A 72089-nucleotide genomic window follows, 5' to 3' on the forward strand; every position below is an offset into this window, starting at 1 on the left:
CTATAGAGATTTCTTGGGTAGGACGACCACCAAATCACTGTAATAGGAGACACTTTCTTGCAACCCCACCTTTGAGTTCCTATATTCGAACCCTCAGTCTCTCTCCTTGCCACTGAACGTGTTTGTACTGAAGAACATAAAAAAGAACAACTTTTTAACGTAAATTTGAAATTGTTACCGTGAATTTAGTTTTCATGTAAGTCTGATTTACTGAAATGTTGTTTAATTGATTAGATCGCGAAGTGCCGATCTATATTCAAATTTGTCTATTTTGATCACATATGCATAAGTCATTGATAGTCGTAGTCCATAGCGAGTAAGTATTTATAGCTCACCCCGTAGTGATGAGGATTTGGCTTTCTCCTAATGTGCTAGAGAAGAAATCACTGTAGAGATCTAACCAAAACACTTATCACATGCAAAAAAAAAAACTCTTTTTCAAGAGGACCATTAAGTGGATCAATCATTTTACCCTAAGGACACATGCTAGTTATGGTAATTCCAACTTCAAATACTACTTGTTTAATATAAGTCGAGTCAACATCGAATTCGTCACAAAAGAAGTCGTAAGCCTAGGGTTCCCGATAAGGGACGGTTTGTTCTCTCTGTGGAATGACTCTTTTCTTTCTTTCTTTTGTCAATTCTAAAGATTAATAATTCAGATTTCACAAATGTGCAAAGCTCGACCACTTGTGATGGTTAGAGAAGACGAGGAGGATTGTTGATTCTCCCTACAGTGCCGCGTTTGGTAGACTAGCGGAAGCTGTCGTTTGGTCCTTAGGACAAGGACATCCTTGGAGCGATACTACAAATATAATCTTATCGCATCATCATATCGCTCTCACTCTCCGCCCATTTGAAAAATCTCAGTTGTTCCATACTCCAGGATCATTAATTAGGGCATAAGAAACTAAAGATGAACTGGTTAGGGTTTGAACTGAAGAAAAATCTCATGAACGCCAAAATCTCTCTCTCTCTCTCTCTCTCTCTCTCTCTCTCTCTCTCTCTCTCTCTCTCTCTCTCTCTCTCTCTCTCTCTCTCTCTCTCTCTCTCTCTCTCTCTCTGTTTCTGCATGTGTTGCAAGTTCATCGTGGTGGCTCACCAAACGCGGTGTGATCAGGCAATGGGGTCTTCGTGAAGGGGAAACAAACAAAGCTTGCATCGACATTATTGTCCGAGCGTCAAATTGGCGCGCAACCAGTGGAAAGAGACTGGCGAAGAACGCGGGCTTGCCGACACTTTGGAAGGACGGAAGGAATTAGCTAGAGAATATATTGCCTCATCTTGATAATATTTTGATGCAACCCGATTCGATTTCATTCTGATTTTAGGGTTAAAACAGGAGGATACAGACGAAGTGGAGCTAGCAAGGAGAGGACGACAGACAATATTGATGTAATGGCGTGAAAGAAGCAATGAAGGAAGTTGTTTGAGTTGATTGATGCTCCATGTACTCACGAGATTCTTTGATTGTCTATTTTCTTTACCATATCACATGAGATATAATTTCCACCGTGAGTATGAGTAATATGACTTAAGACTCTTACCGTGTATGAATATTATTTATTATATAATACCTGAATTTTTGTTTGAAATATCCAAAAAATTTATCCATGAATTGGTTGTATCTTGGGAGGTCGAGCTTCTCATTTCAAAGGGAAATCCTCTCATTGAATTTTATACACAAATTAGCTTGGAATGCTTTTTCTTTATAATGTTTGGAAAAACCTTGAATTACGAGATGCGTGATTGGGGTTGTAGGTCTAAGGAGGAAGTTCCCAATGCTATCAAAAAGTGTGATGCGATGCGAGGAATTGAGTTATATGTCCCTGAAGGCTTGATGAATCTAGAAAGCAAGTGACGTGCCAAAGTTTAATGCCTCCTCCTCGCATGCAAACCAATATGAAAACTGTATCGAGCACACACGAGGAGTTAAAAACGAAGAATGTTTCTCTCTATTTCATTCTTGACAAGTTGCGTAAAGAGTAGTATATCAAGGCTGCGTATGGCAACCATTCTATACTTAGAATCTGATTCTTGGCAGAAATGATTCTTTTTTATTCCGTGCCCAGAAACAATTTATAAGCATTTGAAGACGTTTGGTAACTATCCAAAATATCTGTTCTTAGAATAGAAAAAGAACATAAATGCGTTTGCTAACTACACAAAATTTCTTTTTATTAATAATATTTTAATAATATTTTGAATTTTTTCTTTTTTTTCCTTTTTTTTCTTTTTTTTTTCTTTCCTTCCTTGGCCATGGCCGGCCACCGGCCACAGGCTAGGGCCGGCGAGGTTGGCCTTGCCAGATCTGGGCGAGGCCGACCTCGCCGTCACCTGGGTTGGCAACGGTGAGGTCGGCCTCGCCTTGGCTGGGCGAAGCCTCGTCGTGGCAGCCACGAGCCGCCCTCGCCGGCCACCGGGGAGGGCCGCAACGCCCTCGCTGGCCCTGGTCTGTGGCCGGCGGTCGGCGACCAGCGACTGGTGGCCGATCGCCAGTGGGTGGCGGGCAACAAGCCGAAGAAGAACAACAAACCAAAAAAGAGAAGAAAACCAAGAAGAATCAGTTCCAGAAAACTTGTTCAAGAATCATGAAGCTACTTTTTTTTGCTTCTTGATTCTATTCCAAAACTGATTATGGGCATAATTTTTTCCGAGCACAAAAAATTTAACAAACAGATTTATGTTCCTAAACTGATTCTGGGAACAAAAGAACAGAATCAGTTACTATTTGGCAAGTTGCCATACACACCCCAAGAGACCAATATATAGAGAAGTATAGAGGGAAAATTACCAAAAAAAGTTATAAGATTATTGCACTTGTGCCAATTCAGTCCTAAACCTTTCAATTGTAACAATTGAGTTACAAACAATTTCATGTTTTGCCAATTGAGTCTATCTGGCCAATTTTGGCAGGAAATTGTTGATGTAGACGCTAGCTGTCCTACGTGGCACGGTCGATGCTAACGTAGATATTGTAATAATATTTTAAATTTTTTTTGAATTTTTTTTGAATTTTCTTTTCTTTTCTTTACTTTTTCTTTTTTTCTCTAGACTTAGGGCCAGCGAGGCTCACCAGCCAACCCTCGCCCAGACTTGGCGAGGGCCGCGAGGCCCTTGCTTGGCCAGATCTTGCCGAACCCGCATTTTGAAAGTTACACGTTCTGACATAGACGACCAGTGAACAAATCTCAATAACAACAGCAACAAGGAAGAGAAACACTCTCTCAATTATCCTCCGACACGCGAAAATGGCTCCTCACTACGTCTTCGCTCTGAATCTATAGGCTCTCGAAGAGGAACCCGAAGACTATCGGCTCTACGCACAAAACCCCGTCGACATCGCTTCATTTCTCTCCTCCGAACTTGAAGAATTCATCAAAGGTTCACTTTAACTTGCACACCACAATCAAAGATGAGTTTTCGAAAACTGTCCAACTAAAAGCCATTGTGGTGCTGGTGCTGTGTGCTTTTACGGTCGCGAGGGTTTCTTAACCTTTTGGTGTCTTGTGGCTCTCGCATGCTTGTCATTCGATTTCTCCTGACAAGGAGACGTTCTGTGCGGAAGAGGAGGATGTGTTCAACCGCGTGTACTCATCCAGAGCTAGCGAGGGCGTCTCGGTAAAGTTCAAGGGTTAGATTAAACATTGAACATTTTCAATATAGTGCAAGGCTAGATTGAATATGTACCAAAAGTTAAGGGACCATATTAAATTAATTAAAAATTCAAGGACAACATTGCAAATTGGGCTAAAATTTAGGGACCACATTGAACAAATTAAAAATTCAGAAATCACATTATATATTGGATTAAAATTTAGGAACTATTTGAATAATTATCCCAAATATTACCGGATGCCTCACGTGGTACTGTAGATAGGAACTAAATGACATGCAGGTCGTCACCATGTGGCCCCCACGTACGGACCAAAACGACGCTGGAGAATGTTCTTGTTGTCAGCTGACGTTGCTTTGATTTGGACCCCACATTTATAAACATACTGTCAACATTATGTCCATGCATATACGTATAAATGTAGATTAAACAAAATAATAATCATGTGGTCACCATCGACCTCCCCTCACGTGTGATTGTTCTCTGAAATTTATTGAACGATAGTGTATAAAATACTTTAGATTGTACTTTAAATAAATAAATAAAAAACCTAGTTGGAGGAAGTTTCCTCCAACTACTAAGATTGAATAAAAAATAACCCTTAAGCATCAAATTATTGTTGGCATTAAGTAAAGGAGTAACATACACATTCATTAATTTTAGTTAAAACCGTGGTTTTTTTATTAATGTGGCTTTGTTAAAAATTTGCTTGAAACATTTGTCAAGTAATTAAATAAGTAAAAGATATTGTAATTTCCAACATATTGATTTTTTTTCCCAAAATAGTGCATGATCAATATTTGATTGGATAGATAGATGATTTCTACTTACAAGAACCGGTAATATCTCCTAAGTAAAATGATATATCGGCAATTTCATTACTTATTGAGTTTCTTTTCAATTCACTTTTTCTGTATATTCTCCTCGGAAATGGTCTGTCTGCATTGGTTTTCACTTCTTATTTTTTTACTTGATCAAAATTCTACGGTTGACATACTTTGATTTATTTTTCTTTTAAATCCGAAATGCTTCAAACTTTCATAAATGCAAATATCGACATGTAAATTCACATCAAGTCATTTTCATAATTTTTTAGATTAAAATAATATCGTGAATTTTGACTGGAAAGAAAAAAATTTAATTTTTATTTTTGCAAAATGCAAAACAGACCAAAGAATGATACATTTATAAGGAATGAAGGAATGTACGACAAAATATCCCATATCACGAGGGAATCAATTTGATTGCAACAGTTGCATTCAATAACATATCAACCACTATGATTGTCGGCTTGTCTAGTCACCCAAATAAATCCAAAAAAATAACCTAACCCTCTAATGAATTAAATCACCATAAAACCATACTATTTTATTCACCTAATTGAAACGAAAGATTTTTCAAGAGCAATTTTATTAAAAAAAAAACTACAAAACAATGACAAGTGGCATGTGCAAGCTTATCGTCATGGAGAACCCCAAATGCTTTAAGGTTGCGCATGACAACCATTCTGTGCCCCGGAACAGATTCTGCTCAGAAATGATTCTTTTTTATTGTGTGCCCGGAATTGATTCTGAGCATTTTAAGGCGTTTGTTAACGGCCTAAAATTCCATCCCTGGATTAGAAAAAGAACAGAAATGCGTTTGGTAACGCCACAAAATTTCTTTTTATTAATAATATTTTTAAATATTTTAATAATTCTTTCTTTTTTTTCTTTTCTTTTTTTCTTTTCCTCCTTCTTGGCCATGGCCTGCTCGCCGGCCATGACCGGTAAAATATTTTTTTATTAATAATATTTTTATTAAAAGTATTTTTTTCTTTTTTTTGGCCATGGCCTGGTCGCCGGCCATGACCAGTAAAATATTTTTTTTATTAATATATAATTTTTATTAAAATATTTTTATTAAAAATATATATTTTTATTTTTTTGGCCATGGCCGGTAAAATATTTTTTTATTAATAATATTTTTTATTAAAAATATATTTATTTTCTTTTTTTTGGCCATGGCCTGATCGCCGGCCATGGCCTGTAAAATATTTTTTTATTAATAATATTTTTTTATTAAAAATATATTTTTTTCTTTTTTTTGGCCATGGCCTGATCGCCGGCCATGGCCTGTAAAATATTTTTTTATTAATAATATTTTTTATTAAAATATTTTTATTAAAAATATACATTTTTATTTTTTTTGGCCATGGCCTGGTCGCTGGCCATGGCCGGTAAAATATTTTTATTAAAAATATATTTTTTTTCTTTTTTTTTGGCTATGGCCTAATCGCCGGCCATGGCCTGTAAAATATTTTTTTATTAATAATATTTTTTATTAAAAATATACATTTTTATTTTTTTGGCCATGGCCGGTAAATTTTTTTTTTATTAATAATATTTTTTATTAAAATATTTTTATTAAAAATATATATTTTTTCTTTTTTTACCATGGCCTGGTCACTGGCCATGGCAGGTAAAATATTTTTTTTATTAATAATATTTTTTATTAAAATATTTTTATTAAAAATATATTTTTTTCTTTTTTTGGCCATGGCCTGGTCGCCGGCCATGGCCGGTAAAATATTTTTTATTTTAATAATATTTTTTATTAAACTATTTTATACTCGTCAGATCCGGCGAGGGCGGTCCTCGGGCCGGACATTAGAAGCTACATTAAAAACCAAAAAAAGGAAGAAGAAAACAAAATTGATTCTCAAAATTGTTCCCAGAATCAAGAAGCTATTTTTTTTTATTCTTGAAAGCTGATTCTGGGAACAATTTTTGACAAAATTGTGCCCAGAATCAAAAAATTAAACAAACGCATTTCTGTTCCCAAACTGATTCTGGAAACAAAAAAACATAATCAAACACTGTTTGGCAAGTTGTCATGCGCAGCCTAAGTATCTTTTTCATGACTCAAGGATCAAGAAGGAGACCCTATTATAATTTAACTTGTTCCGCGCGAAACATATGCAGCTGAGCATCAACGACAAGCACTTTGCGTGCAAAGAGTGCAAGCAACTTTACAAGATCAAGCAATGTAGATTTATTGTGATATTGATAATGTAAGAATGAATGGCCCAACTCATGTCGATCGCAATGTACTGATCTCTTTTTTTTAATTGTGATTTCTTAAATATAGTGCAAAAAAATTCATCTTTCGTCATAATAAGATTGGTATTTGTTTTAACTTCAAGTAGGGTTCGTCGTATGATTGATTTTAAGTGAATATATCGTCTGATTTTACTATTCTTTTTTCCGCTAGTACAAGTTAGTGTGCATGTACTATATTCTCATTTTCGTTTGACAGTTTAAACTTTTAACACGGTTGATAAAAATCCCACGAAATTTTATAGTTAGCACTGTCATTTGACATAAACTATAAGATTATAATACTTTCCATGGTTATTATTGATGCCAATATCCTATCTAGGACTCCTTACATGTTTCTTTCTTTATTATTCTCATTATTCTAGATATATATGGAGAAAATGTTGATTGACCCAAGACTTGACCCGTAAAAATCTCCAAGTGCTCAACATTTTGTAATATTCTCACAGATCTGTTTTTCCGATCATTTGGCGAGAGCATTTGTTTTTAATCAATGTAAACCCTAGAAAATAGGTTTGCTTTCCTTCTTTTGTTCACTATACAATAAAGAAGAGAAGAAAATTTCAAGCCAAAAATACCAAAAAACAGTCGATCTTAATCTTAGCTTTCAAAAGCTCGCAATTGTCAATGCTTTGACCGGTTCAAGGTCTATCAATCAAATTGAACCGTTCCACTTGTTGCTGAAAAACCAGGCTTATCAAATTTGAAGGGATCTTGCTGAAAACGATCTTGCCGTGTTATAGACTTCAAGTGCCATAGACTATAGCTTGCTAGACACCTTATTGACATACATATGTGTTGCAATTTCCTTTCTGCCATTTATTTAGTGACTTAGCTTTCAATTAACCAGAAAGTTAGGTTCTCAGTCATCCATAACATAAGGGATTAGGTTACCTTCTTGGACCCGTAATCATATGGAGATTATCGCGCAATTAACTACGATGATTAATGACAACCTGATATCTCTAGCCAAAGACCCCATTGTACTCGATCATAGGATAGCTCCAAGACTAGAGAAGATGACAATCAACTGATAGCAACCCTTTTTTCCTTGGCACAGTGACAAATCAAGTTAGTTGAAGTTCAATTATTCATCGATCGGAACACAACATCAAAAATATTATTCAAGTATAGATGTCAAGTGGCGATGTTTTGTGCAACGTCGCATAGAGTAACGCAGTACGCAACAATGACCGATATAAAGCATAAACATAGTAATTCATTTGCTTCATTGTTTTGGTGAATCGATCATAGAACGACATTTAATACATAATTCCTTCACGATTAGGGCTTCTTAGTTTCAATGCGTTTTTCTCATTCTTACAGGTGACGATGACATGGGACCTTAATTAATGGCTATAAGCATCGTGCAGAGACGACTTTTGCGGAATTAGGAGTGAAGGATGCATTAGTCAATAACTTGCCATGATGTTTTCACAATTCATTAAATAACCCACGAAAGCAGAAAATCTTTACTAAGTAAGCAAATCAATTTCTTGAATTTACATCAAATGACAATGATCAGAAGATGGCAATGCTTGACTGACCTCTTCACCAACCCTTCAATCTTTTTATACTTGTTCATTTTTTGAAATTCGAGTTCTTAAGCTGAAGATCCATACCAACTCTCCACGACCCAACCCTTGCATATCAAAAGGAACGAAGCCAGCCCTAGAGACTGGCTGACTTCATGATTATCGGCGAGCTTCTAGGGTGGTTGAACATTTTATTTCATGAATCCAGACTGTAAGTTTGACATATCTATAATAAATTGGTATTTGATTAATTGGTGAGTATATTTAGCCATCAAGAAGCCTAAGCAAAGAATTCATTTCAGCTAAGGCTAGTAAGTTTGGACATTTGAGTGAGAATTTTATAAGATGCACTTATTAAATGTGGTGGGGGGGATCATATGCGTGACGATGCGTATATCAATATCATATCTGATTCGCAGAACATGACTTGAATAAATTAATCCGGTTCCATCCTATAGAATAAGAGTTTTGGCTTGAATGAACTGCTCGCACACAGAAACCCTAACACGGCCAACCCTAAACCAGTCTTTCTAGGCCAACTCGGCATGCAGTGCCAAAATCGTTTGTACATGGAAGGGAAGGAAATCTAGGAATATCTTCTTTTCTAGAAATAATGCACCTAAGGAATAATGTGTATTTAGCTTTCACTTAGGTCTTCTCAGGAAGCAAGCAGGCATGCTGTAAATGATAAATGGTTGAAATATCAAGCAATTAATTATTATTATTATTTTTTTTTTGGTAACCCAGGGAACCCCCGTACGGCCGACAGCCGGGGAGTAAACCCTGGGGGCGACACGTGCTAGCCACCACACACGTGCCACCGGTTAAGTTACCCTGCGGCGCCCGGGATTCGAATACCCAACCTTTTGCGAGGGAAGAGTGCGCGCTCCAGCAGCGCCACCCAGGCGGGTGGTTCAAGCAATTAATTATTGGTAACAGAGGAAATTATTGATACCGCAAATCCCGCATATCGGTCATGCTAGAATCGTCTTATTAACTAAAGTTTGCGAACCTCTCGAACGCGCTTAGGCAAGATCAATTGAGATGACTGATAGTTTCAAGTTCGATCGTTCGAGCACAAAGCATGGTTGACACTGTTGAAGTATGAACCAAAATGTAAACATAGTGAAGGAATGGAGGGAAAATGAGAATTGTCACAAAGACAAGGATACAATTCATAAGAATAATAATGTGAATAATAGACTCTTACCAAGTGATAGTGTGCCTGCCATGTACATATGACAAGGGAGGAAGTCTCTTTATGGACTTACCCTTTGGATGACGCGATGAACATAATCAATCACAGTAAAAAAAATGCATGGAGACTTGTGTTATTTAGTGGGGCTCGGTGCAAGTCTGTTGCAAAAACCAAGCGATCGAACAGTAAAATTGACGGAATAAAAGGAAATAAATTGGACATCAGATTTACGTGGTTCAGTCATAATGACCTACGTCCACGGTGAGAGCAGCATGAAACTCCACTATAGATCAAACGATACAACGGAGATTACAATCATACTCGAGTCACTCAAACACTCTAAGTATTTCCCAATCCCTAATTATACCCAATAACTCACGCAATGTTTAACCCCACAATTTCTCACGAAATAATCTCTCAATCTCACGAAAGAATTATACACAAATTCTTACCACAAGAATTTCTTGGCTTCAAACACTAGGATATCTTCATAGTGTAATTCACTAGTAGAAACTCATCTTTGATGCTCTTCACAAATAACATCACATTATTATTTACAGGCAAGAATTGGATCCAAATTAGGAAATCTCTTTTTAGGAAACCTTCTCCAACTAAGAAATAATTCAATTTAGATAACGTATTCAAAACAGGAAACCTACTTAAATTAGGAAACTTTCCTATTTGGGCTAAAAATCGAGACATGATTTTAACAGAGTCCGACATATTTCAATGTAATTGGCTTGGCCTGGTAGATTTAGTTTATCTGATATTTGCCTAGAGTGAGCTATCATCTCAAACCATTTTTTAGTATAAGAAAATGTTGTCATTCAAATTTTTTTTCTTTTTTTAAGGATGTTAGTTTTTCAGTACCTCGATTTCGCTTGGTAAGGTTCATTATAGCTGTGCAATGACTGTGCGACAATTATTAAATTTTCCGGCAAAAGACAGGCAAAGCATGCAACACTCTGTTGCAAAACTTTGATACAAGAAGAACCTTCACCAGAGAATCCAACATGTATTCTTTGTCTACTCAACCTCCAAATGATCTAACTGGTCAATCAGATTAAAAGTCAAACATCACCATGTTGAAGCTGGAACTTAATCTAGTTCAATTTCAAGAAGTTAATCGGCTTTTTCGTAAATACAATGCTATCAAAGAGGCGTGGCGATTTGGATAATTAGTAAATTGATCGGCTAAAGTCCCATGACGTGAAATTTCTACGAGACCAGTCTAAATTGCTCTAAAAGTTTAAATTGCGAAATAAAGGGTGTGCTAAACTTTGAAATTTGGTCAAATGCTAAAGACCTACTTTTCTCTCTCTTACACCGAAAACCTATCAGTTCTTTACAACTCCTTTACTTGTTGTGGAGTGAAAGTTCAAGCATTGATGGGATAAAAGAAAGAACGTCCTTTGAAGCTCCTTTCCCATTTACATGGTTTTTGCCTTTGAAGCCTTTTCCACCAGAAAGGAAGTTGCTTGTAAGCATATTGGAGAAACTTTTCAGCGCATATAATTACTCGAGAGGCCGTCCTTCGTGATCAAGAGGAAAGAAGGCATCCGGTTCCACGAGTCGTGATCATTCTGCATTTAAGATTGTTGAAAGAAGACAGAAATGGGAGCGTCTAAGATACACGGTCATAGTTGTCACCTTGTCGGACATGTCAACATAGAGCCGAAGACGATGGTTCAAGTTCTCGGGTGAATGTCGCGGTTGAATATGGGATTAATAGCATAGTAGAGAAAATTGTGAAGTCAATGCTTTCTTTCAAAGAGAAAATATTCAGTGATCACAAAGAGCTTTATAATCAACTTTTAAGCGGCGAAAATAGATAATGAAAAGTGTTGACGTCCTAAATCAATTATGAGGTTGCGACCGATATGGAATTAATCTGATATGATCTTGAGCGAGCTGCACTTGCTATAGCCATCTTTATTTAGGCAACTAGAGAGGGCATGATTATACCAGAGTCGAATAATGTGCTGTTTTGCAATAAATGAGATCCAAACATGTTGAGACTTTTGCGATTTACTGTTAATTAATGAAGTAACTATGATATAAGTACGGAATTATAAAGGAGCCAACAAGTACTTGTCGAAAAACATTGCTTCAACCCTACGGATATCATTACTTAAGTTTAAATTCGTGGGAGACGGGTAGTTATGAAGCTTAGAGTGCATTTGGTTCTTGGAAAATGAATGATTTGAAAAATATTTTCTGAAAAATAATCATTTGTATCACTTGAAATAATTAGTTCATGAAAAAGTTTTTATTATCAGTAATAATTAATGTCTAAACATTTTCATGGACAATGAAAATATTTTTTATTTATTCATTTTTGTAAGCAATGTAAACAATTATTTTTAGAAAAATAATTTCTGGATCAATCATTTTCTATGAAACAAATGGAGTCTCAAAATATATTGTTTTTCATTTGGCCATTTTATCTTGAACTAGCGTTCTAGTCTTTATTTTGTCATTCAACTTCTTATTTTCCGGGTTATATACTTGCGTATGGTTATTTTTACTTCAAGTTTTGGATATCTTGGTATTATTGGTTCAATAATTCCAATTAGAATTCAGTGGGTTTTCCTCTTTTTTTTATGTCATCTCTTAGAAAATGTAACGATCTCCTAGTAATATCATCCGACTTTTTCCAACATTTGATCCACAAAAAGTCAACTATCACTTACAAAAAAATGCCTAGCAACACATCATCATATGTGATGGACAGAACCAATCACGGTACACAAAATCGCAGGAGTTGTCATTTCCAAGGTGTTCAATGGACTATTTAGATAGCCAAATCTCGATGCCCATTATATATAAGAAGAAATATATAGGATTTTGTACTTTCCAAGGTCTTTCATCAACCTTACCAAACGAAGAATAAAGAATACTTTTTTCCCCTTTTGGACACCAAGCATATATGAGTGTCTCTCTCTATCCCTCTCAACCCCGAACATATACAACCTTGTCCTTGGCAAGTCCACTTGACTTCTCTTGGCCCAAAGAACAAGGCCATTTCTTTTTTTAAGTTAGGGTTGGCCGTACCATGATTATTGGCGTCCTACAAGCTGACTCTCTTAGTTTTGTTTTGTCCAAAAGCGACTCTCTTGAATAACATATTTAAAAAGGTTAATATCACGAAAAATCTTAAACTGATACAATCGTGAAAAATTTATTTCGAACTAAATTTTGACCACAAAAACCTTTAAACTGGTACACCCGTGATAAATTTATTTCAAACTAATTTTTTGACCACCAAAAATCCTAAATCGGTACACTTGTGATAATTTACCCTCCGTTAAAATAGATTAATACCACAAAAAATCATAAATTGGTAAATCTATAACAAATGGAGGGGTAAAACCCCAAATAGGTACACCTGTCAAATGTCACGTATCATTTAACTTAGCAATTTGATGGTAAAATTTAAATAAAACTAAGAAAGGGTAAATTTGTCACAGGTGTATTAGATTGGGGTTTTTTGTGGTCAAAAAATTAATTTTTGGTAAATTTGTCATAGGTATACCAATTTGGGGTTTTCATGGTATTAACCCTATTTTAAAAATGCTCCATTTGTTTCACCAAAAAATAAATTATTTGGAATATATATATTTTTTAAAATTATCATGTATATCACTTGAAATTATTAGTCAATGTTAATTATCGACAATAATTTATATCTAAATATTTTCGTGGACGAATAAAATATTTTTCTTCCATTCATTATGTAAGCGATACAAGCAATCATTTTTATGGAAAATATTTTTCAAGTCATTCACTTTCTCATGAAACAAACGGAGATTAAATGCATAAACTAATGAATCACAGACTCAATAGAAAAACATACATAAACATTGCAGTAACTGTCTTATTCTTTCTGTGTTCAATTGCTAAATGGATAATGTATACATGTAGCCCCACATTCAATGCCTTAAACCCCTTCTCGGAGAAAATCAAATCTCTCGCGATTAGAGTTTTAGCAAGAAGGAAAGTTCGCTTAATCAGGTTAAATTTCATCAGTAGTATAAAATTTCATTTCATAAGTCATGTTACTTATACTCTGTTTGTTTCATAAAAAAAATTTATTAAGTTTTCCAAGAGGTCGCTTTCTAAGAAAATTTTAAAAAAATTCCGATATTTGGCCGAATTATGAAAATGGACTGGAAATCGTTTTCCATCATTTGGAAAGGACTTTAATTTCCTAACGAGGCGTGCATTATTGGTGTGATATAAGAATCCGGCTTAAATGACATGCAATTTTATTTTCAGGTAGACTAATCTTGGAAGACAAGTGTGGGGCATTTCACGGAAGAGTAAACTGTGCTACGAAATGACAAAATTAAAACTTGTAATTCCTTTTCATGGAAAAAGTACCATGTCAATTGTCAAACAGGACCTGCTAGACCATGTATTAGCCGGCCAAAACCCAAAATTTGGGTTTCAAATGCGACAAACTACCGCGAAGACAGAACGTCAATCATATAAAATCATAGTACCCGATGAAGGATTAGAGAAGGTCCCGTGAAGTGACAAGGAAAGGCTGAATTAGACAGCTAAACGAGAATGAAAGTAAGCATGGTGGAAGGCAAGGCAATACATAAAACGATTAATATCACGAAAAAATTTAAATTAATATATTTATAGTAAATTTACTTAAAATTAAATTTTATCATTATAAATTTCAAATTGATATATCTATGATAAATTTACTCCAAACTAATTTTTTGACCACAAAAAATCCCATTTGAGTAATACCACAAAAAACCACAAACTGATAAACATTTGATAAACAGTGGGGTAAAACCCTAAACTGATAGATCCGTCAATTGCTACGTGTCATCAAACTCAGCAATTTAATGGTAAAATTTGATGAAAAATAACAGAAGATTAATCTGTCATAAGTGTACCAGTTTGGGGTTTTTTTTTTTTTTGTATTAACCCCACATAAAATGAATAGATAGGGAAGGCACATTAGGCAATGGACATCCTAGGCATTTGTATTTACAAGTTGGTCGAGTTGAGATTTAGAAATTTAGATTTGTACATGGCATGTGTTCCATGCTAATTATTAGAAATGGAGACTATACAATAAAAAAGTCATACATTTGCACAGAGAACTGGGCCCCTGGCTTGGCTGTTGGCCACTTTGGTGCAACGCCCTAGAACGTTACTCGCGACATGAGATCTTTTGTTAAAATTATTATTATTATTATTATTATTATTATTATTAAGTATGCGGAAGCATAATAAACACATCGCATGAGAAACGTAAGTTTGAATAATTTGCATATTCATTCTTACTTTATCTTCCCTCTTCCAAACAAAAAAAGTACTGATACATGTACCAAAAGAAACAAAATACAACGCATTAGCTCTGGGAAGAAGGTCGAGTCTGGTTGATACTCCACCAAAAACTCCTGCAACAAAAACTTGCCAATACAAAGTCATGTTACTAAATTACAGATAGACAACCTCGCCCATAGACATGACATCATCGCCCTCGAAACCAGGGGGACCATCGAAGCCCTTAAATGGTTCAACGAACTCCCCATCGATATTGAAGTATCAAGTGGCGAATCAATAGAGGATCCACTCTTACAACCCTACGTCAATCAATATAATAGAACTACACTTAGTATAAATTATTGTTGAATCAAGTACGAACACATCTTGGTATTCAAAATCAAAATACACAAAGGCATCAAAAGCAGTGGCAGTGGGAAACCATCCTACAAATCATTAAAACTAAAGGAGTGAGTCGAAACTCAACAAATGAAGTCTCTAAATCTAAAGTAAGATATCATCTTACCACTTAACTTGGTACATACAAAAAACAATAACCCCAAACAAGTACAAAATAACTTTGAAAGACTAATGAATAAGTGGATGCACTATCTTTCCTATCACAAGATGATGACATATCATATTGAGATCTAAGGCTACCACAGAATTGTTCATCAATATGCGGATGTGAATACTTATGGGTAAATATAAATATATCATACTTATCATTGGCAATTCATCTCGACTAACTATGAATCTCGAACACTCCCGAGGCATCTCGACACGCGGAACATCTCATGACACGAGACATCCTAAACACTCTTGGGGAATCTTGACACATGGACATCTCAACTCCGAAGGCAATCCGACACATGGGGCATCATCGCCACTAATGTATGAGCGACGAAAATATAACATAATACTATTTATATGTAATCATAAAGCAATAGTGAAGATAATAATACTGAAATCTTGTGATCTTCCTTATATCAACAATGAAATCAACATTCATTTATTATATGTTGTATAGCCATTCTATAAAATCAACATCCGGTACATAACAAAATCTTATGCAATTCATTACCGAAATATAATCGCCGTGCCTTTTCCATTTATCACTTACATAAGTAAGAGTTAAACACTTCCCTTTTTGCCTTTCTCATGTAAATAGTGATAACATAGTCAGAAATTAGTAATTTCATATGAAAATTGATAAGTTATATGATCAACAGCTAAGAGAATTAGCAACGTGAACATCAATGACCCAAAGAATCGACCAAGTGAACATCGACAACTCAAAATAATAAACAACTTGAACATCAACAATCCAAATAATCGATAACATGAACATCGATAACTTAAATAATCGACGACGTGATTAATCAGCAACACTTAACTAGTAAATCGATAATTTAGTCGAATTACAAAAATATCACTTTCAAGTTTAGTTTCACAACACCTAACATACTACTAAGCCTGGAAGTTGATTAATCACAACCTATGCATGTAGAGACTCAACGATTTAAGTCAAATGAACACAACCGTTTAGCACATCATCATCATCATCATCAAAATTTTCTCATGCTTGACATTAAAGTTCAAACTAAAATTAACAACCATCGGACAGCCAAGTCAAGAGTTCGAAGTATATTATTCTAACTTTGTCCCTCGAGTTTCACTCACCTTGATCAAAGACTTGGACAACCCTAGGCCTTAACCACCTTGTACCCTCTTGAAAGGTGAAATTTGAAGCTTTAACAACACAAGAGTGGGACCCATGCTTTCACTTGAGAGATTGGAAAGTGAAAATAGAAGAGAAAAGTGATAAGAAGATCTCTTCCTTTTTTTTTTTTTTTGCAAGAACAAGTTGGAATTCTTTTTAAAGTTTGGTTATTTGTAGAGGATGCGTAAGGACGCGTACAATCAAGAAGGGATGTACTTGGAAAACTTACATGACTTACAAAAATATAATAATGTTTGACTAAGTTTAAAAGCAATGATAACATTGGGTTAAAAAAACTAGGTTGAAATTGAGTGAGAGGTGCTCAAATTAGAAAGTGACAAATGGCTTAATTATATGGTCTCAAAGTCGATATTTTGATATGTTACAAAGATATCCAGTATTTCGGATACATAAACAAGGAAATCATCCGTTCTAATCACCGGCAAATCAGAAAAAATATTTTGAACCCACCAAAATTATCAGTGAAAGATAACAGATGCTAGTAAAATCTAATTTTAAAACTTGAAAACTATCCAATACGTATTAGGAACATATTGGTCCCCATCAACAGTTACTATGGCGGTAAGTTAATCACTGTCACTCTACACAATAAATGTACATGTCAACATCTATCAATTTAATCTTAAAGCATCGTGCTCTGAGCAACTACGGTAGTGGAAAATCATCCTTTGCACTTTCCATATGTGGCAAAGTTAGTTACCCTCTTGAAATTACATCTGTCATCCAATACTCAAAGCTAATTAATACTTAACTTTATAACCCAAATATTATTACCAAGCATAAAAACTTATAGATCTCACACTTGGCTTGGCCCGCTATGCCCGAGCCCAAGTGCCAAGGACTCCAGCTCCAGCGCTAGGGACCAAGCCTAGCTACCGGGGTCCTCGGGCCCAAGCGACAAGTTACTAGGCACGGGAGCCGAGGTTTCTCGACCCCAATTATTGGGAACTCGAGCACGGGCATCGGGAACCGGGTATGGCCTCGGTGGACCCTAGCCTGGTGTGCCAATGACTTGAGCAAGTGACCCGAGTATCAGGGCACGGCTAATGGGGACCTGCACAAGGGCATGAGGGTCCAATGCCCGGCCTCAAGGGGATCGAGCCTAGCTACTATGGACTTGAGGCCGGCCGCCAAGGACCCAAGCATAGGTATGGGTCCTCATGCCCAAGCGCAGGGGTCTTAAGTCCAAGCATTGGGGTCTAGTTGTATTTTGAAAGACGATTTTTTATTTCTATATAGTAAATCATTTTCCTAAATCTAAAACATAGATTTTCTGTTGACTATGAAAATTTTTTTGTAGATTTTACATTGACTATGAAAAGATTTTCTGTTAACTCATTTTCTTCGTGGATTCAAACATCAAATAATGAGAAAAGTATTTTTGGATAGTAAATTTTTCACGAAATTAAAGGGATCCAATAATATTTAATTTTCATTAGCCTACATTCCATCGCCCTCAGCTCATACCTTGGCTGAGATTCACCATCATTATCAAAATAGTATAACTCCTTCGCGACCGAGAAGACCACGTCACAGCAGCAATTAAAGGATTCCTGATTCCTGTTCTCTTCAGACAACTCCGGCATAACCTAAACCAATTAATTACCCAAAGACCCCAAGATTCAACTTCTTCAATATATATTAACCAGAACTTAAAAAAATTTTACCGCTGGTTTTTCTCTCATTTAATATCTGGTTGACTCGATTCTTACACTCATGGGAAGCTCACGATCCAAAATTACTGAAAGGGATAAGTGCACTTAAAGTTCTAAAACTTGTTACAAAAATACAATTAAGTCATAAAACTTATAAAAAGTGCAATCAAATTTTGAAACTTATCAAATTGATGCAAACAAGTCATTTCATTAACTCCGTCTAACTTGGCTGACATAAAATGGTGACGTGACTTTTTTCCTACTATTTTCTCAATCATATGTGGCAATGAAATGGAGCCCTCACCGCCTGGTTCTAACTCTAATTTTTCTATTTTTATTATTTTAGCTTTTTAAAATTTAATTTAAATAAAATTTGTATTAAAAATTAGATTTGGACCAAAATGATATCGTTTTGGTCTTATGTTTCATGTTTAGCCATGTTATCGCCACGCAAAAGAGAGAAAATATTACAAAAGCCACGTCTACATTTTCCATAAGCCAAGTTGGATAGAGTTTAAATAAGGACTCGATTGCATCGATTTGATAATTTTTAGGACTTGATTGAACTTTTTGTAAGTTTTGAGACTTAATTGCACTTTCATAACAAGTTTTAGGACTTCCAGTGCACATATCCTTTTTTGAAAATATGTACTAATTTTTAAAAAAAAGTGTCAAGTTCGGAAACTTCCGCAAATTGACCGAGCGGACAGTCGATAAGAAAAACCATGATATTTCCATTGAGAAAACTCCGATCAAAATGATTCCGAAGGCATTGGAAAGCTAATAACCATATCTACGTTATCTCATCGATTGATATGCGAAAATCACAATTTACTCGACTCCACCGAGGTCGGACGGGCATGGTTAGAAAGCACAATATCCAGCAGTCTGGCTATCTTATTTGAGTGAATTGGTTGTCGTCAGAAAGAACACAACCCGATTATATCCTTCCATCATGATGTTAACTAGGCAGACTTTTGGTCAAAATTTGCTCAAACTTGGATGAAAAGTAAGTGTCTAGTTCCAAGCGTTACAAATTTAGGATTTTCCGTGATATTAACAGTTAGTAACTTTTTGGGGCTTGGCTTTAAAAGGTCTATCCCAAACTTCAGACCTCAACTAGTAAGGTCAATGTGTCATGCATGCACTGCCTCCGACCTCGTGAGCTAACCTCAAGTGACTTGGGATTTTCAAGGTACTATGGTGTACCATACCGACCATTTTACCACCGTTTTATACTAGGTTATATGGATTTGTCATGATATCGCAAATCAATTTTACGACGTGTTACGACATTTTTGTACTTACTTGCAAAAATTGAGACATACGAAAGGAAACTCGTGAGCGTAGATGTTGCACAAAAGCTATGAATGAAGATCAAAGGAAAAAAGAAAAAAAAGAAAAGAAAAGATTAATTTACCAGCTCTTCCTCCATCCTGGTTTTATTTTAAGTTATTTGGAACAACTAGATGGAACTCACTCTTAGATGCATAATATATAGATGCAATGAGTAATAATACTCCTCTGTCCAAGACTCATAAAACCAAGTGTAGTCATACAAAGTTACATCTAAGTTCTGCTGCACACCCCGATCATCTCTTCCCTCTCCCCCATCTCACACCACCCCAAATGGAGAACAGTGAGATGGAGCTCCTCTTTCTCTCTTTCCTCCTCCTCTTAACCCTCTTCCTTTCCATTTCTCTTCGTCTCATGCCTGCTCAACACCCACAACGACGAGGACGACGACTCAAGCCCATGCAGATCGGCGAAGGCTCGAAGAAGAGAACTCCTCAACGAATGAATTCTTCGGTCCTTAACTCCGTACCAGTCTCAAATGAGAGTGCCAATATCATTATCAATGTTGGGAAAACTCAATCCCCGATCGTTGCGTTCGAAACATATTCGGAACGAATTCGATCAATGCGGAAAATGTGCCCGAGGACCATCAACTTGTATCACCGATCGTACAGGCATATCATACAACGAACATACCCGGTATTGTCACAGATTAAGTGCCACTTTGCGCTTGAGAGTTCTTCAATCGTCTTTCGTATTCGTGTGCGTTCCGAAGGAAAACAGAGAAGACAACGTATTCGAAGGAGTGTGTTTGCATATGGAAAAAATCACGTCTGTTTTCCAAGGGGTGCCTTCTATTATAGATAGACAAATAACTACCTCATGGGCCCTTGTGGCTCACGGGCCGGGTTTTGCCCATCTTGGGCGGTCCACCCAATATGTCTTACATCTCCCACTCGCCCACGATGGGCTAAACACAACTCTCTTCCTTGCAAAGTTCATATTGGCAAATAATCCGTGCGACCAGCATACTCCGAGAGCTCGTTGTTATACATCTGTTAGGAATATATAACAGCTCAAATTGGGCATTATCCAGAATAGAATTAGTATGCAATTCCCTAGATCAATCAGTCACAATTTTCATCTCTTTTAATCTCTTTTAGTATCTCGTATATTGTATTCACAACTATGATTTACTCAAAATCATAATTGGTCGACCTGTGAATACAAATATAGAATGTGACATCATAAATCAAATTGATCTTCCTCTTTCCTTAAACCTCTCCATTTCAGTCCAACTCGCTTTTCTAGAAATGCCCCGTTAGACCGAATTATCATGATCATCGGCAACATCCTAAGATAGCAAACACTGAATAGAAATTTTGAGAATAAGTAAGAGTCGTGATGGCACTTTAATTGAGAAAAACTATTTTCCTCAAGAGTCTCACACGACTTAAAAGTTGAGATCATAACTTTTTGTCAACTTTTATCGGTCGTCCCATGCATACGTAATATGAAATACGTATTACGGTATTCTCTCCTTTTCCCATAAAGCGTATGTCTTTACTCTCAATACCGTACAGATGATAGTTTAGACATACTCAATGTCTAACTTGAGTTCACAAATCTACTCTATTCATAAGCATCTATCAGAACTCACATCTGGCATTAAAGACAGGTAAAGTGAAATATGTGGGTCATTTCACTTTCGGACATAATAATCTATATGTCCTCATCTTAACATTCTGTTAAGGCGACGTCCATGCTTCAAGCTTGAGCTCTCAATTATCACTTAGATAACAAGCTTAAAACTGTCTCATCTCTATTCATCACACAGTGAGTAGAGGCGATTACCCGTGTGAGTGGGCTAATCTCTCATCTGTCCGACATACCTTTTCAATATAATGCACTCAGCAACGACATTCACAAACGTCATACAAACTTATAGGCTTTGATAATAACAAACTTCATTAATAGTGAACATTCTGGGAAAATTACAATATTCAGTACATCATATTCTACACAGTCCTAGATATCTCACATGACCATGGAAAACTTCTCTAGGAATCGGCTTCGTCATAGGATCTGCTATCATCCTTTGTGTAGATATGTACTTCACGTTCACTTCCTTTCGTGCAACTATGTCCTTGACATAGTTATACTTGATATCTATATGTTTGGTCTTTCCATGGTACTTGGGATCCTTAGTGTACGCTATTGCTGCTTGGCTATCACAATAGACCAATACTGGGTTTGCAGCATTCTCAGTAACACCTAAGTGATCCAAAAATCTTCTAAGCCAAACAGCTTCTTGTGCCGCTGCTGATAGAGCCACGAACTCGGCTTCCATTGTAGATAAGGCTACACACTGTTGCTTCTTACTGCTCCAAGATATGGCGCCATTATTCAGTAAGAACACGTATCCAGAAGTAAATTTCCTTTCTTTTAAATCTCCTCCCCAGTCAGCATCAGTATAGCCTTCAAGGTGTAGATCACTTCCTTGATAAGTCAGTGCATAGTCGGCACTTCCCTTTAGATATCTCAGGATTCTTTTGACGGCGATCCAATGTGCTGGACCTGGATTGGATTGGTATCTACTTACCATTCCAACTGCATAACAAATATCAGGTCTTGTACACATCATAGCGTACATCAAGCTTCCGACAGCACTAGCATATGGAACTTGCTCCATTTGCTCCTTTTCTTGTGAAGTCTTAGGACACATTCTGTCGCTTAATGCTTCGCCTTTTGCAATAGGAGTATTTATTGATTTACAGTCTTGCATACGAAATCGCTCAAGGATTTTATTCACATACGTCTCTTGTGAAAGGGATAGAGATTTCTTTGAGCGATCTCTTGAAATCTTAACTCCAAGAATGTATGCAGCTTCACCCATATCTTTCATCTCAAAATTGGAAAATAACCAATTCTTGACTGTATTAACCAACTCCATACTGCTTCCGGCAATTAGTATATCATCAACATATAATGACAAGATCACAAATTGATCTTTGGATCTTTTGATATATACACAATTATCTTCACTAATCATTACAAAATCATATGCCATTATGGCATTGTGAAAACGTATATACCATTATCTCGAAGACTGCTTAATGCCATATATCGACCTCAATAGTCGACACATTTTGTGCTCCTGGCTTTTTGTAATGAAACCAACAGGTTGTTCCATATAAATTTCTTCCTCTAATTCTCCATTGAGGAATGCAGTCTTTACATCCATTTGATGTAATTCCAGATCCATACTAGCTACTATTGCCAGAATAAGGCGAATAGAGGTAAATCTAACCACAGGAGAAAAAGTTTCTTCAAAGTCAACTCCTTCCTGTTGATTATATCCTTTCGCCACAAGGCGAGCCTTATACCTCCCTATTGAGCCATCAGCCTTACGCTTTATTTTGAGAACCCACCTGTTCCCAATGGCTTTACGTCCTTTTGGAAGGTCAACCAATTCCCAAACTTGGTTTGATCTTAATGACTCCATTTCCTCTTCCATTGCATGTATCCATTCTTCCTTATCAAGGCACTTTAGAGCATCGTTCACATTCTTCGGCTCATCTTCATCTTGTGGGGCGATCATGAAAGTTTCTCCTTCAATGTCAAAACGTCGACGGGGAATCCTATTACGACTTGACTGTCGTATGGAATGCTGTACTCCTGATGATTCACCACGTTCCATTGCGCTCCCACTCGAATGAGATAATGGTGGTGTCGTCTCTTTAAGTGATTGCAATTGAGACTGGGTTGCATTCAACTCTCCATTTGTCACAATGCTCCCACTAACTTCACTATCACGATCCACAGATTCGTATAGTGAGTAATCATCACCTACTTCGCCCTTTTTAGGAAATTCATTCTCTAAGAATGTGATATCCCGTGATTCAAATTCAGTTATACTTCCGCTTTCTTGCTCACCTATGAATACATATCCTTTTGAGTGCTCTGAGTATCTTATAAAAATACTCTTTTTGCCTCTTGGGCCTAATTTTCCATACTTGTGAGAAGACTCACGAGTATAGGCAGCACAACCCCAAGGTTTTAGAAAGCTTAAATCAGGCTTTCTGCCTGTCCATAACTCATATGGAGTAGAAGCAACTGATTTAGAAGGCACACGGTTAAGTATGTAAGCAGCAGTCAACAAAGCATCACCCCAAAAGGTGATGGGCAAGTTAGCTTGTGCCATCATTGATCTAATCATTTCCATTAAGGTTCTGTTTCTCCTTTCCGCAACACCATTTTGTTGAGGAGTATATGGAATAGTCAGTTGTCTTTCTATTCCCTTTTCATCACATAAATTTCTGAACTGATCAGACAGATATTCTCGACCTCGATCGGATCTTAATGCTTTTATTTTCTTGTCTAATTGATTTTCCACTAAGCTCATAAATCTTTTAAAGCAATTTAAAGCTTCGGACTTATGAGAAATCAAATCGACATGTCCGAATCGAGTATAATCATCAATGAATGTGATGAAATAAACAGACCCGTGCCTTTCTTTTATATTCATTGGACCACAGATGTCAGTATGGATTAATTGCAAAGGAAATTCAACTCTTATTCCTTTTCCAAATGGTTTCCGTGTTGTTTTTCCTTCTAGGCAATGCTCACATATGGGCAAGTCAACCTTTTTAATATTGCCCAATAAGCCATCTTTAGCCAATCTATTCATTCTTTGTTGGCCAATATGACCAAGTCTAGCATGCCACACGTTCACATCATTCTCATAAGAATCAGATGATGTAAATAAGGAATAACTAACATTAACTTCACAATAGTCAACATCTAATACAATGAAACCATCTAAGAAATATCCGGAACCATAATAACTTGTACCTAAAGACAAGTCTACACCATTATTATGGAAGTTTACATTAAAACCAAGTCTAACTAAAACCAACACCGAAACTAAGTTCCGACGAATCTCTGGAGCAAATAGCACATCATGTAGGAACAATGTGCGTCCACCGCACATAAGTAGTTGACAGGTGCCAATGCCTCTGACCTCCACTCTTGAATTGTTCCCCACGTATATCCACTTCGTTCCTTGTGGAACTCGTCGGAACTCCACGAAAGCTTCTCTGTCCTTCGCTACATGGTTTGTGGCTCCCGAGTCTACAGTCCACAAAGGATTAGATTCGGTTAGAAACACTGAACTAGACACATATGTAGCATTTTCATGAATGCTAAGGGTTTCTACCTTCTTTGGCTCGCCACAGTCGCGAGCAAAGTGACCCTTCTTGCCACAGTTGAAACATTTCACTCTTGAAATGTTCTTCTTGAAAGGAGCTGAAAGGATGCTTTCCTTTCTCCCGTTGGTTGAGCCTCGGCTTCTTCCCTGAAGGACTTGGCCCCTTGTCTTTCCACTTCTTTGACCCAGCAGGGTGCTTCCTTTTGAAGCCCGAAACTCCATGCGAGCTAGAACCAGCAAAGTAAATATCAGTTTCTGGCTTAGCTGCCATGAGGCGATCCTCTTCCAGCTCAAGATGCCGCATAGCATCCTCGAAGGTCTTGATACCCTCATTGTGGGTCAAATGGATCTTCATGTGCTCCCAGCTTTGAGGCAAGGAGCGGATTACTGCCTGCACCTGCTGTTCATCAGTGAGTATGTGCCCGGCATCCTTTAGCTCACTAATCATATTCGACATCTGCCTCAAATGTTGTTTCATGGTCTTTCCATGAGACATCTTGTATGAGTCGAAACGGATAGTAAGTTGTCTCAGTTTGGTCACAGAAGTTCGAACAAATCTTGATGCCAGTGCAGCCCACATGTCTTTGGCGCTCTGGAAACGTCCGAACTCTCGCATGATGTCATTGTCCATGCTGCTTAGCAACGTAATGCGAGCAAGAGAGTTCTTTCTTTTCCAAACAGCAAAGGCATCTTTGTCCCTCTTGTGTTGGGCAGTTGTCCCATCCTCAGGTTCTTCCATAATCTGGTTAAGAGCTTCGAGTGCATCTTGCTCTTCTAGCACATATTGAATCTTGAGACTCCAAATCTCATAATTGTCGCCATTCAATTTTTCTCCCTTATTTAGTTCAGCCACTATGTTTTTAGTTGCTGAAGCCATCGTATCTGAACATTTCAGACACATACGCACGAGTTATTAAAGCCTATCTAAATGCTTCATCAGCATCATGATTACATAAACTAATCATATTAATGAATAGTTTCACAAAAGGTCTTAGAGTCGAAAGTTCACTATGTTCCCAATCATCATCTAAAAAACCTAATTTGAAATTACCATTAACATAATCATTTATGTAATGAAATTGGTTCTTCATAAGTTATACAAACTTTTAAGAACTTCCCACATAAAACATAACACATAATATGGCAATATAAAATGAGAAATCACCAAAAATTCATAGCCATATATATATATCATAACACATTCACAAATGTTTAAGAATATGTAATATCAACTAGAAACATGTACAGAATTGGTTCCAAATCCTAAAAGAACAACATCAAGTGTACCAATCCAACACATAGACATGAAAGGACTCATAAAATTCTTTAGAAAGTTTTATTTTCTTCGGAACATAAACAGAGGCTCCCGGAAAACCCCTAGATCCGGACCATGATTTGCGCCGAGACCCATTCAATGCAAGGGTTGATGTTCTCCTTGCCCCGACCCTTATGTATTCTTGCACAAAATTCTCCACAAGCATCTTATAGCTTGGACCATTTAAAGTTTCTTTAACCTTATCAAGTATTCTTCCCGACTCATCAGGCATAGTGCATTTTAGGGCTCCGACCATTATATATTCCGGCATTACAAAACCGTTCCAAATGATATCCTGTATCATTTTGTTGACCTTGATGATGTGTGTCATCATATCATCTTTAGCGTCCCATCGATAAAGAGCTAGCTTGACTCTTAGGTTTTCAAGCTTCTCCTTTTGAGCTGCCGTTCTTGGGATTATCGGAGTGCGTCTCAAATGTACCATTGTTCCTGCAACGAATGCAGAACGAAGGATTACTTATAATCCATGATACATTAAGATAGGGAATGCTTATTCATATACATATGATCTAGCACTTGTATTTCAAAAAAAACTATAGAGAAATACTAGAGAAAATGCCAAAGAATATACCCCTCAGTACGTGTACATAGGGTTTATCATGCATTTTCACATTCATAAGTGCAGTAAAAATATAATATGAATACACCATAACGTAGAGCATTCCGATACGAGCACGTCGATACCAAAAACGCCCAAATCGGAGTTCAAATGAGCTCGAACGGGCCGAAAGAAATAACTGGGTCATTATGCCGGTTTGAACCGGTCTGGTTCGACCGGTTTGACCGGTCCGACCGTTGACCGGTCAACGGTCAACCGGTTCGGTCAACGGTCAACCGAGTTGGGTCAACGGGTCGGGTCAACGGTCAACCGGGTCGGGTCTCGGGTCGGGTCAGTGGGTCCGCTCCTGATGACGTCACGATGACGTCATCATCGGCGGTTAGCGGCGACCGACGCGCCGTTTCGCACGGCCGCGCGTGGTACGCACGAGGCGTCGCGCGCACTGCCCTTGACGGCGCGTGAGGGCGCGTGCGGCGTCCTCCGGCGACGTGCCGCCCATCATTTTGCTCGTCTCGACGAGTCCTTTCTGTTTATACAATAAAATTCAAGTTTTGACGAAAAAAAAATCGAAACATGCATGAACAGTTCGGCGACGCGACGAAAACGAACAAAAAACAAGGCCGAAACGAAAAAACAAGCAGTATACACTTCAATGGTAGAGACGGTACACATGCATGATCGGGAAACAAGTAAACAGGCTCTGATACCAATGTTGGGAAAACTCAATCCCCGATCGTTGCGTTTGAAACATATTCGGAACGAATTCGATCAATGCGGAAAATGTGCCCAAGGACCATCAACTTGTATCACCGATCGTACAGGCATATCACACAACGAACATACCCGGTATTGTCATAGATTAAGTGCCACTTTGCGCTTGAGAGTTCTTCGATCGTCTTTCGTATTCGTGTGCGTTCCGAAGGAAAACAGAGAAGACAACGTTTTCGAAGGAGTGTGTTTGCATATGGAAAAAATCACGTCTGTTTTCCAAAGGGTGCCTTCTATTATAGATAGACAAATAACTACCTCATGGGCCCTTGTGGCTCACGGGCCGGGTTTGGCCCATCTTGGGCGGTCCACCCAATATGTCTTACAATCAAGTCTCTCAAAACTGGTTTCCGACACCTCGTCCAAAAGCTCTTTCCATTTTATCTCCGGCCTTGGACGCGCCGAGAATCGACCCGCATGGGTGGACTTTCTCTTCCATGGTTTCTCAAACCCCAAATATTGCAGAACTTGGAAGCAAGTTGCAACCTCAAGGAACAAGTCACCGTGTTGGCAGACAGTGATGAGAGACATGACCGCCTTATCGTAGCGACTGACCTGTTTCCAAACGATCAAAAATATGAAAATCACGGCATTAAGCATTTTTTAACGAGATTTACTGACCCCTTTCAAGATCTCTTATCTGGGTTTTCGTCGATGGAGATGAAATTGTCCGTTCGCTCGCAAGATCTGTCATTGCATGAGCTTACTCTCGGTTCAAAGATTCATCATTCTGCGGGGTCGTAAAATCTTGAAAGGTAAGCACTTCGGGTGCATTTTTTGTACAAATTCTGTCTCCAATTATATTTTGATCAAGTAGGTTATGGTTATACGTTGGGCCGATTAAAGCAAATTGAGGTTATTTTAGGAGCAGACAAGGTCATTGAGGTTGCCATAACCCAGGGAGGAGGGAAGATGATTATTCAGTCGGAGGAGACATTGCGGATGATGAGTTGCCGGTGGAATAATATTCCGAACGGGGTGTCGACAGTCATGTCATCTTCGCCGAAGGCCATAGCAATATTCATCATCACCCGAGACGATAGATTCTCCGATCCCGAAAGCCGAGAGGTATCACCGAGTTCGTTATTTCTCCCGATACCAAAAATTAACTCCCGACTTGGTGAATCGTGTCTGCATTACATTTGAGAATGATATCGAATAAGATACTTTCTCATATCTATCAAGTTAGTTTTCCCCATTTAGCGGCAAATTACATAGCTTGGGTAAATAGTTGGAAAGTGTCGTTTGATTCTCCGATGGCCTCGTCTTGCCATGTTCATGATTGGAAAGCTTTCCATAACCTGATCAATGATAAGATATTAAGAACTTTATTTCTGTAAAATTGGTATTTTTTTTATTGCAACCTACCTACCGAAGTCAGTTTAGTATGTGATGGACAAATCTTCTTAGATCTCTGGAAAAAGAAATAAGAAAGAAAGAAAATCGAACCCTTCTACCCATTGGTATTGTCCAATCGAAATTTCAAAATTTATCAAGAAAATGCAATCGAGTATTAAAATTTTCAATTTCTACAATCAAGTCCTAAACCTTGTCCTATTTGTGCAATAAAGTAACTCTGTTAGCTCTGTCAAATTTTAGTGATAGGAAATGCTCATGTGACTTTTTTTTTTATTGCTTTCGATTTTCTAAGTGGCTATTACGTGAGTGAAAAATTCAACAATGACCAAAATGACGTTGTTTTGCTCCTAATAGTAAATAAAATTAGATTCAATAGTTAAAAAAACAAACATTTTGCCGGAGGGGGCTTAAGTTGCCTCCTACTTCATTGACGAGGGTTAACGAGTGCTCGCAGCCCCACGCCTTTTGCACCTTTAGAAAGTCTTATGATTCTATATATTGCAACAAGCTTTAGGATTTCGATTGCATTTATCCCGAGAAATTATATCACTTGCAACACATTCATATATCACGCTGGGATATTACCAATCAATCATTATATCACTGGTCACCACATATTCATCAAAATATATTCCTAAGCCCTAAAACGAGATTATAATTTATTCATTCAGTAATGCAAAACCTTATTGATTCATGACCCTCATATATTATTGCTGTGCTTGTTTCAGAGAAACAAGAATGCATCAAAGACACTTCTTTATGTGGACAGTTCAGACACAAACGTGATCGTGAACATGAAGGTTTTTGTCTGTCGTCCAGCAAGAAATGGCCTCGACAAGATTGCCCATTCAACTCTCTCTCGTCCCACGGCGGATTTACTCAGTTGCCACACATCTAAACATGATTAGGCCACGCTCAATTTGGTAGCGTTATGTCCTTATCATGTCGTATCAGTAATTAATCAGTAGCCACGCCAAACTGTTGGGGAAGAAGAGAAGTTCTGGTTTATTCTTCTTCGTTCCTTCTTTATTTGGGCGTGAAAAGACTTTGTATTGTCGATGCTTGTACTCCAACTTCAAGGACAAGAGGGCCAGGAGGGAGGAGGAGGACACTTTAACATGTGACCTACGTCTTAAAAATAACGTCTATTGTTGCGAACTTTGGCTACTACTTTCATTGATTTCATGCCCTTTCTCCTCAACATCTTGGAGCTCTTTTGATATTGAATTAATAATGGAATGATCCATGTAGAAACCTTAGATTCCAACTCCAAAAGGAAATAAACCGGGGCCGAATTAGGAACGGCACGTGGAGACGGATGGGGGGCCACCCACGCGAAAATAGATCGAGAGGAAACATGTGCGAAATAAATTGAGGCCAGAGCAAGACCTAGACTCTGATAACATATCAAAAATGAAACATGAAATGAGTGGTTCTCGATTGCCGATCCCGATAAATTACAAATTTTATTGGTGCGATCAAATCCTAAATGATCACGCCAATCCCAACAAGTTATAAGTCTTTGTTAGAAAATTTAATCGAGTTTTAAACCTTAAGTGGAATTGAGACATGAAATGCGCGATTCTCAATTGCCACATAAGTCATTTTCTTTGCCGACGACAGAAACGACTCGATTTCTCTGTTTAAAATATATTACAGAATTTAATTGCCGTTTTCTAACTCTATGATTTTAAGTAGAATAGTTTCTCCTTTTCAACCTAAGTCCTCAATGATTTTCCTCACTTTAGTAAAGATGAATAGGTCTCTGAAACATTTTGCAGGGTTGAGATGCGATATGGGCCGTCCCCTCTTCTTGCACGTCCCCTATTGACTGGACTCGGCCTATATTAACTTGGGCTATTTCTGAAACCTCAACTTAAGTTAGCATATATGTAATCTACTTGTCTTTTTTTTTTTTTTTTTGTGGTGAATCGGGCCACCTTAGGTAGGTAAACCTCGAGCTATGAAATTACTCTATTCATCTCGAGAGTTAATTGAGACGCAAGCTAAAATCCCAAAGGGTCGCCCAACATGGAATTGTTTGCACTGATCTCGTGGAGAATCAGATCAGTGCTATGTGCTAAACTGACCTACTGGTTTTGTAAAGATTCTAACTTTTATATTATGATATCCTTATATTTTTACTTAGAGATACAAAGGAGTCAAGCAACACCCAAGATTTACCGTGGATAAGTTCTCATCTAAGTTTTTGAGCTTCATAATTGCTTTATAAATGTGGATGGTGTTATAACCCACTAAACCTAATGCTACCAAGAGTTGATGGAGGAAAATACGGCCGGCTTTATAATAGTTTACTTAAAACCTAATCGAGTAGTACACATAGTACCATAAACATGTACTTATAGTAAACCACATGCAACATAAGAAGAACCTTTCTCTTCGTTCTTGTTGCACTATCGAAACTCAAATCCAAGTCTATCTGAGTTTTGAGAGAGTTTGTAACTTCAAGAATCATGCTTAGATACCTGGCGATCGATGCACCTTAATTGAATACTTTGTGGAGTCATATTCAAACTCGATCAAGCTTGATTTGAACATCGAAACTTCACGCGTTTTCTAATGAAGTCGAGTTGAGCTCGAGTATCAAAGTTCCCAACTCGATTAGAATTTTTCATGTTAGTCAACTTTGCATCGGCTTATTGCTCACATTAATCCATAGAACTAAACAAAATAACCCCGACCCAAACTACTATAGAAAGAGCACTTTTCCAAAAACAAAAGTAACTAAATAAATAAATAAGCGAGCATAAACAATGCTGATCATGAGAAGATGCTTTACATTTCACCTTAGCCCATCAAATTTGAAATAGTCAACCCGTTCAATATCGATCAAAAGTCACAACATCACCGAAGGTCAAGTTCAAATATGCAGGAATTGTTGTTGTTCCCATGTTTGAAAAAGTGGGTTATTAGAGAATTTCATCTTATAGTCAATTTCTAACAAAATTACTCCTTGAAATGGCTTCTCGACTTCTTCAAGGTCCCCAAAATAATTTCAATTAATTAATAGATAAATAGATAAATAAATAAATAAAATAAGGGTTAAGTGCATTGGAAATCCTAAAACTAGTTATGAAAGTACAATGAAATCATAAAACTTTCAAAAAGTATAATAAAGTCCTAAAACTTATCTTGGAAGTGCAATTGAGTCTTAAAACTTATCACAAAAATGTAATTGAGTCCTAAAATATTCAAAACGTGCGACCAACGAAAAGACTTGATTGTACCAATTTGATAAGTTTTAAGATTTGATCACGCTTTTTGAAAGTTTGACGACTTAATTATACTTTGATGACAAGTTTTAAAACTTTCAATATACTTATCACATAAAATAAATATAATTTCGAGACACGATTACTTGCGCACATAAGCAAATCTGATTCTCTTTGACACTGCTCCCTTCCCGGTCGATAACGCTAATTTCAGGAACCAAACTTCACCTAACAAAGTGATTCTTTTACTCGTATCGATGTACAACGACAAGCAAGGCTGTCATAGGATGACACGTGTCCATTTAATTTTTTTTCCCTTTTTTTACCAACATAATTCATTTCATTGAATTAGGTGTATTATCTCTATACAAGATGGCACTGACCATCGACGTAATGAAAACAACCCTACTCAATGGCACGATTTGACTTGCGAGTGTGTGAAATAGCAGTATCATGTTGTTTAGATTAATAAATAAGCAATAAACACGCGGTGTTCCCCCAAGGAATTGGACTCTATTAATTATCTTACTTAATTCGTGTATCTCTTTTTAATAGACCTGGGTAGGTTAGGTAATTAGGTCGGGTCGGGTCGGGATGGGTTTGAGTTTGGGTCGGATTGAAATGGTTCGACCCAAATTGACCTATTTTCGTGCAACACAAATCTAATGAATCATACCCAACCTAACTCATATTATGAAAACACTTATATATTTAACCTAATGTAGAAAAACTCTTACCCAAATCGATATGAGAGAGCGGAGTAAACGAGCGCCAAATCGAATGAGGGTGAGAGCGAGAGAGTCATAGAGGTGGATTCGGTATAAATAAATTGTAAACCCATTTAACATCCATATTATTTAGGGTTTTATCATTTTAAATCCGTTTATGACCTATTTACTGAATATAACTAACCTATATAATAATTCAGCCCATTAAATGTGGGTTAAGAAATGAATTTGTGACCCATTTTAACAACTCTACTTTTCTTTCATGGCACTCAAGTCTAGTTATATATCCAATTAGAGTCAAAACAATAGAAAATCCTCAAACCGGTATGCTCGTATCGCATTTACCCTAAACTATTTTTTGCATCACCAAAAAGTTCCAAATCTATTCACCCGCGCCACATTCACCCCAAACTAAGTTTCCTGCCACAAAAAGTCCTAAACCCATACATTCATGCTGCATTTATGCCTCAAGCTAATTTTGCATCTCGCAAAAAAATCAGAATCCCATACACACACGCCACATTTACTCGACACAAACTTTCTTGTAACAAAAAATACCAAATTACCAAAATCTTAGATTGGGAAACATGCTAAAAGCTGCTCTCTTTTTTTTTTCCCTAAGTGCTCCCTCGCGTTTCGAAAAATCTACTAAAATCCGTGATCTTGCCCAAGTTTATTAAATATAACTAACCCATATTACATATCATCCCATTAAATATGGATTAATAAATTGGTTTATTACCTATTTTGACAAGTTTACTTTTCATTCACGGCACTCAAGTCCAGTCATATATTCAGCTTATGAAAATTAGATTCAACACAACAAAAAATCCCCAGGCCGATACGCTCGTGCTGCATTTACCCCAAACTATTTTTCGCATCACAAAAAAGTTCCAAACCGGTTCATCTACGCCACATTCACCCCTGCCACAAAAAGTCCTAAACCGATACATTCGTGCCGCAGTTACCCCTCAAGCGAATTTTGCGTCTTGCAAAAACTTCACAATCCCATACACACGCGCCACGTTCACCCTAACACAAATTTCATTGTCACACAAAAATACCAAATTACCAAAATCTTAGATGGGCACACATGCTAAAAGCTGCTTTTTTTTTGCCCTAAGCACTCCCTCACATTTCGAAAAATCTACTAAAAATCCGTGATCTTACCCCAATTTTTCCGGCCCGGATGTACAGGTTTTTGATTTTTTATGGTACCGACCCCCAATATCATTATGCACCCTACGGGTCTTCTTTGTCGGCTTCCTTTGATCTTTGTTCTTCCTGTTCATATTAAATGAAAGCCCATGCAAGTAGATGCTCGTCGCTGTCCCCTTCCTTGTGTGGAATGCCAAACCCCACCCCACCACCCCCCCCACGGGGTGGACGGAAACCCTAAAAATGAATTTGCCAACGTCCAATCACTGTCGACACGCCTTTGCGCTCCCGGGCCGTGGTTGGTGATCTTTCGGTTGTGAAGAAGGAAAGCGACCGCCGTTCGTCTCTGTCCCGACGACGCGTCGTTATTTGAAAAGATGGACTCCACATTGGTAGGAACTAGAAACGGTTGAGAAAAATAAATGGCTTGAAAACTGTCTTTCTAAAAAGGAAAGGTGATCGATTCCCGCTTCGATCCAATTCCAAGGTGGAACCATGAACCAGATCCGGAGGACCGGTTGGTCCTAGGACTGAGAACTGGTCGCTTAAGGTTTAGTTCACATTTTACTAATTTTTGTCAATGAAGTTCACTTAGGGTTTAGTTCACATTTTACTAATATTGTTGAAGAATTAAGAAATAAAAAAAAGTATACGTAGTTGGTTCGATTTGGTCCCGTTACCCCTTGGAATTGGGAACTGGACCGCCTGAACATCGGTTTCACTTTTAAGAACCGGGAACCAAACCGACACTCCTAGGGACCGGACCTTACCGGCCGATTCAATCCGGCCTCAGCGGTTCCTGGTTTGGGCAGTCCATTTCGCACACCCCTACTAAAAAGATTGTTTGGATTAATTAGTTAATAAAATTTATTTCATTATCGATAACAATGTATATCTATACATTTTCGTGGACAACAAAAAAAATTTCGTTGGTTAATTTTTGTAAGTGATACAAGTGATCATTTTCAAAGAAAATGTTATCCAAATTATTCAAACCAGAACCTATGTAAAATGTTAGAATATATACCCGAATACTTTTGATAAATACACACAAACCATTCCGTTCTCACATGAAACCGTGGGCGTCCCCTTCAGATTGCGTGGCTGGAAACCGCAATTCAAACACAGGATTCACGTCATCTGTTAGGAAATAGAGCGGAGTGATGCGAGTACATATTCGACCGATACAAGTTAACGCTCTGACGGTACTTAAATCACGCCTCCGATCGCTCAATCAATTTCGGGTTTTTTCTTTCTCTCCATTTTGTTTTTTTTTAATGATGTTGTATCTACAACATATAATATAAATAAAATTTACAAAAAATGAAAAGGCACATACCAATCAACTGGTGGAATTATTCTACTTGGTGTTTATACTACCAACTCAAGTCAGACTTGGTATACTGTACTGGCGCATGCAGTCAAAAAAGGGAACCAGAAAAGTCAACCCACCACCCCATGAACCGACCGAAGGGGTCACCAGTTTCCTTGCTTGGCCTGCTAACACGAGTCGCAAGTGCGCATTCACGGCTCCCACTCCATTATTACTTTTAGTTTTATTTCCCCGCAATTTCTTTTTCATCACTATTGTGCCCATCAATATCTTATTAAGATTTTTCGACCCAAAAAAATATCATATTATGATTTATTAACTAGGACCTCAACAAAATAATTTGAAAAACATCTCGATGCAAATTCATATCATTTCGACGTACGTAGATGCTTATTTTATGTATATACGAGGGGCTATTTCGATGCTTCATTTCGATTTTTTGAAAATCATCAAATTACTGTTTCGACGGTAATTTCAAATTACAACTTTTACCGTGACTTAATTGCAGTTTTATTTATTCTGATTATCATTTCCTTTTAGGGAATGAAATGGGTTTCTACACTTTAGTGATTACATAGGTCAAAAGGTGCCGAAATTTCCTTCTTCTTTTTTTTAAGTTAATTAATTTTTTTAAAAATTAAATGGCAAAAGCCGTCAAAAACTCTAAACTATGCTCCACGTAACACATTTACCCTAAATTTTTTTCTATGAAATAAAAAATCTCAAACTTGTACCTGTGTAACATATTTACCCTTTGTCATAGTTCTGTAAATGAGGACTATTAAAAATGGACTTATATAGATACCAGAAAGAAAAACGGTGTTGACTTAAACGAAACAAAAACGACAATATTTTGGCTGAAAAATCATCTAATGAAACCTTGACGGAGGTTAAATATGTCGCATAGTTACAATTCAGGGTTAATGTGTCATGGTAGGCATACTTTGTGATTTTTTATGTCACAAAAAAAAAGAAGCTCGGGATAGATGTGTGTAACGGCAAGCATAATTTGGGTTTTTTTTGTGACTTTTTTCGTAAAAAAAAACGTCTGTATGTATTCCTATTTTACATTGGCCAATATATAAGCCTATTTAGGCTTTAATCACTTTCGTTTACTATTTTTACTTCAATTAAATTAATGCTTCGATCGCATTTTTAAATGTGTGCGGGCCGACGAAAACACGAAAGGCCCACTCGCGAGAGCAAACCGCGTGTGGGCATCAATTGCGAAAGTCGCTAGACACGTCCAAAAGCACCATTTCTACACTTGCAAGCAACGTCGCTAAGCTTTCATATTTCTAAATTCGAGCTTTTCGCAACTACTCTTTTATTTTATTATCCTTATTTTTCTATTTCTATTTTTATTTTTATTTTTCTGTTGATTCACATGCAGTCACCTTCTTTTTCTCCTTCTCCTTCTCTCTACTTCCTCGTGCTTGTATTGCCTATAAAATGGCCACACCCCTTCACTTCAAACACATCAAATTCGGCTCCACCTTCCAAAATGGAGCACCTCTACCTCTCCCTCCTCCTCCTCTTCGTCTCCTCCATCACCCTCTCCCTCTTCTTCCTCTTCTACAAGCACCGTTCCCACTACGCAACCCCGAACCTCCCCCCGGGCAACGTCGGCCTCCCGCTCATCGGGGAGAGCCTCGACTTCCTCTCGTCCGGGTGGAAGGGCCACCCCGAGCGGTTCATCTTCGACCGGATCACCCGCTACTCGTCCCAAGTCTTCAAGACCTCCCTCCTCGGGCAGCCCGCCGCCGTGTTCTGTGGCGCCGCGGGCAACAAGTTCCTCTTCTCCAACGAGAACAAGCTGGTGGTCGCGTGGTGGCCCGACTCCGTCAACAAGGTCTTCCCTTCTTCCACCCAGACCTCCTCCAAGGAGGAGGCCAAGAAGATGAGGAAGATGCTCCCCAACTTCTTCAAGCCGGAGGCACTGCAGCGGTACATCGGGATAATGGACACCATTGCCCGGCGGCACTTCGCCATGGGGTGGGAGGGCAAGGACGAGGTCACCGTCTTCCCCCTCGCGAAGCGGTACACCTTCTGGCTCGCTGCCCGCCTGTTCCTCAGCATCGATGACCCGAGCCACGTCGCGCGGTTCGCCGACCCGTTCCATCTCTTGGCCTCCGGCATCATCTCCATCCCCATCGACCTGCCTGGGACCCCGTTCAACCGCGCCATCAAGGCCTCCAACTTCATCAGGAAGGAGCTGAGGGCGATCATCAAGCAGAGGAAGGTCGATCTCGCCGACGGGAAGGCCTCGCCGACGCAGGACATACTGTCGCACATGCTTCTGGCAACGGACGAGGATGGGAAGCACATGACGGAGCTCGATATTGCCGACAAGATTCTTGGCTTGCTGATCGGTGGCCACGACACCGCCAGTGCTGCTTGTACTTTCGTCGTTAAATATCTCGCTGAGCTTCCCGAAATATATGAACAAGTTTACAAGGGTAAGATTTTCGTTTTCAGTCTATTTTTCCGGTATATCCAGGTAAATATTATGATCAGAGTAATATTAGTAATATATATAGGTAAGGAGATAACAATTTTTTTGGAATGAACTACAATGAAAGCAATAAAAGCTCTAGACTTGTTAATATCCGAAAAATCAATTGAACTATTTTTTTGGACAAGATTTTTTACATTTAAACTCTCTAATCATTATTTTTTGATTAATCTCATCAAATTAATTGGTGAATCAGACACCCATGAGACAAAAAATTTTTTTATTTCAAGTTGTTTAAAATACGAAGGTATATAATAACCAGTAAAGATGCTCCAAGATTTGCCTATTAAGCAAACGATCCACGCCTTTGTCCATATCTATGCATCCACATGTCTATGTCTGTATGTACTGACCCTTGTCTCTCTGTATGCAATCACGCGATGAACAGAGCAAATGGAGATCGTGAAATCGAAAGCTCCAGGCGAGTTGCTGAACTGGGATGATATTCAGAAGATGAAGTACTCGTGGAACGTGGCCTGTGAAGTCATGAGGCTCGCCCCTCCTCTCCAGGGCGCGTTCAGGGAAGCCATCAACGACTTCATCTTCAATGGCTTCTCCATTCCCAAGGGATGGAAGGTAAACATGACCCCGTCCCGTCAACTGCTTGTTCATCTGTTAACTAGTGAAATTCGTGATTTGAACAGTCGAACTAACGGCTCCTGATATTGAATGATTCCCTCAGATCTATTGGAGCGCGAACTCGACCCACAAGAGCGGCAAGTATTTCCCTGAGCCCGAGAAGTTCGACCCGACCCGGTTCGAAGGGGAAGGGCCGGCGCCGTACACGTTCGTGCCCTTCGGGGGCGGGCCGAGGATGTGCCCGGGGAAGGAGTACGCTCGCCTGGAAATACTCGTGTTCATGCACAACTTGGTGAAGAGGTTCAGGTGGGAGAAGCTGCTCCCGGACGAGAAGATCGTTGTCGACCCGATGCCGATGCCTGCGAAGGGACTCCCCGTTCGTCTATACCCTCACAAAGCTTGATTAAACCCAAAGTAGAGAGTGAGAGTGGGAGAGAGATGTCAAGAGGATATCTTCATCCGTCTTCTAAAAGAACAACTTTAAGCGAGCCATGCATTTAATAAGGGATACAATACGCGTGATAATGCACTCTTTCCATCTTCGTACATCATGTTTTTCTTTGGTTTTTACACACTTGTCATTAGTTTGTAATCGACTGTGATTGTCGGGGACAATGGAGGCTACGGAACCTCAAACTGAGGCATATGTATAATTCTATTACAAGGTTCAACATGTCGTATAATCCCTAAACTCTAGTCATCGTGTGATATTTCAATTTCACAACATGTTTTAAACTTTGTTCAATCTGGGCTATGAGTTACTTTTTTTTTTTTGGTTTAAGTTATATCATAAATTATAGATCCTATCCTTACCAAAAAAAAAATAAATTATAGATCCTAAGATCTTAAACCCTTCAAATTAATTGGGCAATTTAATGAGTGGACATTAATTTCCTTGGGTTCACATGTCAAATCTTGTATGAGGAAATATGCATTTGTTATATTAAAAAGGTAGACACTTCATGTGATCCCTCAGCTCTATCCGTGCGATGTTCAATTTAATCCACATATTTGTTAATTTGTTCAAGGTAGGTCATAAATTACTTTTAATTTAAGCTACATCATAATTCCGATATGCAGCTAATTTTCACCCTATCATACAAATTAAAAAAAGGTTAATGAGTTGACATTAATTTTAGTGCGTTCACAATTCACATGTCTAATTTATGTATGATTAATGTAGTGCAGTTTTACGCTATTGCTGAAAAGGCTGAAGATTTATACTTAGTCTACTTTACAGAAAACTTTGTATTCAATGATATGCAATGTATTTGGAAATACTTGAGTGATTAAAAATAATAATAATAATGGGGGCCTAAGAAATTGTTAGCTTTATTTAATACACCGATGGAAACTTTACACAAATATAGTAAAAACACAAAGATAGTACAGACAAGTTGACAAGGATAAATCATTAGCAACATCTAGAATTTCTCATGAAGTAAAATGACAATAAAGTTGCAAGAAATTAGGCCTTTTCTGTGTTTACTCTCGTCGAAAGGCTCATTTTTGTAGGCATGTTTTGTGGAGAGACTCTCTTTCTCTCTCTCTCTCCTAAGATAAACAGTTCTAAGGTGGCTCTTTCTCTTGGTTATTGGGGCAATCGGCTTCAAAGTGAGCAGGTTTTAGATCTAGAACCTGAAATCTACCTTATTGAAATCGTACATTAGAAATCGATAGGTTCCAAGGTTTTTTTGATCGAAGGTAGGTTCCAAGATTGACTCGTGAACTGAGTCTGGTCTAACAATAGGCAATATATCTATTATTATAGGAAATTAAACCATGTGAACTATCCGTGTCATATTAATTACGGTTAATATTACAAAAACCTCAAAACTATGCTCACTGTAACATAAATACTCCAAACATTTTTTGTATCATTAAAAATCCTAAACTTGTCCATTGTGACACAAATACCAAAAACTTTTTTTTTTGTGCCATAAAAATCCCCGAACTTATACCAGTGTAATAAATATATATTGGATGGAATTGAATAGAGGGTATATATATCACACATGTATAAGTTGGGGTTTTTTTGTTTGTAACACAAAAAAAGCAGGGGGTATTTGTGTTACAGGAGACAAGTTTAAAGTTTTTGGTGACATAAAAAAGTTGGGGAGTTTCATGTCATAGCGGGCATAGTTTGAAGGTTTTGGTGGTATCTACCCTAATAATTAAGGCATCAAGGGATTTCCTAAACTTTCCAAGTTCAAAACCCATCTCCGTTATAACTATCTTTTTTGTAAACAAAATACAAAAATACAAAAAAAAAAGTAAAAACCCTTTAAAACAGGTTTAAGAACGAATTTCGAGTAGAACGGACGGTTTGTGGTGTAAAACCGAGAACCGAACCTGGCAAGCCCGGTTCCCCATTTTTCAACCGAGGAGAAGGGTATAGGAGATGAGAACGTGTCCCATCCGACGCACCCGACGACGTCCAGAGATCGCATATAGTGTCGATCGCATCCAGAGATCTATTCTCCGCTTCGTTACGGGAGCTTTGACACGGAAAAGAGTAATGCCCGATACATTAAGATCGAACATAAGCACGAGCAGATAGCAACTCATGGCCATTAAATATGGACCGAGATTCGCATCGCTCCCTCATTTCCACATCGATTGCTGCCCGGAGGCCCGGCCCGGCCCGCCGAGCAACACGGCACATGCACCGTACGCGTCGGTATGTGCCCACCCACCACGAGGCGAAGGGGGGGGGGGGGGGGGGGGGGGGCCGGGAGGGTACGCAATAATGTGACTGATTCGAAGTCGTACCGAAATGGAAATGGAAGAGAATGAGAATCTGCTTGCTCTACCTATATACGTCGCAAAGCATCTTCCACGTTCATAAAAACTCCTTCCCCCTCCATGTGATGTGACCACGTTAAGTCATCCTCAGCCTTTTAGCTAGCGATAGCTGAGTGAAGAAGCGAATCACTTCTCGTCTCTAACGTTTTTGAGAGGATTGTTTGAATGTGCTTCTAACTTCAACGGGAGTTGCAAATTAACTTGTTGAATGACGTATTTGAAGCAAGTGCGGGTCAACAAAGATCGTGTCACTTTTTTTCTGTATGGTTTTTCTTTTGCGGCCTCGAAGTTTTAGTTATTGCTCAACAAGTCCTTCGGCCTTTATATGTTCACATTTATGGGCTTCGCCGGCTTGATGGCGTTAGCCCAGCCCGGCAAACATCAAAAGCTTTTTACCAATTATAACAACAATTGACAGCCACCCCCAATCCCCTTGTTCTCTACCCCTCGGTTCCGCTGCCACCGTGACGCTCTCCGGTCGCCGTCGCCCACTCCCCAAGCGCTAAAGGTGGGCTCGCCACGTCACACGATAAGAGACGAAAAGAAGGGTAGTCATCGAGCAACTTCAAAATTGGTGTTATTTCAATAGAGTTGTGACTTTTGCAATCTCCACATCTCGATTGAACTATTGCGGGTCTTCAGCTTCGAAATTAATCGTGCATCTTTGAATAACAAGTCATTTAGTCAATTGCCGTATGCATGCGAACGGGTCTCGTGCATTGTCGCGACCGAACTCCCGAGCCCTTTTTTAAACAACATGCAAAAAAGGGGGGGCTCGCCTGATACGTGCTAAGTCTAAGTTCAGGACTTAACTCGGGCTCTCCCAAGCCCGTACCATATCGCGACTTAGGGTTTAAGTTTTTAACATGTAAGTGATTTATATCAAGGAGTCGCCACTAATCGATTTGGGGTAGGTCGATTAGAAACCCAAATAGGGTGATGGGAGAGTCACCCTATTCTTACGAACCAGAGATTAACTGAATTCGGGGACTTGGTTACACTAGTTAGATAACTAATGCCCTTTCCGTACCATTTTACCCTGTTCATTTTTGAAAACATTTGTCAGACAATTTGAATTGATTTTAGGACCTTTCTCCTAACATGTGAGGTGATCAAGCAAGTGCATAATCAGAAACGATTAGCAGTCAGGAACACAACAATGTATGCAGCCTAAGGTTCTAACCTTAACTAAGTCAGATGACATTCAAAAACACAACAGCTCATGGAATTGTATTAAAAACATGCATAACAGTAATAAAATTAACATGCAAAATACTACCGCACAACCTCAGAATTGTCTAATTTAAATAAGACAATAATATGCATAATAATACAGCAATAAATTAAAAACTTAGATATAACATAATTTTTAAAAAAAAAAAAATTAAATTTTTTTTTTCGAAAAGAAAAAGAAAAAAAAATAATACAAAAAAAGTTAAATTTTTTTTAAATAAAATAAAATAATAATATAATATTAACCGGGTCGGGTCCGACCCGGGTCAACGGATCCGACCCGGGCGTTGACCCGGGCGGATCGGTCAATTCGGGTCGATCGGAACCGACCCGGGTCGGAACTGTTAATCCGGGTCGGTCGGAACCGACCCGAGTCAACGGATCCGACCCGAACAAACAGACCCGCAAGGAGGGGGGCGCCGGCGAGGCCAAAATTGGCCGTCCGCCGGCTGACCCAGGCCAGCGCCGCCCCCAAGTCGCCCGACTAGGACCGCCTGTGGGCTGTGCCACTCACCTGAGCCACCGTCGGACCACCGTTCGCCGGCCGGCGATGAAACAAAAAGCGGCGTGGTTGAGGCATTTCGTCGAACGCCTGGCGGGCGCGTGGAAAAACGGGGGATTCCGACCTCCTCCGGCGATCCGGTCGACTCTGGCAGCTTGGGTTCACCTCCGACGGCGACTAGGGATCGGGACCGACGACGGTATGGGCCGGGATTCGCGCGAAACGGCCGGCGCGAGTCCCGACCAAACCGAGGCAAAAAACAGGGGAAAACAGGGGCGCTTCTCGGTCGAGGGGGGCTCACCGGTCGACGGCGCGTCTGGATGGCTTCCGGCAGGTCTGGCGGCGTCGACGACCGCTGCTGGTTCTTCTTTAGCTCCGGCGGACTCTCGGCTCCCTCTCTCTTCTTTGTTTCACTCTCTATTCTCTCTCGGTCTCTCTCTATGCTCTGTTTTTCTCTCCCTCCGGCAGACCGGGAGGCTTTGGCTGCTTCACGGCGACGGAGACGCTGATGGTTCGCTCCGGCGTACTCCCGACCTGCTTTCTCTCTCTCTATTCTCAGCTCTCTTTCTCTCTGTTCTCTCTATGTTTCTCTCTATGCTCAAACCAACCGAGAAAAGACCCCCCATCTCTCTCCTCTCTCCGGTCTGTATATCCAAGGACGACGACGCCATTCTCTGCTCCATTCAATGCTCTGCACCGGCCTCTGCTCCTACCATGACTTTCGCGGCCATTAAGCCGGTGCAGAGGGGGGCGATTCTGTGGAGTGTGCCGAGAGACAGGGAAGAGAGGAAGAGAGCCCGGGAAATCGGGGAAGACGGGACTGGCCATCAATGCCAGTCCCGGTGGCGTGCTGCCCTGGCCCTACTCTGGCCAGATAGGGACGGGGCGAGGTTGCTCCGCCGCTCGTCGCTTCTGCGTCAGCGGCAGAGGAGAGCAGGGGAGAGAAAGGGACCGCTCTGCGCAGGGGGGAAGAAGGAAGAGAGAAGGGGCTGGGCCGGGCCAGACCCAGCCCGCGCGGGGAGAAGAAAAGGGGCCCAGGCCCGCGGAGGGGAAAAAAGAAAAGGGAAAGGGCCCGGGCCCGGGGGAAAAGGGAAAAAAGAAATGGGCCGGGTCGGCCCAACTTCGACCCGGCCCAACTCGATTTTTTTTTTTTTAAGTTAACTCTATAATAGACTCTATTAGTGCAAATGTACCTAATTTCTATATGCAATGCATTTAAATAGAAATATTTTTGTTTTAGGAATTAAATAAAATTAACTCCTAAATTTTGTGCAATTAATTTTGGGCAAATTAAAAATAGGTGTCAACAGCTGCCCCTCTTTGAAGGTGAGCTCGCAGAGATTGAGCTCGCAGAGGTTACGTTCAAAGATAAAATGGCATCTAAATTTGGCCCATGCATGTTCAATGAATGTTATTTTTGGCGAGACCGGAGTCCCATTTTTATGATGCGATATAAGATGATGCATGCTAAAGCAAATAAAAACATACCTGGGGCTACTTACCTTGCCGAAGGGTAGAGTAATTCCAGATAGTTGATATTGTGTGTCGAGGACCCGAACCTGTCTTCGGTCGCCTTGACGGAAAAAATGGTTTGTCTAGGACCCGAACCTATCTTCGGTCGCCTTGACTGGGGGAAATCGCTTGCCTAGGACCCGAACCTATCTTCGGTCGCCTTGACTGGATTTCATTTGTCTCGGACCCGAACCTTTCTTCGGTCGTCTTGACTGGATTTCATTTGTCTCGGACCCGAACCATTCTTCGGTCGCCTTGACTGGGGGAAATCGCTTGCCTAGGACCTGAACCTATCTTCGGTCGCCTTGACTGGATTTCATTTGTCTCGGACCCGAATCTACCTTCGGTTGCCTCGACTGGGGAAATCGCTTGCCTAGGACCCGAACCTTTCTTCGATCGCCTTGACTGGATTTCATTTGGTCTGTCTAGGACCCGAACCTTTCTTCGGTCGCCTTGACTGACTGGATTTTGTCTGTCTAGGACCCGAACCTTTCTTCGGTCGCCTTGACTGACTGGATTTTGTCTGTCTAGGACCCGAACCTTTCTTCGGTCGCCTTGACTGACTGGATTTTGTTTGTCAAAGTACCTGGGGGTCCTTGCCCGAGGATTTGATGGTTTGCCTGGTGGGTCAGCAGGTCTTGGAGAGACTTAAACGATGAGCACCTGGGGGTCTTCGCCCGAGGATTTGATGTGAACATGGGGGTCAGTCCCATGCTCAGGAGGGTGAACAACGGGGTCACTCCGATGTTCAGAGGGTGAACAACGGGGTCACTCCGATGTTCAAAGGGTACCATAACAATCGTAGGTACATGGATTTTTGGAATCGGGCATGGGTAAAATGTACATACCTGGGCACGTTCCTGCCTCTTAAGGGCGTGTCTTCTGTCAGACAAGTTTTTCGTGCAAAGACATACGTATTCATCGGAGAAATAGACAACTGAGGCTATTCTTGAATATCGTATGAAATATCTTGACCAGCTAGTCAAGATGCTTTTCTTTTTCAAAGAAACACCCTGTTTACCTTCTGGGTAGTTTGAAAAGAATTCTGATGAAATACCTGGGATTTCTTACCCGGAGATTTGATGTATCATCTGCTGAATACCCGATCTTTTTCAAGGCATCTTTCTTGGGATGACAGTGGGGGCTTCTCCAGCGCCCGAATTTTCGTGTTCTATCACTGGGGATTAGAACTCTGAGCAGCAAAAGCATGCTGTGTCAATTCCACTTGTGGAACGGAAGAAATTTTTTGTGACATCTTTGGAGACGCTCCAAAGGTCATATGTTCTTTGAGTCTTTGAGGATATTTTACCTGTCAAAGAGGGTTAGCGCAGACATGCATGCATTCATCAAGGATAGACAAGCTAGGCTATCCCAGAATGTGTATTTGAAAGTTCATGCATAATGATTTTACCATGTTTGCATCACCAAACATCCACCGAGGGTCAATTAAGACAATTTTCGCTTGGGAGGTGGACTTCTCGAGATGCTGAACGAGGGATCCTCAGTCAGAAAGGACTTTCCACTCGCTCTCATTGAAAAGGGCTATTTGTCCCGTCCATTAATGCGGGAACATCGAAAACACTCAATCTGACCGCTATCACATCCGCAAGGGTCTGAGTTTTCTTGCAAGCGGTGCACGACGCCAATCCGAGAGGTCTTCTTCAGGGTCGTAATGTAGGCTTGGTCAATGGCTTAACGAAGGAGCTGGCCGAGTCAAGGCCATGAAAGAAAATATTCTGCAATCATCTCCGGGTTTACAAGTCAAGAACCCTGCAAAACGAGATAGAAATAGTCTTGCTCGCACTTCCTCGAGCGTTGTTTATAAACATTTGAAATTTCACGTTAATTCAAGTGTCCTAGTCAGAAGAGACTTCCTGAGGGACGTAACGTGGGCTCAGTTCACAGGTTGAGAAACGAAAGGATCGTTAGGCTCAAAAATGTGTGTAAGGGTGAGAGTTGGTGATCATCTTGGCATTGTCACCTGTCTTTTTCTTCATCATCAGGATCCTCTTGAACAACTCCCTGGGTAATCCCGTGTTTTAGCATCTTTGACAACATTTTCTTGAGGAGCTTCTGCGTCAAGCATTTTCCTGGATACCATTCTATCTCTGTTCCAATTGTTTTCTCAAGAATAGGCTTGTCTTCATCTGTCATGTGACAGATCTTTGTCAAGACAGAGTTCCTAAAGTAGGAATTTGTATCGAAGAAGAACTCAAGTTTAACCCTTTGGGGTCATCTTTTCATCGTTTTTCTTCTTCTCCTTTTTCTTTTTCTTTGTTTTTTATTCATGGGCATTGGCCTTGCTTTTACCAGGCACACTGCTTTTTCATGCGCCTAGTTTTCAGCATTTTTTTGCTGCTCTTTTGGTGTTGTCAGGACTAGCCTAAACAAATTTGAGCAGAACAATGTTATTAGGCTCTTGGAGTCTTCATCTTGATTCGGTGCTTTGGATCCTGATGCTTAAGCTGTGGTGACTTTTGCCTTGCCTCGGTGTAGGGGATAATCACCAACTGGGTTGGTACGAAATAAAATTGCCGGCTCAATTGGGCTAGCAAGGGATATGAGTGTATGGGATAGAAGAAGAACCGCTCTTCGTCATCCTAGGGCACTTAAATTATTGTGAGAGTTCATCTGCAATAAAAACACTCAAAGATTAATGCAAGTGAGAGCAAGAAAATTTCTATTCATTTTTTTCACCTTGTGAGAGCTGTTGCAGCTGATGATCATAGAAAATTTTAGATATTACAAACTCCTCATCCTTCTTGTCTTGCTCATCACTGTTATCAATAAGATGTTGACATTTTGGACAAGCTTTAGTTTGCTGCTTCTCTCTTGACAAAGCCCTCTTAGCCTCGACTGTCCGGCCGTCGATGACGTGCTTGTCTTGGAAGACTCTGTCGAGGACCACCGGATCCGTGAAAACGACGAGGCCGAAGTCACATGGGCGGTGATCGAAAAGGGGAGGAACACTCATCTTGCTTCCTCTGCATTGGAATCCTCCCTGTGATGCCGATTTAACTCAAGCTGGCCCAATGTGGGGTGGTTCTTGACAGGGGTGATTTAAAAAGAACCTCCAAGTGTATGGGCTCAAATGGTCAAGCAAAGGATTAATGGTAGTGTATGGGGCAGAGAAATGAACTGCCTCTCGTCATTTTGGCTACCGTACCTTATGCGAGAAACCCCTTTACCTTGTAGAAGTGGAACCTTTTCGCTCATCTTACATGTGTTTGGTACGTGAGAATGTGTATAGACTAAGGATTGCCTCTCATCATCCTGAGACACCTCGTTCAATACATCGGAGCAATTCGACACCATTCGTCGAATTGTCCAGATTTTCACAGGGAATTGGTGAATTAAACAGGTAAAATTACCATGCGAAATTCTTTCCAAAAGACATACAATGCACTTGGGGGAAGGTTAAACATTTGTTTGGTTTAACATGTTTCCTCCTCCTTTGTTTCTTTGTACTCGTATGAGAGAATTTTTTAGAGAAAGAGATACTTACCTATGCTACAACAGTAGGGCAAACCTGCAAGGTAATGAGAAAGACCTGTTAATGAACGGCTCTTTGAGGGACAGGAATTGGGAACGATGCAACATTACCCTTCGTGATTCCCCTCATTTGAAATTAAATTGACAACTCCTTAAGTTTTCTCGGATATTGATAATTCCCTTCTGACAAAAACAGGAGCTTATGTTAGAAATGAGATGATTGAGGGTAAATTGAGAACGATACAAATTACCCTTCTTCCATTTTGCCTTCAAAGCTAGCAGAGTCTTTTTTTCTCTTTACTTTGTTCAGCCTTCTTTGTTTCAGTCTGCTCCTCCATACTCTTGGTCTCGAAGCTCGAATGAAATCCTCTATAATTAGGGATGCTTCCGAATAGAGGGTTCTATTGTCAGCACATGCTGTGTCAATGCGGTTCCAGCATGTTGAGGAGTTTCTTGTGGATGCTCCGATTCTCGACTGCACAGGCATGTGCAATTGCTTGCGTGGAGAACTTCGCAGGCCTTGACGCAAGTTTGTCATGTGCGAAACCCTTTCCGGTTAGACTTGCTACCATGAGTGTTGTTTACTCAATTTTGTCCTATGTAAAAGGAAAAGACATGTCATTTCCATGCTAAAATGGATGAACTTTAGGAACGAAATACACCCTTTTTGATGGACTGGGAGATTGCATGCCCCCTAGTCTACTCTCCCAATTAAGCATTTCTTTGCATGTTTCATTCGAGAGATTCCAACATTGGTGCTCTATCCGGCTCGCTAGCAAGTCAGAGTCTAGCATGTTCCCCAGTTCATTATCTGCAAAAGAAAAGGGATGGAATGTTATTTTCAAAATTTGTTAAGGAATAAGACATACCTTTTCTTTCAAAAGGGATAATCTTTTCTTGATCTGCCCCCGACTTTTGTACGAAATGATGTTCCGCTCATCATGGAGTCAAGGAATGCTTAGCATTCTCTTTGACTTTCTGGGGCTGATATCACCCACTGATAGTAATGAGATTTGCCCCATGCTTCATTTGAAGGTTTGATGATCTTCGCTTGGACTGCTCCTATCAGATGAGTTGGTCCGCGATCATTACCAGGGGCTGATGTGCTCTTCAGTTTGTGTCATTTTCAAATGTCCCATTTGTAATAACAGATCAAAAAGGAGTATGCTCTGAGACACGAAGTGAGCGAGTTAGAAAGACAAACAAGGCTAAGAGCATGCACGCTTTTCCACCATCGTTCCTTTTTGCCCTTTTGAAAAATGATAAAACGTTTGCTTTATTTTCAAAAGCTTACAAACGAGGAAACATGAGGAAGCCCGGGCCTCAGAACACTTTCCTTTACATGGCTGGATATCATCAACGGGCCGGTTTGGAATACTTTCTCAGGCCCTCAAAACAAAACATTTGTAATTCTTTTGAATAGTTCAGGCGAATTACATTTGTTGGAATGGAAATTGCAATACTAAAATTCCAAGCATAATTACAAATTCAGAAAACTGGGAATCTTAGAAAACAACTGGGACTTTAGAAAGCAAGAAAAGCTCCTACATAGGAGGATTCAAACTATTAAATATGCCTCTATTCTAAAGGAGGAAAATTGAGTCTACAGTTTACTCAATGACGACATCCGTGCCTCCTGCTTGATTGGGTGGTGCGTTGCGGAATGAAAACATCTTTGCATCCAGCAATTTCTGGACCTTATTTTTCAAGATAGCACAGTCATTGACGGAATGTCCCATTTCACCCAAATGATAGTCACATGCCTTGGAGGGATCGTAGTTGGGGAAACGCTCAGGATTTTCACGCTTTGGCTCTTTAGCAAGCAACCTCTTTTCTAGGAGAATAGGCAGGATCTGAGACATAGGCAAAGGGAGTGGCGTGAACTGCTTTTTGTTATTTCGCCTTTGGGGCGGCTTGCGGCCTGAGGCCGGTTGCTGTCCACTGCTTATCTGAATCATTGGGGAAGGACGAACGGTTTGGGTGTATGCAACATCCGCATCTGTCAGGGGTTCTTTCTCCTTCTTCATACCGAGTTTCTTGCTTGTGGAAGTGGGGTCTGTAAACCACCCCTCACGCAATCCCATTTCGATTCGTTCACCCACAGGAACAAGACGATTAAGGGATTCAGCAGTGGCACCAACCAGGCGGTGTCTGTATTCATATGGAAGAGACTTTATGAACAATTTCACTTGTTCATGGTCAGTGAGTTGTGGGGTAACCTGGGCGGCCAAGTTTCTCCATCTGGTGGCATACTCTTTGAAGGACTCACTCTTCTTCTTCTCAGCGCGTTCCAGATCGTCACGAGTAAAGGTGACGTCGAGATTGAATTGATAATGCTTGAGGAATGCATCAGCGGCATCATCCCAAGACTTAAAAGTATCCACATCCTTCGACATATACCATGTCAGGGCTGGCCCCGTCAAACTCGCTTGAAAGGTCTGAATCATGAGGGGTTCGTTGTCAAGCGTACTGGGTCATCCGCACATGATACATGTGCAAATGATGTCTGGGGCATGAGGTACCGTCATACTTCTCGAATTCCGGCATCTTGAATTTTTCTGGTACTTTGACCCGTTTGTATATAGACAGGTCAAGTGGGATAGCATTTTGCGGGCCTTGTAGCTGTTTCAGCATCTCATCGACCTTTGCAAGGCGTTTGTCCTGTTCTGTCATCGGTACAGCTTCAAGTTCAGGCTTCTTGACGGCAAGGGGAAGCGGATCGTCCTCCAGCAGGGGCATTTTACTGTCATTGGCAGAGGCTTTGTCTTTTCCAGTAGACGGTGGTGATAACAGCACCTCAACTGCTGCAGGCGTAGGTGTGAGCTTGCCATGAATGGATTCCACCTGCTTTGTGAGATTTTGGATCGCATTGATGACCATTTTCATCTCATCTTCCATGTTGTTGAGACGGACGTTTTCTTCGGCCATTTTTTGTAGCTACCTGTGAAAACGCGTATATGAATGAGTATAATGCCCAATAAAGAATCATTCTATGACTTAGTCATATTATTATTGCATATTTTCTTTATTTGCAAAGAAAAAAATAAGCAAAAAGGGTTTTTATTAATATTAACATTACAGGCGGCGTCCCCGGGGTTCGAACCCCGGTCGCCTCGGACCGTGACGCTACATCCCCGGATACCACTGGGCTGAAGGCCGCGATGGTGTCATTAAGGGGCAAAAAATTTTATTTAAAGCATAAAAAACGGCCCGAATTATATTAGCATTTGTACAACCTAAAAACAATTTTACAGGAAATAACCAAAATCCCTGAACATAATTATTAAGAAATATAAAAGACAGAGGCTTTTAACAAAAGGGTGCCCTTCCCGGATACTCATTTTATAAACGATGGGGAAATCACGGTCTCTCAGAGGCGCTTATTTTTACGGACAAGCTCTGCAATAAGCGTATCCCTGGTATATAGACTGCAATCAACGGGTGGCCTAATAGTAACAAATTAGTTGAATAAGTAGGCCGTATATATAAAAAATGAGAAGGGATAGAATATATACCTTTCCTTGAATCATGTCAATCGCAACAACATGCACATGAGGAGTGAGGTTCAATTTCTATCTAGACTGGCTCAGCAAAATGAAATTAAAAGGGTGCCTGACCGTCGCAGCCTCGCGTTGGTGTCAAGTCCTTTTAACCTCGGCCAAATCGAAAGGAATATCTTATAGTCACGCAAATAGCGGCTAAAGATATTTCTTTACGATTTTTTAGAAATAAATTTCGGGGAAAAGAAAGGCAACCTCTACATCGCGGGCTCGCGTTCAAGGTCGTATCTTTCTTAACACCATCCTAAGATGCCCTATCGCGGCCCAGGTCCGGCAGCGTGGTTGTGTGTGCAACGGTGTAGTGCTAAATCATTAAAGCATGCACAACAAATTATAAACAATCAATTTGAACCTGCAAGACAAATAACACCTTAAAGTCAGGATCATACCTGGAGTCCTTGCTGCCAAACAAAAATCATTTTGAACAAGATAAAAAATTTTGGCTTAAGTCCACTTTGAAAAAAATGCAAGTCCCCAGCGGAGTCGCTAGTCTGTCGCGACCGAACTCCCGAGCCCTTTTTTAAACAACATGCAAAAAAGGGGGGCTCGCCTGATACGTGCTAAGTCTAAGTTCAGGACTTAACTCGGGCTCTCCCAAGCCCGTACCATATCGCGACTTAGGGTTTAAGTTTTTAACATGCAAGTGGTTTATATCAAGGAGTCGCCACTAATCGATTTGGGGTAGGTCGATTAGAAACCCAAATAGGGTGATGGGAGAGTCACCCTATTCCTACGAACCAGAGATTAACTGAATTCGGGGACTTGGTTACACTAGTTAGATAACTAATGCCCTTTCGGTACCATTTTACCCTGTTCATTTTTGAAAACATTTGTCAGACAATTTGGATTGATTTTAGGACCTTTCTCCTAACATGTGAGGTGATCAAGCGAGTGCATAATCAGAAACGATTAGCAGTCAGGAACACAACAATGTATGCAGCCTAAGGTTCTAACCTTAACTAAGTCAGATGACATTCAAAAACACAACAGCTCATGGAATTGTATTAAAAACATGCATAACAGTAATAAAATTAACATGCAAAATACTACCGCACAACCTCAGAATTGTCTAATTTAAATAAGACAATAATATGCATAATAATACAGCAATAAATTAAAAACTTAGATATAACATAATTTTTTTTAAAAAAAATTAAAATTAAATTTTTTTTTTGTATTATTTTTTTTTCTTTTTCTTTTCGAAAAATAAAAAAAAATTAAATTTTTTTTTACATTTTTTTTAAATTTTTTTAAATAAAATAAAATAAAAATATAATATTAACCGGGTCGGGTCCTACCCGGGTCAACGGATCCGACCCGGGCGTTGACCCGGGTCGGAACTGTTAATCCGGGTTGGTCGGAACCGACCCGAGTCAACGTATCCGACCCGGGCGTTGACCCGGGTCGGATCTGTTGATTCGGGTCGAATCCGACCCGAACAAACAGACCCGCGGGGAGGGGGGCGCCGGCGAGGCCAAAATTGGACGTCCGCCGGCTGACCCAGGCCAGCGCCGCCCCCAAGTCGCCCGACTAGGACCGCCTGTGGGTTGTGCCACTCACCTGAGCCGCCGTCGGACCACCGTTCGCCGGCCGGCGATGAAACAAAAACCGCCGTGGTTGAAGCATTTCGTCGAACGCCTGGCGGGCGCGTGGAAAAACGGGGGATTCCGACCTCCTCCGGCGATCCGGTCGACTCCGGCGGCTTGGGTTCACCTCCGACGGTGACTAGGGATCGGGACCGACGACGGTATGGGCCGGGATTCGCGCGAAACGGCCGGCGCGAGTCCTGGCCAAACCGAGGCAAAAAACAGGGGAAAACAGGGGAGCTTCTCGGCCGAGGGGGGCTCACCGGTCGACGGCGCGTCTGGATGGCTTCCGGTAGGTCTGGCGGCGTCGACGACCGCTGCTGGTTCTTCTTTAGCTCCGGCGGACTCTCGGCTCCCTCTCTCTTCTCTGTTTCACTCTCTATTCTCTCTCGGTCTCTCTCTATGCTCTGTTTTTCTCTCCCTCCGGCAGACCGGGCGGCTTTGGCTGCTTCACGGCGACGGAGACGCTGATGGTTCGCTCCGGCGTACTCCCGACCTGCTTTCTCTCTCTCTATTCTCAGCTCTCTTTCTCTCTGTTCTCTCTATGTTTCTCTCTATGCTCAAACCGACCGAGAAAAGACCCCCCATCTCTCTCCTCTCTCCGGTCTGTATATCCAAGGACGACGACGCCATTCTCTGCTCCATTCAATGCTCTGCACCGGCCTCTGCTCCTACCATGACTTTCGCGGCCATTAAGCCGGTGCAGAGGGGGGCGATTCTGTGGAGTGTGCCGAGAGACAGGGAAGAGAGGAAGAGAGCCCGGGAAATCGGGGAAGACGGGACTGGCCATCAATGCCAGTCCCGGTGGCGTGCTGCCCTGGCCCTGCTCTGGCCAGATAGGGACGGGGCGAGTCTGCTCCGCCGCTCGTCGCTTCTGCGTCAGCGGCAGAGGAGAGCAGGGGAGAGAAAGGGACCGCTCTGCGCAGGGGGGAAGAAGGAAGAGAAGGGGCTGGGCCGGGCCAGACCCAGCCCGCGCGGGGAGAAGAAAAGGGGAAAAAGAAAAGGGGCCCAGGCCCGCGGAGGGGAAAAAAGAAAAGGGAAAGGGCCCGGGCCCGGGGGAAAAGGGAAAAAAGAAATGGGCCCGGTCGGCCCAACTCCGACCCGGCCCGACTCGATTTTTTTTTTTTTTTTTTAAGTTAACTCTATAATAGACTCTATTAGTGCAAATGTACCTAATTTCTATATGCAATGCATTTAAATAGAAATATTTTTGTTTTAGGAATTAAATAAAATTAACTCCTAAATTTTGTGCAATTAATTTTGGGCAAATTAAAAATAGGTGTCAACATGCATATTTGCCCGGTCGTCTAGTATATTTTCTAAAAAGAGCGCCGTGGAGCACTAATCCTTCCCCACAGGTAACCGAATCCCCGAACCTTAGTTCTTTGGGTCCTTTGCAATTGACCAGTACCTTCACATGTGCACTCGGATTTTTCAATCATCCTAGTTTTCTTTAGGAAAATGACCGGTGACGACTCCATTGAATCGTTTTAATTTCAAAACTAGATCTTCGATTTTCCTATCCTAGCGCTTTTGCCCTTTTAACTTATTTTCTTCGATCCGCCTGTTGCGGTGGACGCTACACACCGAACAAGTCATTGAAATAATTTCGGATTGTGAAAGATTGTTTAGAGAATCGGGTTAGTTAACTTTCAATTATAATAACTGTGGCTTTTCGGATGGAAATAATGTTATTTTCATAATTACTAAGCTCTAAAGCTACTTCAAGAAGCTTACCAATGATGAGATTCATTTCCGCCCAACTGAGAGACTAAACTTTATTTAAAGGGCAATTCTGCGACCATAAAGGTTTGGGATAAAACCCAATCAATCTTACATATATTGTACAAATGCTAATTCAGTTCTAAATTTATTAATTTTTGCCAATGTAGTCCTAATCTTCGAGCGAAATTTCAATGTAGTCCTTCATGCCAATTGCCGCCATAAATCGATGACGTAATGTTAAGCCATTGCCGGCCGTTCTACATGACATGTTGACGCGGCGAATTGATATGGACAACCTATGAATTGCCACGTCAGCAATTTTTTGCAGCAATTAATTGGAAGGATTATATTAGAATTTTGCTCAAAAGTTTAAGACTACATTGGAGGCAAAAGAACACTACAAGTGCCATAACTTGTGTACAACGCTCACTTTGATGCCATAAGTTTTTTTTGGATCACTTTAGTGCTAAAATTTTTGAAAAACGATCACTTAAGTGCTAAAATTTTTGAAAAACGATCACTTAAGTGCCAACTCGGGTGCCGTACACAATTTTTCGCCGCAAATCCGACGTGGCATTTTTTTTATTAATTTCTGAAGCTGACGTGGCTCGCCGGAGATTGGCACTTAAGTGATCGTTTTTCAAAAAATTTAGCACTTAAATGACTGTTTTTCAAAAATTTTAACACTTAAGTGATCGTTTTTCAAAAATTTTAGCACTGAAGTGATCCAAAAAAAACTTATGACACTTAAGTGATCGTTTTTCCTCCGACTTGGCACCAAAGTGATCCGAAAAAAAGTTATGGCACCAAAGTGATCTCCGTACACAAGTTATGGCACTTATAGTGTCCTTTTGCCCTACATTTGAAAAATTGAAAAATTTAGAACTAAATTGACATATGTACAATAGGATGAAGACTTAATTGTTAATATTCCCAAAAGGTCCATAACTCGCTTATAAGGCCAATAAAGTTGACATTAATAATATTAACTAGACTCACCTTAGGAATGATGAAATAGGTAATATTGATACAAAATTACGTGACAAATTGGGGTCTTCGTGGGAATCAGTGTGAATCCCATATTTCTTGTTGACACCTAAATTTTGGTGAACCCCATTTAGTTGTTCACTGCATAAAAATTAAGAGTCAACTCTTGACTATAAATTAAAAATTATTAATTTTCCATTTGCATAATAGGAGCATTATAATAATAATAAGCTCACATAAATTTCATTTTAATTAGTCTGGTGCTGAGCGAATTTAAGCAGGGAGGCTCTAAACTTAATTGACTTTTTAAAATCAAGCCCACAGGGACATGAAATCCGGCCAAGCCAATGGAATATCCATATGGCTGAAAATTACACGTGCTTTACACATGGGGAGTTCTAAACTTGGAAAGATTGTATTATTTGACCAAATTTGGAGGATATAGAGGTGTTGTTTTTGAGAATTTTAATTATATAGAGATAATTGGAGGATGATATCTTAGTTTCTAAGATGTGAGGTTTTTGATATCTCTTTGATCTAAAATAGGAAGGTGATATCTTATAAGAAAACCCTAAACTTAATCCTATATAAATGCATTAAGAGGACATTCACAAGAGGAGAAGGCGCACATACCATACACGCAAGAAAGGCAAAAGACTGTACAATACATAAAGCACATGAGGAGAACATGGCCTTCTCTCGTGATAGTTGCTGCCTTGCTTCCTGTCCCATGCGTTGTTGTTGCCGCGCCTTGCCCTCACGTCCCTGCCACACCTCACCGCTACCCAGGCGAATCCCTGTAGCTCCTATACAAGCCCAAGTCACACCGGCAAGCTCCCAAGCCCTCTCGGGAAGCAGTCCAGCAATGGTGATCAACCAGCAGCGTCGGCAAGTCTCTAGTCAAATCCCTCATGCTCCTATAGGTTTCCTAGCAAACCCTCACCGCGAACAGTAGTGCCATGAACTTGCACAACATATAGTAACTTAGGCGAATCCCGACTCATCCAACTAGTGACAGTGAGCTCCCAGTTGTTCCTGTAGGTGTTCTAGCACGTCCAGTACCCCACTAGTCAACGTCGACAAGCCCCTTTGAGTCCCGGCAGTCTTCCTAGGTTTCCCGACGTCCCTACACCAGACCGGATATCCTAGCAGTTTCGACTAGCCCCCAGGCAGGGCTCAAGAGTAGTTCCAGCCTTCAATTCCGCAACAGCGGCGTTTCAGCCCACCATGCAAGCTCTCGGTGGCCTCGCAGTAGTATCTAGTATCCTTGTCGCACTTGCCAAATCTCCACCGTCGCTGTTCCGTTGATCACGGACCATTGCTGCCAGTCCCTGGAAGCTCGCTGCCGCGTCCCTTTGCTGGTGTTTCTCTGAGTTGACGATCGCATCATTGCATCACGTCAAACTCTCGCGGTTAAACTATGTAAACCCTAAATCAAGGTAGGTCTAAAGGCTGCTTAATTTAGAGCTATTACCACCAAAGACCCCCAAATTGGTACTATTGTGCCACATGTACCCTAAATTAATTTTTGTGTCACAAAAACTTCAAAACTGGTATACTTGTACCAAATTTATCCCAAACTAATTTTTATATAAAAAAAAACCCGAACTCCTAGCTAATACACTAGTGTCGCATTGACCCCAAGGTGGTAAATTTGGGATTGTTTGGTGGTAAATGTGGCACGGGTGCACTAGTTTGAGAAAATGTTGCACGGTGTACCAATTTAGGGTTTTTTGTGAGATAAAAACTAGTTTTGGGTAAATGTGGCACGACTGTACCAGTTTGGGAGTTTTTGTGATACAAAAATTTGTTTGGGGTAATGTGGTGCGAGGGTACCAGTTTGGTGTTTTTTGTAGTATTAACCTTTTATTTATGCGGGAATCTAATTATATTACACAATTTTGATGCATTTTGTTTAGCAGTAAAACTTTAGGTCATTTACTATGTCTTAATTATCTCATTGCATTGAGTGAGATGTGTTAGGTCATCGGACCTTTAAGCCTAGAGGACGGACTCCTAACATTGCCTCATGTGTGATTTATAATGTGATGCTTGATTGATTGAATAGACCGTGAAATAATAATAATTATGTTAATAAATGTTGGTTAAGACATATATTTCGATGCATATTAAGGTGTATTAATTGTCACACATATATCACATATCATATGTCACTTGCATATTTCGAATTTAGGTGCATTTTATAATTCATGTTTAGGATGCATATTAGAATTCATATAGACTTATGATAGTTTATAGTAGGGGTGTCAAAAAAGCCCGGGCCGACCCGGCCCGGCCCAGACCGGCCCGGCTCGGCTCGACCCAAAATTTTAGGGTTTTTTGGGGTCAAGTCTTGGTCTTCTTTGGGTAAGGGTTTTAGGTGTGGGTATTTGTTAGGGTCGGGTCGGGCTAGGCTAGGCTGGGCTTTTTTTACCCTTGCACCAAATACAACTCATCCAGAGCAGCCCTTCCCCTCTCTCTCTCCCCTTCGCTCTCTTCTCTCTCTGCGCGAGAGCTCAAATTCAAGTTCATGGCAATGGCGGCCGTGAAGTTCGCGTACATGGCCGCGGTGGCCTTCGTCCTCGCCCTCACGACGCTCGCCATGACTGCCCAAGTCGAGGCCATGCCGTTGAGCCCCACCTCCCTAGCGAGCTCTATCTCCCCGTCGATCCTCTCCGCCGGAGTAGCGGCGGAATTTGCTCGGAGTGCGGCCTGGTGCTGGAGGCGCATTCCATTGACGAGACCTCCGAGTGGCAGACCTTCGCCAACGAGTCCAATGACAACGACCCCGTTCGCGTCGGCAGGCCCTACAACCCCCTCCTCACCAATGGTGGCCTCTCCACTGTCATCTCCAAGCCCAACGGCTCCTTCAGCGAGTTCCTCAGCTCCTCCCTCGGCAAGTGGCAGGGCCGCAGCGCCAACCCCGACCGTAACCTCATCTAGGCCTTCAAGTCCATCGCCATCATGTCCAATAGGTAAACGCCCCCGTCTCTCTCGCGCGTCAAATTCTTAGCGTTGTGTTCGTGGTTTCATCGTGGGTTCCGTCGTGGGTATGCAGGCAACTGGCTCTTGTTGCTGTATCTTCCAATTTGTTGTGTGAATTGTGAGAAATTTTAGAAAGAGCAATGGCTCTAGGTAACGATGATGTTGATTCTTTAAGCTTGTACGAGCTTCAACTTCTGTTGCTAAGACCCGACCCGACCCTATTCTTGGAGTATATGCTGAACAGAGTCTTGGATCGGGTCGGGTCGGGTCAAGCGTGACCCTGTATATTTCGGGTCGGGTATAATGAAAGCCCGACCCAACCTGACCCATTGACACCTCTGATTTATAGTATAGGATTGGTTAGTCTCATAATAGGCACGTGATATATCGCACGTCATAGTGAGTCACTTAATGTAGTGTAAGTGTTTCGATAAAAAATTCCTTTCATGCAGATGAATTAATAACCGCATCTTCTGCATTATTCACTTTGCCTATAGTTTGATTTTCATAATAAGAAAATATCAAAAAGAGTTTACATTGCATCATTGGGTCACTATCCTTTTAAATAAAAGTCATTTAGGTCATGTTTAATGTCCTAGAATCTAGTCTTTTATTTCTATAAAAAAGAAAACACATATAATCTCACATATTTTAAATAATAGGGTAAATTTTATATTTAATCCTATCTCATTTCATTAGTATTGCATATAGGTTACATTTATTTTATTAACATAGTATACATGTCATTTGAATGTCGTACTAGTTCATTAATGCATGTTAGATCATATGCATGATCATAACATTTAAATTAGGTCGTGTTGATAAAAAAGAAAAATCCAAAATGAATTGGTTAGCATTGCATCATTACATTTAGAAATCATGTTTAAGTCATGCATATGTGATATTACTGTTTGTTTCCCAGTTAACATCTTGTGGAATCCTTCTTGCATTAGATGATAATGGAGTTTTACTTTTGATTTACTTAGTGGATCAAGGTTATTTCATCTTCTCAAGTAATTTATTTGCCAGTTTGATTATTGAGTGTTACATATTTGTTTGTGCATCTGCATGATTGCCCATCAGATGTTAGTGATTTAGGATTAAAATTAGTCAAGACTACTTGCAAAAATGTTTTCAAAGTAAAGAGAAAATGTACCGAAATGGCATTAGATTTATGTAGCGAAATTAAGTCCCCGTATCCATGAATCTCTAGTTAGCAAAAGCAAAATCTTCTCCCGCATTTTACTTGGGCTTTTAATCTACTCATAATAGATTTGTGGTGGCTCCTAATTGAATTGAATTGGATGTTAAATGGTGCGTTTGTTTCACTGAAAACTTCTTAATAAAGGAAATGGAAATCATTTTCAAGAAAAATTGTTAGTTTTAATTTGTTTGGTGGTTTAAAAAAAGTGATTTCCCTGTTATTAGAAGTGAAAGTCGTTGTCCCCCAAACTAAGGTTTTTACTTTCAATCCATGAAAAACGTTTTCTGTAAATGTATTAGTTTTCCGTCATCCAAACACTAGAAAGTCAAAAAATAATTTTCCAAAAATATTTTCCTTCAAACAAATATACCCTAAGAATGATTAAAGGTACGTGATAGCCTATGTGGGGTTTAGGGTGTGTGCTTGCTGAGATATATTCTCATGGTTATTTCAACCAAAAATTTCAGAACCCCGACTTGAGTCATGAATCTCCCACCACCATCGCCCGAGTGTTTTGGTTTACCAGTGCACACCGACCATACAGTTGTGGAGTATCCGATCGATGAAAATATAACCTGGATAAAGCATACCACCGTAGTTTGGGTAGACGTAGGGTTACCCCTCTGGCAGGCCCACACCTATACCGCCTGGTTCTTTCGGGAAGGGATAGACGAGTTTGGTCCCGTCCGTGGATTTGATGTCCCCTTTAATGGAGTCGGAGATTGGGACCCGGCAGCCATATCCCCTCCCGACGGCGAGATGATGAGTCTAGAGATTAGCCTAGCACAGTCTGGACTTCAGCCAACGCCTGTAGCACCAGAGCCTTCGGGGGCCGAGCATGAACCAGAACCTGAAGAATCCCAGGCGGGGTACGATCCGATGGACGTGGATCTAGAGGCGATTCCAGAGGAAGAACCCGAAGAGGAAGAACCTGAGGTAGAACCTGAAGAGGCCCCAGAAGATGAGCCTGAAGAAGAACAGGAGGACGCACCCGAGGATGAGCCAGAGTACGAGCCCTGGTACGATCCCGAGTTTGTGCTAGAGGACGAGTCTGATGAAGAGCTAGTGGAGGAGGAGCGGGTAGAAGTTCCAGCGGAGTCGAGTGATATAAACAACCCTATCAAGATCGAGGCCGAGCCGTAGTCCTCAGAAGAGCAGACAGTCCAGGGGGATTTAGATTCAGATGATGAGGAATCAGACTCAGAGTAGACGCTAAGCAGAGGGCGTAGGAGTTAGTGTAGGGGTTGGGAATAGGCTTTTTGAAGTGTACCATTTTTGGTGATAGGGTACCCAGGCTATCGATCATTTTTGACGTCGGTGGTTAATAGTGTAGAAGTTCGGTGTGCTTGTATATATTGTGGTTTTGTAAATTGCGAATATTGTGTAAGTTTGAATTAGTAATGGATGTGGTTAATCTGCCATGTTTACCCCAGTCATTATTGTCCGGGTATTGATTGTGGCTTTCGCTGATGAATATAAATCTCTGATGATTTGATTTGGGTCGGCGATACCCTGGGATGTCGCGTTATTCGACTAGAGAAGTGTGTCGCGTGCTTGATGGAATTCGGGGCGTGACACTGCCTGTGATTCCTCCGGCCCCGGATCAGGCTTAGCTACTAAAGGTTCGGTGCTACTGGTGTGTGCCGATGTCCTAACTGGGTGAGACTAGTATCCAGGCTAGTCATCTCACCATCGGGAGGGGGTATGGTCGACGGATCCCAATCCCCTACTCCGTCGAAGGGAACATCAAAGCCACGGACGGGGCCAAACTCATCCATCCCGTCCCGAAAATACCAGGCGGTATAGGTGTGGGCCTGCTAGAGGGGTTGCCCTATGTCTATCCAGACTACGATAGAATGCTTGATCCAAGCCATATTATCATCTATCGAATACTCTACAACTGCATGGTCGGTGTGCATCGGTAATCCAAAACGCTCAGGCGGCGGCAGTGGGAGATTCGTGATTCAGGCCAGGGTTCTGAAGTTATTTGGTTGAAACAACCATGAGAACACGTCTCAGCAAGTATACACCCTAAACCCCACCTAGGCTAACACATACCTCCAGACAAGACCAAACATAATATCACCCAATAAACACATCATGCACACAATTGTACTTACCTGGGCTTTTGATATGCGCAATCTGCAGGTTAGTCTCAATTACACAATTCCCAATCACATGCACACTCCCAATTAATTTCCATGCCCACAGACAAAGTCGAATATATGCCATTTCCAAGCTCGGCATTTCGCACACACTCGTTCATACCTCATCACACTATTATCATTCATGTCACGTCCCGAATTCCATCAACCACGCGACACACCTCTCTGGTCGAATAACGCGACATCCCAGGGTATCGCCGACCCAGATCAAATCATCAGAGATTTATATCCATTAGCGAAAGCCACAATCAATACCCGGACAATAATGACTGGGAAACAGGGGAGATTAACCACATCCATTACTAATTCAAACTTATACAATATTCGCAATTTACAAAACCACCATATATACAAGCACACCGAACTTCTACATTGTTAACCGCCGACGTAACAAATGATCAATAGCCTGGGTACCCCTATCACAAAAAATGGTACACTTCAAAAAGCCTATTCCCAACCCCTACACTAACTCCTACGCCATCTGCTTGGTGTCTACTCCGAGTCTGATTCCTCATCATCTGAATTTGAATCTCCCTGGACTGTTTGCTCCTCTGAGGACTCCGGCTCGGCCTCGATCTCGATCGGGTTGTTTATATCACCAGACTCCGCTATAACTTCTACCCGCTCCTCCTCCACTGGCTCCTCATCAGACTCGTCCTCTGGCACAAACTCGGGATCATACCAGGGTTCGTACTCTGGCTCGTCCTCGGGTGCGTCCTCCTGTTCTTCTTCAGGCTCATCTTCTGGGGCCTCTTCAGGTTCTGCCTCTGGAATTGCCTTTAGATCCACGTCCATTGGATCGTACCCTGCCTGGGATTCTTCAGGTTTTGGTTCATGCTCAGCCTTCGAAGGCTCTAGTGCTATAGGCGCTGGCTGAAGTCCAGACTATGCCAGGCTAGTCTCTAGACTCGTCATCTCGCCGTCGGGAAGGGGTATGGCTGTCGGGTCTCAATCTCCGACTCCATCAAAGGGGACATCAAATCCACGGACGGGACCAAACTCGTCTATCCCTTCCCGAAAGAACCAGGCGATATAGGTGTGGGCCTGCCAGAGGGGTAACCCTACGTCTACCCAAACTACGGTAGTATGCTTTATCCAGGCCATATTTTCATCGATCGGATACTCCACAACTGTATGGTCGGTGTACACTGGTAAACCAAAATGCTTGGGCGGTGGCGGTGGGAGATTCATGACTCAGGTTGGGGTTCTGAAATTTTTGATTGAAACAACCATGAGAATACATCTCAGCAAGCACACATCCTAAACCCCACCTTAGCTATCACGTACCTCCAGACAATCACAATCACAGTCACACTCAGCCATCACATCGTAGGCACACAATTTATACTTATCTGGGTCTTTCCAACGTGCAACCTGCACGTTAGCCACAATAATATACCTTCCAATCACATGCACGTTCTAATCACATTTCACGCATTCGCTCTTGCCTCATCACATTCTTTTCACCGCAACTCACCAGTGACCCGCGTAATGGTACCGCCTCAGGTTCACTACAACCATCTCACACTCGACTCGCCAGTGACCCGCATAATAGTACCACCTCAGGTTCACTGTGACTAACTCATAACAGCACTTCAAGGCCCGCGTAATTGTACCGCCTCAGGCCGTGTATCTTGCCCGCGTAGTGGTACCGCCTCAGGCTCAATACCCACCACCTACGACACAACCCGCGTAATGGTATCGCCTCAGGTTGGCCGTCCTCCGATAATACCGGGCATTGTCCTGCGTAGTCGTACTGCCTCAAGACGGACCAATTCCCTGCGTAATGATACCGCCTCACGGATTTCCGCAACCACACATACCGTGTCACAAACGATTTTCTCGCTCGTTCACACGCTCAACACCCACTTGTCAATAAATTGGCCAATCACACGTGGTTCGTGCACGCATCAAACCACGCATTTCTCAAGCTCAATCAACACTCAATCGAGGCCAATTATCAATCAAATCAATTCAGCCCACGCGTACACATAACGCCTCATAATTCAATCAACCAAAACACGATCCAACGAACACACAAGGCCACTAACGGGCACACAATCACAGCCACATAATGAGCACAATTTCAGCATTTCCTCACTCAATTCAAGCCATAACGAACATCACATTCCATCCACCATACCGTGCATCAAACCGACACCATTTGCCCTTAAATCGAGCCAAATACTCGTCACTACGAGTCCCAATTTCCAGCATTCAATCCAGCACCAATTCAGCCCCAAAACATCACAATTTCAACCTCAAATCAGGCCATCTCCATTTCCAAATCAGAATGCCAACATAACCCCTAAACGACCCCAATTAACCCCTAAACCGATACTAATTAATCCGATTTAACCTCTAAATTCGTCTGTCGATACCCGAAGTCCTAAATAGAGTTTAGGGCGCGACTTACCCAAACTCTAGGCTGTCTCGGCTAGAGTGGAAAGGGGGAACGGCTGATCGGCAGCACACGGCGGTGGCGAGTGGCTCGGCGACGGCGGGCGGTTGGCTGGATGGCGGGCGGCGGCGCGGCAAGGGGGAGGAGCGGTCGGTTCGGTGAGGGAGAGGGAGAGTGAGCCGAGAGGTAGAGAGAGAATGAGAAGAGAGAGAAGAGAAAATTGGCTTAAATAACCTAAGCCAATAATTGAAGGGCTAAATGACCATCATGCCCCTCTCTCACAATCCAAATCGACGGCCCAGATTCGTTCTTATCTTGAGATTGACGGTCCGGACTGAATCTTTTCCAAAATATCCAAGGGCAATTTGGGAATTTCTCAAAAGGTCCAAGGGCAAAATTGTCCAAAAATCTCTAATTCTTAGGTTAGGGCGAAGTTACCAAAATGCCCTTTCCAAATTATATTGTCCTTAACAAATCTCCATGGGGTAAAATGGTCATTTTCCATTTCTCGCTGAAATTTGATTTTTCTGAAGGATTCGAGCAAATCCGAGGCTAACTAAGCCAATGACAACGTCGTCCAACTATCCTGTCGTGACATTCATAATTCCGAGGCCTAATCTCGGTCATTAATTAATGAATAAATCTAAATAACGTAACTTGCGTATATCTCATACTAACGGGTGGCTTTTGAGGAAATTCACACATTTGACCCGTGGCCGATATTGAATCATGCCACGTATAAGTTTACTCGGGTCGTGCCGACCTCGATTGTCACTTAATCGCGAGGATCGATTGCTAGATCTGACTGGCACGATCGTTTGGTATAGGTTTAAGGTCATTCGTCAATTCATTTCGTGGTCTAGCGGAATCACCCGCGATCCACTAATATGACAATGGCGAACTGATCCCTGGCTACCCTTGGATCGACCTATAGTGGCTCAAAATGTCATCTCGATGATTTTCATGGTCAAGAGTCGGTTCACGATCGAGTTCTTTGGTCGCGCGAATTTAAATCCCTAATTAGCCTTTTCCTAACGGTTAGTATTCCCGAAGTGATCAATTCCGGGTGAGATTTAACTACATGCACGTCTATAAACTATTCATCTCATAAATCCTAAGTGGGTCAGATTTTAGAATGTCACAACTCTTCCCCCCTCATAAAAATTTCGTCCTTGAAATTTACAAATTACACTAACTACTCAAACAAGTGGGGGTATTGACGCTGCATTTGCTCTTCGCTTTCCCACGTCGCGCCTTCTGTCCCGTGGTGTTCCCAAACAACCTTGACCATCGGGATCGTCTTATTCCTTAGAACCCGTTCTTTTTCCGATCTTCGATCCTTATCGGTCTCTCGACATATGACACCCTATCATCGACTTCTATCTCCTCATACTTCAACACATGAGGTGGCTCCGGTTCATATTTCCTCAACATCGATACGTGGAACATATTATGCACTTGCGACAAATTTGGCGGAAGTGCAAGGCGATAAGCTAAATCTCCAATCTTTTCTAAAACCTCAAAAGGTCCCACGTACCTCGGACTCAACTTCCCTTTCTTACCGAATTTGGACAGTCCTTTCATGAGCGACACTTTAAGAAATACGTGATCCCCTACTTGAAACTCCAAAGGTCTTCGCCTTCTGTATGCATAACTTTTCTAACGGCTTTGAGCTGTTTTCAGCCTTTCACGAATCACCTTAACAGCCTCAACTGACCGTTGAACTAACTCTAACCCGGTCATACTCCTTTCTCCTACTTCGTCCCAACACACGGGCATCCTACAAGCCCTGCCATATAGCACTTCAAAGGGCGCCATTCCGATGCTATGTTGAAAACTATTGTTATATGCGAATTCTGCTAAGGGCAATTGCTCTTCCCACTTACCCTGAAAATCCAACACACATGCCCTAAGCATATCCTCTAAAGTCTGAATCGTCCTCTCAGACTGGCCATCTGTTTGTGGATGGTAAGCTATACTGAACTGTAGCTTGGATCCTAATGCCGTCCGCAGACTTTTCCAAAAATTGGCGATAAATCTAGGATCACGATCTGAGATGATCGTCACTGGTACTCTATGCAAACGAATTATCTGTTGCATATATAACTCAGCATATCGATCTAATGCGAAGTCTTTTCGCACAGCCAAAAAGTGTGCCGACTTTGTTAATCTATCGACAATCACCCAAATGGAATCATGGCCTCTTTGGCTCCTTGGTAATCCCGTCACAAAATCCATAGTTATATGTTCCCATTTCCATTCTGAGATTTCCAAAGGTCGCAATAATCCTCCAGGTTTACAATGTTATGCCTTCACTTGCTGGCACGTTAGACATTTGGCCACATGTCTGGCTATGTCTACCTTCGTACCATTCCACCAATAATATTGCCTCAAATTCTGATACATTTTGGTACTACCTGGGTGGATACTATAACTACTACGATGCGCTTCTGATAAAATTTCTTCCTTAAGCTCTGCATCGTCAGGTACACATAATCGTCCACGGAACTTCAGTATCCCATCTTCGGATATCTGAAAGTCCAGCTTTCTCTTGGTATCTTCCATCTCTAGAATCCTTTGGACTTCTTGATCCGTAGACTGCAAAGCCTTAATCTTAGCTTGGATCTCCGGTTCAATCCTTAGCGTGGCTAGCAAGCTCGAGACTTGACTTACTTCGAATCTAAACTCCAAGTCTCGCACTTTTTCCAACAAAGCCCATTTCTTGACCATCAACTGTGCGATACTAGACTTCCGACTCAATGCATCGGCTACCTGGTTGGTCTTCCTGGGATGATATAATATATCGCAATCATAATCCTTAAGCAATTCCATCCAACGACGCTGCCTCATATTAAGTTCCTTTTGAGAAAATAAATATTTGAGGCTCTGATGATTTGTATAAATCTGAAATTTCTCTCCACATAAATAATGTCGCCAAATCTTAAGGGCGAATACTATAACGGCTAATTCCAAATCGTGCGTCGGATAGTTCAACTCATGCGGTCTTAACTGCCTCGACGCGTAGGCCACTACCTGTCCATTCTGCATGAGTACACACCCCAATCCTTTCAACGATGCATCGCTAGAAATCTCATATCCTCCGGGTCCTGATGGAATAGTCAACACCGGTGCCGTTGTCAATCTATGCTTTAATTCCTGAAAACTCCTCTCACATTTGTCAGTCTATTCAAACCTCATTTTCTTTTTCAACAAATTTGTCAGCGGTGTCGTTATTGCCGAAAACCCTTCTACAAAGCGTCGGTAATATCCTGCCAAACCTAAAAAGCTTCTAACCTCTGTTACTGTCGTCGGTCTCGGCCACTTCATTACCGCCTCAATCTTCGTTGGATCTACTGAGATTCCTTCCCCAGAGATCACGTGTCCAAGAAACGCTACTCGATTGAGCCAGAACTCGCATTTGCTAAACTTAGCATACAATGCGTTCTCTCTTAACGTCTGTAAAACCTTACTCAAATGAAACTCATGCTCCTCTAGGCTCTTCGAGTACACCAATATGTCATCTATAAAGACTATCACAAATTGATCTAAGAACTCTTTAAACACCCGATTCATTAAGTCCATAAAGGTAGCAGGGGCGTTCGTCAATCCGAACGGCATTACCGTAAATTCGTAATGTCCATATCTCGTTCTAAATGTCGTCTTCGGTATATCCTCCTTCCTAATCCTCAACTGATGATATCCCGTTCTCAAATCAATTTTAGAAAATACCGAAGCCCCTTGCAATTGATCAAATAAATCATCAATCCTCGGTAGGGGATATTTATTTTTGATCATCACCTATTTAGCTGCCTATAGTTAATACATAACCTCAACGATCCATCTTTCTTCCTCACAAACAAAACTGGCGCTCTCCACGGGGACGCACTCGGACGAATAAATCCCTTGTCTAATAACTCTTGCATTTGCACCTTCAATTCCTTTAACTCCGACAGCGACATTCTATAAGGTGCCTTCGAGATTGGCTCAGTTCCAGGTGCAAACTCGATTACTGTAACGGCCCGGTCCGACGAGGGCAGGGAGTGATCGTCGGAGCCAGAGAGGGCTCGGACAAGGAGTGGCTCCCGGCAGATTTCACGGATGGCGAGGGGATTGCATTGTTCTTGTCCCACATTGCTTAAGGAGTGAGATCATGGTGAGTTTATAAGGCTTGGTCCCTAACACTTGTGTAACGCGTTTTAAAACCGTGAGGACTTAGTGTCAAAAGCGGACAATATTACACAAGAAGTGGCACAGCGGAAGCGTGGTGGGGCCGAGGTCCTTACAATTACAAACTCTACTTCTCTTTCTAGTGGCAATCCCAGTAATTCCTGAGGAAAAACATCGGGATAATCGCACACCACGGTTATGTCCTCTAGCCTCGGCTCCTCAGCCGTCGAATCAACCACAGCCGCTAGAAATCCTTAACACCCTTCATTCAACAACTTAGTCATTTCTAGCGACGAAATCCATGGAATCGAGGGTCCTCCTCGATTTCCCACAAATTTGAATTCCGGATGTCCAATGGGATTGAATTGGATCACCCTACTATTGCAATCAATTACGGCCCTCTGCTTAGACAGCCAGTCCATACCCATTATCACATCAAAATCGTACATGGCTAGAACCGCTAAATCAATCCTTTCCTCCCTATTCCCAATCACAATCTTACAATTCGGGCACCCCAACGAAACTAGCATCTTATCATTCAAGGGAGTTGTAACGCATAACACAACATCAAGCAACTGCGGTTCTATACCCATCAACTCAACGAATTGCTCAGATATAAATGAATGTGACGCCCCAGAGTCAAATAAAGCATACGCAGCATGGTTGCACAGAGAAATCGTACCTGTGACAATCCCTAGCGCGTTCTCAACCTCTCTTCTGGCCATGGTGTACACCCGTCCTTGTGCCTGTGGCCTATTCTGATTAGCTGTCTAGGCCGCTCCATTCTAGTTCCCGTTCCGGGGTGGCGGCAACGCAAGCGACCTATTCTGCCTGAGATTGGGGCAAAATCTTATGTGATGACCAAATCCACCGCATCCAAAACATGCTTCGCCCCTGGTTAGACAAGGTCCATTTCCATGTCTTTCCCCACACACTCTACATGGACCATTCTGATTACGGGCCGGCTTCCCTATATTCCTTCTAACAGGAGGGACAAAACATCGATTACCCGTCATTGGCCTCTTTCCTAACTGACGATTGTCCCTACCCTAGGCAAACCTTGACCCAGAAGCGGCGGCCCTATCTGCCAGGTCTCGCTCTATCGCTTGACCCCTATCATAAATTTCGTTATACCCTCTCAAATTCAAGGAGATCATTTGGCTGCGAAGGTCCGGTTTCAAGTCGTCTCGAAACCTTCGAGCCCTATCTAACGGGTCTTCAACCATCTTCGGGGCGAACTTAGACAATCAAGCAAATTCGGCCTTGTACTGATCCACCGTTCTCTGCCCCTGACGCAACCTCATAAACTCAAACAATTTTTGTTCCCGGGCACTCTCAGAAAAATATTTGCCATTAAAGGCTTTCACAAATATCGCCCAAGTCTGGGCTGTACCAGCAGGGAATATCATTCCTCTGGTGGCTTTCCACCAATCATTTGCATTTCCTTGCAATTGATATACGGCTAATGTCACTTTTTCCTCATATGAACATCCCAAGACTTCAAAAGCCTTTTCTAACTCCTCCACCCACAACGATGCACCCTCATGATCGCCTCTACCATCAAACTTAGGAGGCTTCAATTTCAGAAACTGCTTAACTAACTGGTGCATTTGCCTATTCACATTCACCTGCCCCTGCCCTTGATTCCCATTATTATTATTGGCAGCAGCGGCCACAGCGGCCAAAGCGGCCTCAGCAGCTTAGGCAATCGTGGCAGCTCGTTTCTGAGTCTGCTGTCCTATCAGATTACCGATCTGTTCTAGGGTCCTCATAACCGTTTCCATTCTAGGATCTTCTGCAGGTCGAGCTTGGGCTCGAGAGCTGGACGGACCCCTAGTTCCTCTACCTCGCGAACTCATCCTCACGATTTCTACCAATCGACTACCTGCTATAATTCCACTTAGGAATTAGTAACCTAGGCCAGCTATACCAGTCTAGTCCTTGGCAGTAAATTAGCGCAATAATTCACTCAGCAGGAAATTAATCACCACAGCACAAGGCCACAATCAATAGGGTCTGTGCACTTACCTCAGGTCTAGACGCACCTGCATTTCAATCGTTATAACACTTAATTCACCCAACAATCACAACAAATAATCTGGAGGCACGTGTAGCTCATTACGCCCTATGACTTGCTAAGGTCTCTCTAAATTACTACCTCAGGGTCTCTGCTCCTTATCACTCCAGATTTCGATCAACTTAGATCGAGCGGTCCTCGCTCTGATACCAAATCAACACGCGATGTCACGCCCCGAATTTCATCAAGCACGCGACACACTTCTCTAGTCGAATAACGCGACATCCCAGGTATCGCCGACCCAGATCAAATCATCAGAGATTTATATCCATCAGTGAAAGCCACAATCAATACCCGGACAATAATGACTGGGGTAAACAGGGGAGATTAGCCACATCCATTACTAATTCAAACTTATACAATATTCGCAATTTACAAAACCACCATATATACAAGCACACAGAACTTCTACACTATTAACTATCGACGTAAAAAAGGATCGATAGCCTAGGTACCCTATCACCAAAAATGGTACACTTCAAAAAGCCTATTCCCAACCCCTACACTAACCCCTACGCCCTCTGCTTGGCGTCTACTCCGAGTCTGATTCCCCATTATCTGAATCTGAATCCCCCTGGACTGTCTGCTCCTCTGAGGACTCCGGCTCGGCCTCGATCTCGATCGGGTTGTTTATATCACCCGACTCCGCTAGAACTTCTACCCGCTCCTCCTCCACTGGCTCTTCATCAGACTCGTCCTCTGGCACAAACTCGGGATCGTACCAGGGTTCATACTCTGGCTCGACCTCGGGTGCATCCTCCTGTTCTTCTTCAGGCTCATCTTCTGGGACTCTTCAGGTTCTGCCTCAGGTTCTTCCTCTTCGGGTTCTTCCTCTGGAATCGCCTTTAGATCCACGTCCATCGGATCGTACCCCGCCTGGGATTCTTCAGGTTCTTGTTCATGCTCGGCCCCCGAAGGCTTTGGTGCTGCAGGCGCTGGCTGAAGTCCAGACTGTGCCAGGCTAGTATCTAGAATCGTCATCTCGCCGTCGGGGGGGGGGGGGGGGGTATGACTGCTGGGTCCCAATCTCCGACTCCATCAAAGGGGACATCAAATCCACTGACGGGACCAAACTCGTCTATCCCTTCTCGAAAGAACCAGGCGATATAGGTGTGGGCCTGCCAGAGGGGTAACCCTACGTCTACCCAAACTACGGTAGTATGCTTTATCCAGGTCATATTTTCATCGATCGGATACTCCACAACTGTATGGTCGGTGTGCACTGGTAAACCAAAATGCTTGGGCGGTGGCGGTGGGAGATTCATGACTCAGGTCGGGGTTCTGAAATTTTTGATTGAAATAACCATGAGAATACATCTCAGCAAGCACACACCCTAAACCCTACCTAGGCTATCACGTACCTCCAGACAATCACAATCACAGTCACACTCAGCCATCACATCGTAGGCACACAATTTATACTTACCTGGGCCTTTCCAGCGTGCAACCTGCACGTTAGCCACAATAATATACCTTC

General features: G+C 41.2%; 2 protein-coding genes across 3 annotated transcripts; both read left to right on the forward strand.

Moving 5' to 3' along the window:
* Positions 1-19630: 19630 nt before the first annotated feature.
* LOC115686938 (uncharacterized) lies at positions 19631-29835 on the forward strand. Of its 2 annotated transcripts, none has more exons than XR_008818128.1 (4): positions 19631-19998; positions 27640-28061; positions 28178-28374; positions 29394-29835. XR_008818128.1 is itself a non-coding variant. In XM_030612371.2 (4 exons), exons 2-4 carry the CDS (start codon positions 28004-28006, stop codon positions 29571-29573), a joined length of 441 nt encoding a protein of 146 aa, XP_030468231.1. In that variant the 5' UTR covers positions 19634-19998; positions 27640-28003; the 3' UTR covers positions 29574-29835. The 2 variants fall into 2 exon arrangements, 1 of the variants encoding a protein (XP_030468231.1); XM_030612371.2 differs by having other exon boundaries at positions 19634-19998; positions 28172-28374.
* A 6748-nt stretch (positions 29836-36583) lies between these two features.
* Positions 36584-38956, forward strand: LOC115686948 (beta-amyrin 28-monooxygenase-like). Its single transcript, XM_030612379.2, has 3 exons — positions 36584-37576; positions 38021-38208; positions 38315-38956. The coding sequence occupies exons 1-3, from the start codon at positions 36622-36624 to the stop codon at positions 38612-38614; spliced, it is 1443 nt and encodes a 480-aa protein (XP_030468239.1). The 5' UTR covers positions 36584-36621; the 3' UTR covers positions 38615-38956.
* The last annotated feature ends 33133 nt before the right edge of the window (positions 38957-72089 follow it).

The sequence above is a fragment of the Syzygium oleosum genome, unplaced genomic scaffold (genome assembly GCF_021117445.2).
Source record: "Syzygium oleosum isolate NSW1041296 unplaced genomic scaffold, Sole_v2.1 Sole_v2.16, whole genome shotgun sequence".
NCBI classification, from domain to species: domain Eukaryota; kingdom Viridiplantae; phylum Streptophyta; class Magnoliopsida; order Myrtales; family Myrtaceae; genus Syzygium; species Syzygium oleosum.

Excerpts from the sequence above, each read along its gene's own strand:
- LOC115686938 (XM_030612371.2), top strand. The coding sequence starts at position 28,004 with ATGAGCTTACTCTCGGTTCAAAGATTCATCATTCTGCGGGGTCGTAAA. Across the intron at positions 28,062-28,171 it reads GGGTCGTAAAATCTTGAAAG|GAGCAGACAAGGTCATTGAG; the intron begins GTAAGCACTTCG and ends AGGTTATTTTAG. Across the intron at positions 28,375-29,393 it reads CCGATCCCGAAAGCCGAGAG|AGAAACAAGAATGCATCAAA; the intron begins GTATCACCGAGT and ends TGCTTGTTTCAG.
- LOC115686948 (XM_030612379.2), top strand. The coding sequence starts at position 36,622 with ATGGAGCACCTCTACCTCTCCCTCCTCCTCCTCTTCGTCTCCTCCATC. Across the intron at positions 37,577-38,020 it reads ATATGAACAAGTTTACAAGG|AGCAAATGGAGATCGTGAAA; the intron begins GTAAGATTTTCG and ends CGCGATGAACAG. Across the intron at positions 38,209-38,314 it reads CCATTCCCAAGGGATGGAAG|ATCTATTGGAGCGCGAACTC; the intron begins GTAAACATGACC and ends TGATTCCCTCAG.